The 72,089-nt window shown below is 36.7% G+C and overlaps 2 pseudogenes; one reads left to right on the top strand and one right to left on the bottom strand.

Annotated features, from left to right (window-relative positions):
• Positions 1–14,903: 14,903 nt before the first annotated feature.
• LOC149217220 (uncharacterized) lies at positions 14,904–44,029 on the bottom strand (annotated as a pseudogene).
• A 10,804-nt stretch (positions 44,030–54,833) lies between these two features.
• LOC149217219 (uncharacterized) lies at positions 54,834–68,312 on the top strand (annotated as a pseudogene).
• Positions 68,313–72,089: the final 3,777 nt, after the last annotated feature.

Genomic DNA, 72,089 nt, shown 5'->3' with positions numbered 1-72,089 from the left:
GAGACAATCTTTGTCAAAATGTGACATTCAACCTTGGTACTAATATTATAAACCCAACATTGGTAAACCCAAATATAAATGCTACAAACCCTAAGACAAATATTATAAACATTGAAATAAACATGATGTACCATCATTGATTATCATATTGACACAATCCTTATCACAATTCTGTGTCAGACGATGATCGACATCATAATAAACCGTGTTTGACTCAGGAATAATAAACCGAAGCGATTGATATTATAACCCCAAGGTATTATGAACCAAAGGGAATATTATTAAACAAAAGGGACTCATAATATACAACCAAGGGAATAGAAAAGCCAAGAGATTGATATAATAAACCGAAAGGAATAATAAAACCAAGGGACTACTTTTTATTTTCATGGTAAGACAATCCTTGTCACAATTTCACATTCAAGCATGGTTGACCATGGTTGGCTATGATTGACAATGGTTTACCATGATGGATATTATAAACCTAAGGGAATAATAAACGCAAGGGATTAATATGAGAAACCCAAAAGAATAATAAAACGAAGGGATTAATAATTAGACCCCAAGGGATTATGAACAAAACAGAATAATATTAAATCCAAGGGACTAATACTATAAATCCAACGTATAAAAACCCCAAGACAAATATTATAAACATTAAAATAAACATGATCAACCATCATTGATTTTCATATTATAAACCTAAGGGAATAGTGAACCCAAGTTATTTACATTAATACTAAAATCCCAAGGGATTAATACTAAAACCCCTAGCGACTATGAACCCAAGGGAATAACACTAAAACCCCAAGGGATTATGAACCCAAGGGAATAATATTAAGCCCAAGGGACTATTATTATAAACCCAATATTGGTAAACCCAAATATAAATACTACAAACACAAAAATAAACATGGTTTATTTTGACCGTGAGATAATCCTTCTCACAATGTAACATTCAAACATGGTTGACCATGGTTGGCTATGATTGACAATGGTTAACCATGATTGATATTATAAACCTAAGGGAATAGTAAACCCAAGAAATTAATACTATAAGCCCAAGGGATTATGAACCCAAGGCAATAATATTAAACCCAAATGAGTAGTATTATAAACCCAACGTATATAAACCCTAAGACAAATATTATAAACATTGAAATAAACATGATCGACCATCATTGATGTTCATATTGAGACAATCCTTATCACAATTCCATGTTGGGCCATGGTCAACATCATATTAAACCATGTTTGACTTAGGAATAATAAACCCAAGCGACTGATATTATAATCCCAAAAAGGGACTAATAATATAAATCCAACAGAATAATAAACCCAGGGGATTGATATAATAAACCCAAAGGAATACTAAGCCAAGGGATTATTATTTATTTTCATGGTGAGATAATCCTTGTCACAATGTGACATTCAAGCATGGTTGGCTATGATTGACAATGGTTTACCATGATCGATATTATAAACCTAAGGGAATAATAAACCCAAGGGATTAATACTAAAACGCCAAGGGAATAATATTAAACCCAAGGGACTAATATTATAAACCCAACGTATATAAACCCTAAGACAAATATTATAAACATTGAAATAAACATGATTGACCATCATTGATGTTCATATTGAGACAATCCTTATCACAATTCCATGTTGGACCATGGGCGACATCATAATAAACCATGTTTGACTCAGGGATAATAAACCCAAGTGATTGATATTATAAGCCCAAGGGATTGATATAATAAACCCAAGGGATTATTATTTATTTTCATGGTGAGGCAATCCTTGTCACAATGTGACATTCAAGCATGGTTGGCTATGATTGGCAATGGTTTACCATGATAGATATTATAGACCTAAGGGAATAATAAACCCAAGGGAATAATATGAGAAACCCAAAGGAATAATAAAACGAAGGGATTAATACTAACACCCCAAGGGATTATGAACCCAAGGGAACAATATTAAATCCAAGACACTGATATTATAACCCCAACGTATATAAACCCTAAGAAAAATATTATAAACATTAAAATAAACATGATCGACTATCATTGATTTACATTTTGAGACAATCTTTGTTAATGCGATGTTGCACCATGATTGAACATGATTGATTTTCATATTGAGAAAATATTTGTCGCAATGTGATGTTGGACCATGGATGACCATGGTTGATTTTCATATTGAGACAATCTTTGTCCCAATGTGAAATTGTACTATGTTTGACCATGGATGACCGTGGTTGATTTTCATATTGAGACAATCTTTGTTCCAATGTGACATTGTACCATGTTTGACCAAAAGGGACTAATAATATAAACCCAAGGGAATGATAAACGCTAGGGATTGATATAATAAACCCAAAGGAATAATAAACCCAAGGGATTATTATTTATTTTCATGGTGAGACAACCCTTGTCACAATTTGACATTCAAGCATGGTTGGTTATGATTGACAATGGTTTACCATGATCGATATTATAAACCTAAGGGAATAATAAACCCAAGGGATTAATAAACAGAAGGGATTAATACTAAAACCGCAAGGGATTATGAACCCAACGGAATAATATTAAACCCAAGCGACTAATACTATAAACCCAATGTATATAAACCCTAACAAAAATATTATAAACATTGAAATAGACATGATCGACCATCATTGATGTTCATATTGAGAAAATCCTTATCACAATTCCATCTTGGACCATGGTCGACATCATAATAAACCATGTTTGACTTAGGAATAATAAACCCAAGCAATTGATATTATAAACCCAAGGGATTAATACTAAAACCCGAAGGGATTATGAACCAAAGGGAATACTATTAAATAAAAAGAATTAATAATATAAACTCAAGGGAATAATAAACCCAAGGGATTGATAAAATAAACCCAAAGGAATAATAAACCCAAGGGATTAATATGAGAAACCCAAAGGAATAATCAAAATAAGGGATTAATACTAAGACTCCAAGGGATAATCAACCCAAGGGAACAATATTAAATCCAAGAGGTTGATATTATAAATCCAACGTATATAAACTCTAAGAAAAATATTATAAACATTAAAATAAACATGATCGACCATCATTGATTTACATATTGAGACAATCTTTGTCAATGCGATGTTGGACCATGATTGAACATGATTGATTTTCATATTGAGAAAATATTTGTCGCAATGTGATGTTGGACCATGGATGACCATGGTTGATTTTCATATTGAGACAATATTTGTCCCAATGTGACGTTGTACCATGTTTGACCATGGATGACCATGGTTTTCATAATGTGACATTGGATGAAGAGACCATCTTCGTCACAATGTGACCATGATTAATTACCATGGTTGACCATGATTAAGAATGGTTGATTTTCAGATTGAGACATCTTTGTGACAATGGGACATTGGACCATGGTTCATTTTCATATTTACCATGGTTGACCACGACTGACCATGATTTATTTTCATTTGAGACAATATTTGTCACAATGTGGCATTTGACCATGGTGGACCATGATTCAAGATGGTTGACACGACTGATTTTCATATTGAGACAATAATTCTTATAATGTGATGTTGGAGCATGTTTGACCATGAATGGCCATGTTTGATGATGATTAACCATGGTTGATTACCATATTGAGACAATCTTTATCACAATGTGACATCAGACAAAGAGACAATGTTCGTCACAGTGTGAACATGATTATTGACCATAGTTGACAATGATTGACGATGATTGACCATGGTTGAGCGTAATTGACCATGATTGATTTTTATATACAATCTATGTGACAATTCAACGTTGGATTAAATATTATAAACCCTAAAATAAACATGGTTGTCCATCGTTGACCATGGTTGATTTTCATATTCCCATAATCTTTGTCACAATGCGACGTTGGACCATGGTTGGTCATGATTTATTTTCATATTAAGACAATATTTGTTACAATGCGACGTAGGACCATGGTTGATTTTCATATAGAGACAATCTTTGTCACAATGCAACATTGGACCATGGTTGACTATGAATGACCATGGTTTTCATAATGTGACATTGGAGCAAAAGACAATGTTCATGACAATGTCACCATGGTTATTGTCCATGGTTGACCATGATAATATTATTTAATGCTATTAATATTAATAATTAACGTTAAAATTAATATTTATAAATATTAATAATATTAAAAGTAATATTGATATTCGTATTCATATCAATTGATATTAATATTAATAATTAATATTAAAATTAGTCTTTATAAATAAATGAGAGTACCTTTTGGATTAATCACATTATTAGGATTTGGTCGGCATTTCGAACCAACTAATGTGGTTCATCCATATTAGATGTGGTTCATCCACATTAGTTGGTTCAAAATGTCGACCAAATCCTAATAATGTGATTAATCCAAAAGACACTCATTTACATAATGGATCACAAAAGCCTAATATCTAACATTTATAAATAATATTAAAATTTTATTAATATTTAATGTTATTAATGTTGATGGTATATTATACTAATTAACTAATTAATATAATATCAATAACATTAATAAATTAAAATAATAATAATAGATAAGATTGTAAATTAAAAAAAATCAATATTATTTTTAATACTAAATGTTGACAATATTATTTATAATAATAATGTTAATGTCATTAATAATTTTAATATTGTTAATTAAATGTTATGAATATTAATATTGGAGATCTATAATTGAATGCATAATTTATTCTTCTAATTATATTCATCATCTATTTCAATTTAATCTTTTAATCTATTTCATATTTTGATTTCTTTTTTTTAGAATTGCATTTCAAAAATTATTATTTAACAAATATATTTGAAAGCTTACTCATTCACTAGTATTGATATCTATAATTTTTCAAATTAAATTTAATATATTTTACATTTTAAGAATTTAATGTTCAACAAAGATAAATTTTAGAGTTATATTTCAATATTTAATATCTTTCAAAAATAGATACTTATCATTTATTAATTGATGTTTTGTTGTTATTTTCCACCTCACATTTTAAACTTTCTATGTTTAATAAAAATAAATTTTACAATTACATTTCAAAATTTGTTGTTTCAAATATTATTATTTAACAAATATATTTCAAGGTTCACTCGTTCACGAGTATTAATGTCTAATTTTTCAAATTAAATTTAATCTACTTTACATTTTAAGAATTTAATGTTCAACAAAAATAAATTTTAGAATTATATTTCAATCTTTATTATTTTTCAAAAATAAATACTTATCATTTAGTAATTGATGCCTTGTTGTTATTGTCCACATTACATTTTAAAATGTCTACATTTAATGAAAATAAACTTTACAATTACATTTCAAAATTTGTTACCTCACAATGAATATGGATAATTTGATGCACATCCATTTCTTTTATAATTAATTTTAAGATGCACTTTATATTTTAAAATTAAATTGATGTTTTATTTTTATTTTCCACTTGGCATTTTAAAATTTCTATGTTTAATAAAAATAAGTTTTACAATTACATTTCAAAATTTTGTTTCACACATGGAAATTTGATACATATCCATTTTTTTCTGATTAGTTTTAATGAAGACAAAATTAATATAATATTTCAAAATTTTATGTGTTATAATTACAACTTGGAATCTATATATTTATGATGTGTTGTTATTTTCCAATTTACATCAATTTTTTTAATGTTTTTCTACTCTTTCAAAACCATGTATAGTTATAATGTTGTATTGTTCTTCCCCACTTTACATTCTAATATTTATGTTTAGTGAAACTATAAATTCTTAAAAATAAGCTTCAAAATTACTATTTCAAAAATATGGAGATGTATAATTTAATAGATACACAAGATATTTAATTAATTTTATATTCTATGGCCTCATATGATAATTTTATTATAAAGATACATTTTCAACATTTATAATTTCATAAATATGGGGATAAACAATTTTGTATTTATATATTAATATCCTTTTTTTTTCCTATTGAATTTTAATATGTGTGTGTGTTTAATAAATATGATTTTTTTTTTTTTTTAATTACATTTCAAGGTTTATTTGACATCTATAACTGAATGCATAATGTATTCTTCTAATTATATTTCTCATCTATTTCAATTTTTTTTTAATCTATTTCATATTTTGATTTTTTTAGAATTGCATTTCAAATATTATTATTTAACAAATATATTTCAAAGTTCACTGGTTCACCAGTATTGATGTCTATAATTTTTCAAATTAAATTTAATCTACTTTACATTTTAAGAATTTAATGTTCAACAAAGATAAATTTTATAATTATATTTCAATCTTTATTATTTTCCAAAAATAAATACTTATCATTTATTAATTGATGCCTTGTTGTTATTTTCCACTTGACATTTTAAAATATCTATATTTAATGAAAATAAACTTTACAATTTCATTTCAAAATTTGTTACCTCACAATGAATATGGATAATATGGATAATTTGATGCACATCCATTTTTTTTATAATTAATTTTAAGATGCACTTCATATTTTAGTAGATACACAAGCTTTTTTAATTGATTTTATATTCTATGGAGTGAAATAATAATTTTATTATAAAGATACATTTTCAACATTTATAATTTCTTAAATATGTAGATAAACAATTTTGAATTTATATATTAATATTCTTTAAATTTTCTATCTAGATGACCTCAGGGCTTCAGTTTGAACTACGTTAATGTAGAAATATATAAGAAAGAGAACCTTGCAAAAATCTATGTATAAAAGAAGAGAAACCATAGATATTTAAACACAGAAAAATTCAAGTATTGTGAAATTACAAAATACACAATATTGTGAAATTATAGAATATACAGTGTTGTGAAATTAATAGAAGGAGAAATCTTTCACTGTATATTCATAGCTACAGTTTTACAAAAGAAATATAAACAGATTTGCCAGATAGCTAGTACTATAAAAATACCATTTCCGAGAATAAACATCTTGATAAAAGGAAAACTTTATATCTAAATTATAGATAGATATCACAATAAAGATGAATTATCTAGAAAATGAACACATTGACAAAGAGGAACAATATAATGAATTCCGTCAATGATTAACACTGCTCCCATGTTTTGCAGAAGGGTTTTCAAGTTCGGGCGGGGTACCCTATGCCTCTTCTATGCCATCAATTGTAGCCAGAGCCAGCGTTCTTGTCGGCCCTGGCTACGCTCGGCTCTGGATTGGACTGCGCCAGCCGGGTGAAGATTTGATAAATTATAAAGAAGTTGTTTCCTACGTGGCTCAGACAGACGCAGAACTTGTGTGAGACAGCCAAGCAGGTAGCGCTCCCATCTCTAATCTATAATCTCATGTTTAGAAAAATGATATTCACAACTGAGTAATTCTATTACAAATTTAAGAAAAATATGGAGTTGTTGTCTGCAGACACTGTTAGACGAAGACCCTACCCTGGCTAGTAGGTACAAAAGGAGCTCTTAAGACCTCGGGGAAAATTTGTTTGGGTCAGAGCTTGTCAAGCTCTGTAGTGCTCAGGATCTCATAATTTGCAACGGTCTAAAAAAGTGGCCCAATTCCAGCAAGATGACCTGCATCCATGGACTTGGTAGCAGCGTGGTAGACTACGTTATTTCTGATCTTCCTTTATACAACGAAATGATAAACTTTGACATCTTAAACGACCACGAGCCTGACTCCGATCATAGGCCTTTACTTATAACCCTCAATTTTGTCATGCATAGAGTTCCCATAGAAAATAATACTTACAACCAAAAGAACTTAATATTTGATAAAAATAAAAAGGACCCCTTTCTAAATGAATTAAAAACTAATTTGCCTCCTTTATCTAGTATAGATAACATAGAAGACCTATATCATAATTTTACTACAACCCTCTCATATTTTATTAAAAAGTTCTCAATTGAAGTCTCTAATAATCAAAGAAATAGCAAAACCAATCCTTGATATGACAAAGATTGTAAAAATGCGAGAAGAGCAATTAAGGAAGCTGTTGATGATTCTCTTAAAATGGACAAGATAAGATTATACAAAGCCCTAATTAAAAGGAAAAAGAGGCAGTACATTCGCCAAAGACAGGAGAATCTCTTACACCTCTCTAAGGTAGCTCCTAAGAAATTTTGGAGGCAGATTCTGACTAGGAAGACTAAGGATAATAATAAAATTGCTCTTCAGGATTGGAATTCTTATCTTAAAAAGCTTTATGAATCTCCTAATGTCACGGATAATTCGGAAACCCTGCTCACAACGAAAGAAGTCTTCTCTTTAGAAGACATTAAGTTTGGGGTTAATCGCCTCGCGAATGGGAAAGCTAAGGACATTGAAGGTTACCAGGCAGAAATCTTAAAAATTGGAGGCCCTGTCCTCATCCCCCACATCCACAAGCTTTTCAATCAAGCTGTTAAGCAAGGGTTCCCTAAACCTTGGACTGAGAGCCTCATTATCCCTATTTTTAAAAGTGGAGATACAAATAACCCCTCTAATTATCGAACAATTATGATCAGCCCTCTCTTAGCCAAATTATATGGTAGTATTCTGGAAAAAAAAGTTAAGCATATGGCTTGAAAGTGAAGGTAAGCGGGCTAAAGGCCAAGCAGGTTTCAGAAGGCATCACTCAACAACAGACCACCTTGTTACGCTAAGGATCATTGCGGAGGAATGTCATAATGATAAATCCAATTTATTCTGTTGCTTTGTAGACTTTAGAAAGGCTTTCGATACGGTTCCTAGATACAACCTTTGGAATAGGTTAGAAGAGCTAAAGGTTCCTCTTGAGTTAAGAGCTGCTGCTATAAGGCTATACGAGAATGTAATTGCCAAGCTAAAGAACAATGAGGGGTGGTCAAAAGATATTAAGTGTAACATCGGAGTTAAACAAGGTTGCCCCCTCTCCCCTACTCTATTTGGCATTTACATCGATAAGCTCGAAGGTTATTTAGAAGAAGCAGGATGTGGTGGCACAATCTTAGCTGGGATAGTCATTATCCTTCTTCTCTATGCTGACGATATTGTTCTTCTGGCAAGGTGCCCTTCTGATCTTGATAAGCAACTCAAGCTTCTTAAGGATTTCTGCTCTACCATGGGTATGACTGTTAATACAGACAAAACAAAAGTTATGATTATCAAATCTAAGAAGGACACTTGCGCTAATTTTACGTATGACAATAATAACTTGGAGGAAGTGTATTCTTACAAGTACCTAGGAATTGATATCCATCACAAGCTCAACTGGAACCATAGCATTGAGAAAAGGATCAATGGGGGATGGAAAGCTTATTTTGGTCTTGAAAATAATTGTAAAACAGCAAACCTCGTAATGTGGGATAAAAAGAAGTTCCTCTTTGAAACTTTAGTCACTCCTGTTATCTTATATGGCTGTGAAGTTTGGGGCTGCAGCATCTCCAGGGAATCATGGAGGAAGATTGAACAAATCCAGAAGCGTTTTATAACTTATAACCTGAAAATTAAAAGTAATACACCCTATCCTATTCTCCTTATAGAAGCAGATCTTTCTTCTATTGAGAGCCTAGCTATGCTCAGGTTTCTGATGTACAAGCACAAGCTCAATAACATAGACAATCATAGACTTCCTAAGCTAGCTTTAAATTCCAGCCAAAATCACCTAAGGCTTAACCAAGGATGGCATAAGGACACAAGGGCCTGGTTAAACTATTGGGATATCAATGAGAATGATGCTTTGCAAAACATAAATAACATTAAAGATATTGTTACTTCTAAGTTCAAAGAAAAATTGTGGTGTGAGAAAGATTTAGCGTCTAAAAGAAAATTAAGTTATTATAAGAAGGTCATCAACCCCACCCTTGAAGATCAAAAGTCTCTCTCTATTCTAACTAGCTCAAAAAAGAAAATTAATATAGCAAAGATTAGAACAAATTCTCATGAGCTCCATAGCGAAACTGGCCACTGGTTAGTTCCTAAAATGCCATGGATGGAAAGGATCTGCCATATTTGTGAGAATGGGAGCATCGAGGATGAAAACCACTTCCTCTTAGAGTGCCCTGCATACAACCACATTAGATCTCAATTTCACAACCTTTGTTACAATACTGACCTTCCTAGCCTTTTACAATGCCAAAATTATAGTGAACTCGGGAGGCTTCTCTCCAAGCTTTTTGAGCATAGGAATAAAATCTTAAATCAAAATAAATAATTTGTCTTTTTAGGTCCGATAGATCATTATTTGGTCTCAAGGGACGTTCATCATCATCATCATCATCATCATCATCATCATCATCATCATCATCATCATCATCATCATCATCATCATCATCAATCATTCATTCATTCATTCATTCATTCATTCATTCATTCATTCATTCATTCATTCATTCATTCATTCATTCATTCATTCATTCATTCATTCATTCATTCATTCATTCATTCATAAAGAGTAGTTGTTCATTAGCGGACTTCTTTCGCAAAGTAAACAAATTGATTTTGTTTGAGAAAACTAGAATAAGATGCGCACAGAACGTGAGGAAAGCCTATGGGTTCAATTGTATGTGGGGACAGATCCGACGGTAGTCATTCGGAAGTCCCTGGTATAGATCTAGATCCTACTTGACTTAAATAAGATGCGCACAAAATGTGAGGAAAACCCAGATTTGATATGTGGGGTTGAAAATTTTTGATATACCATACCTTGTTGATGGGCGTCGATGTAGACAGTGGTGTAAAAAACTGCGGATCTACTCCAGAGAACCTATGTGAGCCCAGATCTGATGTATCACAGCAAGTCATTGAATGGATTATTAGTACTTTCCACAAGTTCGGGGCGGATCGATCCCCATCATCACAGTGTTGAGAGATTCAAGCTTGTATGGGTGCAGATGCGGTAAAAAACTCACGAAAAAACTGAAAGAGGAGTCGTGACACAACAATTCTCGTTCAGATAAAGCCCTAGACAGTGCAGAAATGAAGGGTAAATTGTCGCCATCGCTATCGGATTCAAAATGACGTTCATATCTGATATTCAGATGTGTTAGAAAATGGATCTCTTTATGACCTAATGCCACAGAGCAGTAGCTTCCAAACAATCCTTCTATGTCGTGTTCCAGATATGCCTCCCCTTTGTCAATTCTTTGCTCGCTTGCAATGAGCCTCGTAGCCCAAGACACATGTAGTCAGACTCTCCATGACGCAAGTTTCCCCTTGGATTGCCTGTGTTGTGAGGGACCGTGAAAATAATAAATTCTTTGCAGGTTTAAAATATTTTTTTACAAAATCAAAATTAAAAATTTACCGTGTGTATTATTTATAAACACATAAAAATTAGCGAAAAGACAATTCAAGAAAAAAATTATGAAACATGCATTGATCATTTATTTTCATTGCATTAATCTAAGAGACGTGTATCAAAGAGGAATAAACGACAAAAAGGGTTGTGAAAAGTGACACCTACACTTATGACCGCATTCAAAATTTCTAAAATGTGATCACTTAGTTCTGAAAAGCCTTAGTGTTGGAATTCTTCTCCACTCTTGTAACAGGAGCGTTCATAGCGATGGCGATGAAAATGAAAACATTAATCAGCGCTATATTACTTACAGTGTGTGTGCTTATACGCATGCCCCTCTCTAGAGCAGGGGAGATTTAAATTCTTCTCATTGCCCACAGTGCGCATCCACGGCAAAATCTAGGCTTGTTGATGGATGCGAGAACACTTCTGGATTCATTCAATTTGATGGCTCCTTTTTACGTTACGACAATCATTAATTTTACGGAAATTATAGTGACATTGGGCCAGTAAAAGTTATTTGCAATGGCCACACCAGCAGTCAGCCACAACAATTCACAAATCCTATTAATCACATGCTCCTAAGTATTACAAATCAAGCACTGCAAAGACCTGATTTTTTTCTGCAAATTCAACCGCTATCCCTTATAATTCAACAAAGCATATCTACAACATAGCGCAATGTTGGAGAGATTTAGGCATATTAAACTGCCGATCGTGCCTGAATTCTGCCCTGTTACAAATATCCGCATGCCCAAATGGACATATTGGCTCTCAGTTCTTATCCATGAATTGCTATTTGCATTCTGAGTAGTGTGAAGGGTCTTGTAATTATTAAATTAATGGCGAAAACACTTGGCAAATAGTTGAATAGCCTTATGTTTCAGAAGACAAAGAGGTATAAGATGCACGTTTCACAAACCTCAGGAAAATCGACACTCGGTGGTTCATCTTTGATCCACGCATCATTAGTTTAATGTAACGAAATTAAATGATCATGTGAATAGGCTTACGTTTCAGAATAGGAAGAGGTATAAGATGCAGATTTCACAAACCTAAGGAAAACCATCGCTCAATTGTTCATCTATGATCCACACGCCGTTAGGTTAATGTAACGAAATCAAATGATCATGCATGTTTCATTATTTATTTTCTTAAATTTTGCATTATTTATTTTCTTAAATTTTATTTTCCCTCGTTATACTTGTCCATAAATAATAAGCACAATAAATTTTTAATCATCCTTTGTAAAAAATTAATTTAAGTATGGTATAAGTATATGTTCTAGACATGCAAGAAAATTATTGTAGTGAATTTCATTTATTGATTTAGTGATGACTACAAGAATATAGTGGCATCTTTCAATTTAGGCCATCCGATCAAAAATATCAATTAAGAAAATGATTAACTTGCGATTTTGATACGGAGAACGACTATCGGCGTAATTAGCAGAAGGACCAATCCCAACTCCTTGCCAATATCAAGAAGCTTCTATGAGTTCAAATGTGAAATCTAGCTTACGCTGGCTATAAAAACACGATATTTTGATTTCATTGTATGAACAAGGTTTGAATTTTAGTTGAAACAAAAGTACCTCAAATTTTATTTTTCTATTTTCAGTGACCTTGATATTTTGATTTCCCTTTATTTTTCTATTTTCATCAACCTCAATATTTTGATTTCGCTTTATGATCAGGGTTGGAATTTATGCCCCAAAACCATATAAGTCACAGATTTTTAAATTTATACAACAATGGCCCATAGGAGGTGACAAGTCGTAGATGTTAACACGTATCGGAGAAATGGATATCAGAACTTTTAACAATCTAAATAATATAAAACTTGCGATGTAAAGAAGTTATGATGAGGAGCTAATGCAATATCAACATTAAAACATTGTTTATATGCTCATCGAATCCGAAGGGACATTAGAAATCAAAGATTTAAGATATAGGGGTTTTACAATTGTTACCATTTACAAGTTTCGATATATAGGCGAACAAGATATTCCAATCAGACCATCATTAATACACATATTGGGTCTGACATATTCTATTTAATCTTTTGTTGATCACACACTTGACTTCTTAACTTCTTGCAGAAAAGAAAATAACAAACCTCGTCACTTCTTAGTGTGACTTTTCAACTCCTTACAGAAAAGAAAATAACAGACCTCATCACTTCTTACACAAAACAAAGAGAATAAAATTTTAGTGGTAGTCAAATTAGTGGATACGTAACACTCGAATCCAGAACTCAATTAGGAAACGTTTTGTCAAAGATACAGAAAAGGGAGGTCGAAAGAGTGACATATGAAAACTTTAATGTGCCAACCAAAGGAAATTTTCCTTCAGGTTTGCTCGTTGAAAGTCGAAAGCTAAAGCTAAATAGTGACATCTAATGGGACCCAAATTAGAGAAGAAAATCCAACATCGCACATCATGTTAAAGACTGGTGCAATCAACATGTTATATTTTTACAGAATCTTGATTACTTTTTGTGCATCTCCTAGAGAAGCTAACAAATCTCATATAAAAATGTCTTGCTAAAGTAGAAAGTATAATAATCAGAATGATGTTTAAGATTTTGTTTTGACAAAAATCTTCAATTTTATAAAACTTGCAGTGTATTTTATGGACAATAATACATAGGATTGTTTTGCAAATATTAATTTTATAAATTGCAGTTTGAGATCATCATCTTTAAAGTTATTTTCCTCTTTGGCTTGCAATGCCTAACCATAAGAGAAACCACTCCATTCCAATTTGAAGAGTGAATTTGACACTTTCTCTATGGAGGCCCCGTATAAAAGAGAATATTAGACATCATCATTACTAGAACATAGGCATCAGATCCTATGTTATAGGACAACTGGAGACAAATAACCACTTTTATACAACTATTTTTTTTTAAATATGCCTAGTCCAAATCAAAATCAAGGAATTCAGAAAACAAGTCTGATATTTTTTACACAGTATTTTTAGACATTTCCAATAAAAACTGCGATCCAAATTGAAACAACCATGCTTGGACACTGCTTTGTTGAATCTCCCATGCCAATCAAGACACTTCCATATGGCCGTATGTCAAAACCCACCCACATTCATTCTTCCTGGTCATTGGGATTTATTCTCAAGGAGAGGAACTAACTACACTGCACAAACTGCTCCATAACCTGAAGGAAACATCAAACTCACAAAACTTTTGAGAAATGGCAACCCTGCTTAGCAAACATATACACCCTCAAGAAATTTGAAAAATGTGGGCAACACAGTTATTTGTTGATGTGGACATTTATGTCAACGTTACCAATTTTCTTCCATATAGGATTAGCTGTGAGTAAACAAAGAGTTATATGTCTCAGATATTGTACACTGCTTGAAAGAGTTCAACATCCCACCCAACATAATCATCCAAAGTTTCTGCATTCAACGTATAAACATTTACCAGCCCTGAGACACAACCTATGAAGGTTTATTATCTGCATGTTAACTCATGAGGCTCCTGGAGGCAGCTTGAAAGGCCTTGAAAGTCATATTTGGAAAAAAACAGTGTTAATGTCTCAATAGAACACTAGAATTACAAACTGATTTTTGTTAAACTGAGTATAGAAGAATGTCCGACTTCTACTCTCCAAATGATGTTATCACCCTTTCCTTGAGGTTTCTCCAATGCAGTCACCTTATTGTGGTTGCTCCCAGCCATGGATTTGCCTCTTTCTTGAGGCAACTCAAAGGCTTCACTGACAGAACCACACATTATGTCTGCTGGAGGGATAAAGCAATCCAAGGATAATCTAGGCACATTGAATAAAACTTCCTCTATAATCCAAGCCTCTTCCATCCGAGTTTCGTTGTGGCTCATTGTTATTTCTCTGAATCTGAAGAGAGTGACAACAGAGTGGCCAGAATGAGTTATCATCATTCCCTCTATAGGTCTATAATCATCAAGAAATGAGTTTATTATTGTCTCCCAATAAACATCATCAACTCCAGTAGATTGAATTTGTGTGAGATAAGAATCTTCCATATGGACAAGAAGCCTAGTTCTCTAGCTAAAATTGCCAAAGAGAACATGTTTGATAATCTCAGCAAGGCCATCAATTCTAGCCTTTAAGGTTGATGGATCTGCACAAAGCTTAAGAACAAAGAAGTCTTCCCCATTTATTTGCTTCTCTCCAATGCATCTAGCATCAGAAAACATGGTTGCAGTGGTTGCGGATCCAAGCCCTAAACCAAACACAAGATTTCAGGACTTGAACACCGCAGAATTTATTAATTCAAATCAGAACTGAAGAATAAATATTACTTCTAAATTCAGAAAAATGTGGATTCTGTACTTTATCAAGAAATAAGTATGAATGTAGGCTTTGGTAATTGGGTGATGAAACACTGATAAAATTGAACACTAAGAAAACTAAAATTTGGCAATAGGTAGTGGGCAATTTCGCTACAAATATCAAACACATATTCAAGATATCCTACACATCTAGGACATATTAAGCACATGATCCATCAGGTTCTATTTTGTTCAAGTTGCAAAAATAATCATTCCTACCAAAAGACCAACAAGAAACATAGGTTTTAGAGATAAAATGTGAACATAATTGAAAAAGAAGGAGATGTAGCTCACAGGTGAGGCCTGCACCTGGAGACTACACTCAGAACAGAGAGATCACTCTCGTACACTCTTTATTCATCAATGAAAGATTACATCATTAAATACAATACTAGGAATTAGGAAGTTGCAACCAAACCCCTAAACTCTAGGAACTAATCCTAAACTAGGGAGATACGTTACAACTATGTAACCATTTTCTCCATTGATACAAAATAATATTAATTATTTTCAACTCCCCCTGTTATGCTCTTAACCTGCAAAATGATACCCAAATACAGAATATGCGAAGAAAAGATACCCAGAACACAGAATAGCAATGATTTTATTATTCAGAGAGTAATGTTCACTTTCCTCTTCGAGGGGGGCAACCTCCAATAGAGCAGAGCTCGACTACAAAATAAGACATGATGCTCCTCGCACGGAGTCTCTATCCTTTATATATGACTCATACATGCAATAACACGGGCCAATACCGTGGGTTTTATTAATACCATCTATCTAATACTACGGCCCATTTGCAACTAACTGTGGTTCTGTCATTAATTGCAGATTAACCACTTACAATTATTAATATGGGCTTTATTGACTCTTGACTATGACGTGATCCCATTACATAAATAAGGGGGTTAGGGTGGGACCCTAACATGCCCTCCCCCTTAAGACGAGCCTTGTCCTCAAGGCTGAAGCTGTGGAAAGTGCTGAAGAATAGTGGCTGGTTCCCAAGTTGCATCTTCCAGAGAGGTGTCTTTCCATTTGACGAGGACTTCCTTAATCATGCAGCCACACAGTTGCTTGTCTCGTGTGTCTAGGACCTGTTCGGGTTGAAGCCAGATGGACCCTTCTTCGTCCAATTCAGGTAGACTGGTCTGAATTTTACAATTGTTCCCAATCACTTTCTTGAGGCATGAGACATGGAAAACTGGATGGATTTTTGCAGTAGGTGGAAAGGTCAACTTGTAGGCCACTTCTCCAATGCGCTGAAGTACTTGATATGGTCCGTAGAATTTGGGAGAGAGTTTCTGACACCCCTTGTCCTTGAGTGATGTTTGCTTATATGGTTGTAGTCGTAAAAAGACCTTATCCCCTTCTTGAAATTGGCGCTCTGAGCAATGTTGGTCTACCTGTTGCTTCATGCAGTTCTGAGCTTGATGAAGATTTGCTCGAAGATGGGCGAGCATGGTTACGCGGTGTTGTAGGAGTTGATCCACTGCTTGTACTTTTGAGCATCCCTTGAGATACGAAGTAGGTGAAGGTGGGAGTTGACCATATACTGCTTCATAGGGAGTCATTTTGGTGGTGGCATGATAGTTGGTGTTATACCACCATTCAGCCAGAGGTAACCACTGTACCCAAATGTGTTGCTTTTCTGAAGTGAAACACCTAAGGTAGGTTTCTAGACATTTGTTGACGGCTTCGGTTTGACCATCTATTTGCGGATGATAGGAAGTACTGAGTTTGAGTTGAGTGCCTTGTATTCTGAAGAGTTCCTGCCAAAAATTACTGGTGAAGATCGGGTCGCGGTCGGACACAATAGAAGTGGGCATGCCATGCAATTTGAAGATCTGATCCATGAAAGATTGAGCAACCAAATTTGGTGTAAACTGGTGGGGTAGCGCGCAGAAATGAGCATACTTCGACAGTCGGTCCACAACCACCATGATGACTGACTTGTTCCCTGACTTTGGAAGACCTGTAATGAAATCCATAGAAACCTCCGTCCAAATTGATGCCGGAATGGGCACTGGTTGTAATGTGCTTGGTGTGTTGACAGTTTCACCTTTGTGGCGTTGATAGACATCACATTCTGCTACGAAAATAAGGATGTCCTTTTTCATGCCTGTCCAAAAAAATGATCTTCTGGTGCGAGCATACGTCTTCTGAAAGCCCGAATGTCCTGCAATGGGAGATGAGTGCAATTCTGCCAAAATGCGACTTTTGAGGGTGGATGTTGGTGATATTACGACTCTGTCCTTGTAGCGACGAATGTCATCCTGCCACGAGTAGCCCTTGGTCGAATTTGGATCTACCTACAATTGAGAAATGAGTTGGGAGAGCCCGGGGTGTGAAAACCATTCCCTGCGAGCCTCTTCAATCCATTCTGGAATGGGGAGGGAAATTTCTAGCAGAGTACTTTCCTCCTCAAATTGGCGAGATAATGCATCTGCTACACTATTGTCTTTCCCTTTCCTGTAAATGATCTCATAATCATATCCTAGCATTTTGGCTATCCATTTATTTTGTTGTGGGGAGGATAGGCGTTGCTCCAAAAAATATTTAAGACTGTGATGATCTGTGCAGATTTGGAAACATCGCCCCAATAAGTAAGGTCGCCATGTCTCGACTGCATGTAAGATGGCCATCATTTCCTTCTCGTAGGTAGATTGGCCCAGATTCCTCCCACTGAGTTGTTGGCTTGTGAAGGCCAACAGTCGCCCTTCCTGCATTAAGACTACCCCAATACCTGTACCCGAAGCATCACATTCGATGACAAAAGATTTGGTGAAGTCAGGTAGTGCTAAGACTGGAGTGGAACACATGGCATTTTTTAGAGCTGTAAAGGCCTGTTGTGCTTCCTCATTCCAGAAGAATGAATTTTTCTTTAGGAGTTGGGTGAGGGGCTTCGCTATGCAACCATAGTTGCGAACAAATTTATGATAATAGCCTGTGAGACCCAAAAATCCTCTCAAGCTCTTCAAGGTCTTAGGTTGAGGCCATTCTTGCATTGCCTGGATCTTTTTGGGGTCCACCTTGACACCTTCACGCCCCACAATGTGGCCCAAATACTCTACTTCTGCCATGCCAAACGAACACTTGGACATCTTGACAAATAATTTATGCTTGCGGAGTAGTTGCAAGAGTAGATCTACATGCTGAAGATATGCGGCCCAAGTGCAACTATAGATGAGGATGCCATCGAAGAAAACAAGGACAAATTTCCTGAGATATGGTTTGAGAATGTGGTTCATAAGGCTCTGAAAAGTAGAGGGGGCATTACAAAGACCAAATGGCATGACCAGGAATTCATAATGGCCTTCATGAGTTCTGAAAGCAGTCTTGGGGATGTCGACTTCCTTCATGTGAATTTGGTGGTAGCCTAAGCGAAGATCCAGCTTAGTGAAGAATTGAGCCCCATTGAGTTCATCCATCAAATCATCAACCACCAGGATGCGAAATTTATCTTTGACTGTCAACATATTGAGGGCCCTGAAGTCGGGACACATCCGCCACTCCCCATCTTTCTTGAGCACCATGACCACTGCGGATGAATAAGGACTAATGCTGGGACAAATGACACCTTCTTCCAAAAGTTCCTTGATGATTTTTTCTATTTCATTCTTTTGGGTGAACGGATATCTGTATGGGCACACATTTGGTGGTTGGGCCCCTGGAACCAAGGTGATGCTATGATCATGTTCCCCTCGCGAGGGTGGAAGCTCATGAGGCTTGTCAAAGGCCGGCAGATGGTTTTTTAAAATCTGTTGCATCTCAGGATGAATTGGTAGAGGCTTTGTTTCGACTGCCTAGATGGCATTAAATTGAGCTACAACTCCATGATTTCCCTTTTTTAACAATTTTTCCATCCTATGCGAGCTGATGATAGAGGGGGCTCCCGCCTGGAGTCCACGGAGGGTATGTGTGTATTTGTTCTGCTTAAAACTCATATATAACTCCTGGAAATCCATTGTGATTGGCCCAAGAGTGCAGAGCCATTCAGTGCCGAGGAAAATGTCGCAAACCCCCATGTGTATGGCAAACATGTGGGTTTTCAATTGATAATCCCCCATTTGAAGTTTGACATTTTCATAGCGGCCTTCACAGTTCATTGTGCCTTCATCCGCAATTTGAACTCGGAAGTTAGAAACTGCTCGTACAAAACAATGCACTACTTCTGCGACTTTTTGATGGATGAAATTATGTGTACTTCCACTATCAATCAAGACTACTACTGGGCGATGTTTAATAAAACCTCTAATTTTGAGAGTTTGAGGGGAAGAAATCCCTGCCAAAGCATGCAACGAAATAATTGGTTCGTCAGAGACCTTGTCCTTTTGGTTGTCTTCTTCTAGCGGCTCCTGTTCCTCCAGTGGTGGATCTTCCTCTGTTGAGCTGTAGTCAGTGGCATCAATTTGAAAAAATTTGGGCTCCTTGCATTTATGGCCTGGGGAGTATTTTTCATCACAGTAGTAACATAGGCCTTGCTTTCTTCTTTCGGCCATTTCTGCAGGTGACAGCTTTTGGACCTTAAGTGGTTGAGTCGTGTTGTGAGCCTGTGTGGGGCGACCTTTAGCGAAGAAATTTGGGTGACTGTATTGGGCTGCTAATGCACATTCCACATTATGAGCTACCTTGCAAGCCTCCGTCCATGTGGGAGGGTGGTGTAGTAGGACTTGGGCTTTGATAGCTTCTTTAAGATCACTGATAAAACATTCCTTGTAGAACACATCTGAGAGACCCCAAGTGCGGAAGGCTAAGGCTTCAAAAGCTGTAATATATTCATCCGATGTACCAGTCTGTCGGAGCTTAGTAAGACGACCCAAAAAAGATGATTCCTGGTCAAAGCGATCTTGAAGAGCTTTGGTGAATTTGGTCCAAGTCTTAAAAGGTCCAGTGCAACGCTGATGCCATTCCCACCATTGCCACCTTTCATTGTCCAAGTACATGCTCCCCAACATAAGCTGAGTCGCATCATCGAAGATGTGATTCAATTTGAAATACTACTCCATTTGTGCTATCCATGCCGACGGGTGAGACCCGTCAAATTTATGCATATCCAACTTGGGAGGTCACTGACTGGGTGGTGGGTGGGTGTGCTAGACGTGAGGAGAGTGGCTAGACTCACCCTCATTGTGTTCAGTGCCATTATACTCCTCCTCGTGGGCTTGCTCCTTACCCTTTGGGACTATTTTCTCGACCATGCTACATAGTCCGATAAGTTGAAGGTGGAGGTTGTGCATTGATTCTTCAAGTTTGTCCATCCTTTCATTGGCCATCGCTTGAGCTCTAGTTTCTACCATACACCAACCGGATTTTTTTTTAAATTGGGACTGCCTAAAAATTTTCACTAAGAAGTGAATGGTACCACCGTGCTCAGCTCGTCATCCTGATTCTGATGGGCTAGATCACCAATAAGCACCCCGAAAGATCTCAGACTCTTTGCGGCCAAAAGTCCTGCGAAAATTATACCCCGGTATAGGAACCCTTCACAACAACTCCGATCTAGTGGATCTGAGAGATCTGAATGGCGGATCTGATGGCAGAACAGACTACTTCTGTGGATCTAATGGATCTAATAGATCAGAATGGCTGATCTGTGAACTCGAGACTGCGGGATTGATGTCTGCTGCTGCTGCACCCCTTTGCACAGGCGGATCTGGAAGAGATGCTATGTGATCCCCCGATAGAAAAGGGAACTATGGTCTTGAGGAGTGTCAGGTGCTACATATCACAATATACATAAGGGTCTAGAAGTAGTACTCGGCCCAATGTTTCAGGGCTCTAACTAAGGAGGATCGACTGTACCCTTAGTCGTACAACCCGACTACCCTATCGTACGAGCGAGTAATCTCCCCGAGTGCTGTTCTTGGTGTACTGTAGCCGCAAGACGGCCCACATTTTATCTATGGCGAGGTTTCAAGGGAGCCTACGAGGCTTCTGATATACCCAAAGGGTACGTGGAAGACAATCCGTGCGCGGTTCTGTCTAATGCGCTACTACTCGAAGGGGTACCCACAGGGGTTACAAGGGAGTCCAACAGACGTGACCACCTCTTGTATTTCCTACGTGCATGCCTCCCCAAATCTGCAGGTTTATGCGCTCAACGACAGATCCCGTGGTTTAAAGACGCCGGAACACGTCTCTAGCCAAAAAAAAATTTGCTAAGAAATGGAGATCCCACTGGCCCTGGAAAGTGCTCTGATATAACTTGTTATGCTCTTAACCTGCAAAATGATACCCAAATATAGAATATGCGAAGAAAATATACCCAGAACATAGAATAGCAATGATTTTATTATTCAGAGAGTAATGTTCACTTGCCCCTTCGAGGGGGCAACCTCCAATAGAGCAGAGCTCGACTACAAAATAAGACATGATGCTCCTCGCAGGGAGTCTCTATCCTTTATATATGACTCATACATGCAATACCACGGGCCAATACCGTGGGTTTTATTAATACCACCTATCTAATACTATGGCCCATTTGCAACTAACTGTGATTATGTCATTAATTGCGGATTAACCACTTACAATTATTAATATGGGCTTTATTGACTCTTAATTATGATGTGATCCCATTACATAAATCAGGGGGTTAGGGTGGGACCCTAACACCCCCCATTAATGGAGAAAGGGTTCTCCTGGACTCCTAGCATCCTTCTAAACAATTCAAATTTCACATGTGCTAGTGGCTTTGTAAAAATATCAGCCAAATTGTCACAAGTTTTACAATATTCAACAGTAATTTCTTTTGACTGTATTTTCTCTCTAACAAAATGGAACTGAGTGTCTATATGCTTGGTGTTTTTGTGAAATACTGGATTATATGCCAATTTAATGGTACTCTGGTTGTTGCTTTCGATGGAAATGGAATTCTTCTGTTCTTTTCCTGCATCTTTGAGAAGCCTTTTCAACCATATCGCTTCACATGTCACTGCACACAATGCTTGATACTCAGCTTCAGATGAAGACAAGGCTACAGTACTCTGTTTCTTTCTGCTCCATGCTATGACCCCGAATCCTATGCTGAATGCATAACCTGTGATGGACCTTTGATCATCCAAGTTACCTGCCCAGTCTGAATCTGAAAAACCTGCTAGAATAACATCAGATGCGTCAGTGTATAAAATGCCATAATTAACAATACCACAAAGGTACCTCAACACACTTTTCACTGCTACCCAGTGACTTTCAAGCGGTTTTGACATGAATTGGCTCAACACACTAACAGAGTATGCTAAGTCAGGTCTGGTTGTTGTAAGATATATCCAGCTGCCAACCAGCTGTCATTACATTGTAGCATCAACCTCTTTAGTGCCATCATCACTGCTCAACTTCAGATTCTGCTGCAATGGTGTCGCTGCTGATCTACACTGATCCATACCAAACGTTTCTAATAGATTTCTGGCATACTTCCCTTGGGTAAGAAAAGTTTGCCCAGTATCTCTGCATACTTCTAATCCGAGACAGGAATGAAGTCTTCCAAGGTCTTTCATCTCAAAAACTTGTGCCATAAGCCTTTTGATTCCTCTGATTAAATCATCTGCATCTCCTGCTATAATCATGTCATCTACATACAAAGAAATGAGAATAATCTGCCCCTGCTTATTGTACTTGGTATACAAATTTGGGTCATTCAAACTTCTATGAAAGCCATACTCTAAAAAGAAAGAATCAACCTTTTCATACCAAGACCTGGGTGCTTGTTTTAAACCATATAAAGCCTTTTTCAATCTGCAAACAAGATGTTCCTGCCACTGCTTTACAAACCCTTCTGGTTGTACTAAGTAAATTTCCTCTTTTAATTCACCATTTAAAAATGTAGATTTGACATCAAGCTGGCGTAATTCCCAATTATATTTAGTAGCTAAAGCAATAACCATTCTGATTGTATTTAACTTTGCTACAGGTGCAAAAGTATCATCAAAATCTATACCTTCCTGATGTGAATATCCTTTTGCAACCAACCTAGCTTTTAATTTCTCTATACTTCCATCTGCATTCATTTTTGGTTTAAATAGCCATTTACATCCTGTGGGTGTTTTATTCTTAGGCAGTTCAACTAAATCCCAAGTGTCATTTCTAAGAATTGATTCCATCTCTTCATTCATTGCAGCTCTCCACTCCTTAAATTGACTAGCTTAATTAGAGGGTTCTACAATGTTCAAAACATTTGACATCAAAGCATAGTCTCTCAATTTTAATGGTACTTGAGTCCTCCTACTAGATGTCCTTGGTAGGGGACTTACCTCAAATTTGTCAGCTCTAAATGGGCTTTCTTTATCACCTTTTTCCTATTCTTCTTTCTGCTCTTGCTCTCTTTCATCATCGCTACTTTCATCCATCAATAATGGAATGTGCCAATCATCACTAATGTCATATTTCCCTTCTTGTACTTGTTCATGAAACACTACATCCACGCTTGCAAATATCTTATGAGTCTCAGGATTGAACAATTTATATGCTTTAAATCCTGTGCCATAACCAACAAAGATGCATTTAACGGCTTTGGGATCTAGTTTCTTCCTCTCAGCTTTGGGTATATGGGCAAATGCTTTTGACCCAAATACTCTTAGATGATTTACTGCTGGTTTAAATCCATATAGAGCTTCAAAAGGGGTTTTGAAGCTAAGATACCTGATAGGACTTCTGTTCTTCAAATATACAAAAGTGTTAATAGCCTCTTCCCAAAAGCTTTTAGATAGATCCTTACCTTGTAACATGCTCCTTGCGTACTCCACTAAGGTTCTGTTTTTTCATTCTGCGACTCCATTCTGCTGTGGTGTGTGTGGCACTGTAAACTGTTGAACAATCCCGTGAGATTTGCAGAATTTCATGAATTCCACTAGCTTGTATTCTCCCCCTTGATCAGAACAGAGAATCTTTATAGTCTTACCAAACTGTTTTTCCACCAAGATTTTAAGTTCTCTAAAACATTGGAAAGTCTGACTTTTCTTACTCACAAAATAAACCCATGAGTATCTAGTGCAGTCATCAGTAAATAGCAAAAAATAATATGCTCCACCTAGCGACCTTGTCTGCATAGGTCCGCATATATCAGTGTGCACTAGTTCTAAAATATATGTTTCCTTCCTCCTATCATGCATAGGAAACTGTTCTCTACGCATTTTACCTAAGGCACATCCATCACAATTTAACTGAATATTACGAAAGATAGGGAGCCCCTCAACCATACCTTTCTTCTGCAATAACATGAAGTCCTGCAAATTCAAGTGACTGAATCTCTGATGCCAGGGTTGTTCGGCTGTCGATCCTCCTACAACCATGGCTCGCTTTGATATACTCTTTACATCTAGTCTGTATAGGCTTCCAACTCGCACGTTTGTTGCAACTATTTCTTCCCTGCAATCCTTTATCACACAATGAGTCTTGAAGAACTCGACTTGCATATATCTTTATCAGTTATCATGGATACTGATATCAGATTTTTCTTAATTCCAGGTACATATAAAACATTCTGAAGATGACTAATTTTTCCATTTGGTAACTTGACTAGAATAACCCCATAACCTTTAATCTTGTATCCACTATCATCTCCTAAATAGATTTTTGATCCATATGTACTTTCCTCAAGACTATCAAAAAATTCCTTTTTACCTGTCATGTGAGAGGATGCTCCGGAATCAACATACCATATATCGTCCTCATCAGATGCTGAAAGGGCATGGTCGACTATGAAAAGTCAAAATTCATGACTGAAATCTTTATCTTCTTCAACATCATCTTTAGCAAAGTATCCTCTGTGCTTTGCCTGCTTCCTCTTTGCATCATCAGCCTACTTCTTAAAGAATACACTCTATATATGGCCATTTTTTCCACAATAATAACATTTCTTTACGAAATTATTTGCAATAATACCTTTATGTGGACGCTTCTACGATGTTCCTCCTTTCTGCTATGCTTGCTGTTGTGGCTACTTCCCTCTGAATGGTCGTCATTTCGCCATCAGTGCAAGATCATCACTCTAGGGGTTCAAGTTCTGCCGCCGCTCCTCCTCTTGCAGCAAGATCCCTGTCAGATCATCAAATGTGGGCGCTTTCTCCCTTACCGCCAAACCAGTGATGAACATCTGAAATTCATCTCGCATCTTGTTCAGTGTGATTGAGACAAGATCAGGGTCAGACACCGCCTCTCCGATGTTCCCCAATGCATCTTTTACATCTTTGATTCGCGCAACAAATGCAGCAACAGTATCATTTTCATTCATCCTCATTGAAAATAGCTTGCTTTTAAGTGCCATAACTCGACTTATGTTCTGGGTCTGATACAGAGTTTTGATCTTCGTCCAGATCTCCGCGGACGTTTTACAGTCTCTGATGTGTGGGATAACGTTGTCCTTCATGGACATTTTCAGCAAAACTTTCGCATTGTTTTATATCTTATCCCAGTCTTGCTCCTTCCCCCCCGCATTCACCCTCTGCTCATCACCTGTAACTATGGACCAAGCATTAGCACCTTCAAGCAAGGTCTGGATCTTAAACTTCCAGTTCGTGAAGTTAGATCCATCGAGTTTGCCAGACTCATGGAGGTAAGATTCCATCGTATTACTCATTCTGATCAGATTTAAGAAATGAATCTACCCAACAATAACAAAAAAAATGATACCTTTCAAATCGATCTGTCACCGATTCAGATCCGCCAATATCTGACAACTCAGCAAAATCAGTTGTGCTCCGATGAGCAAATCCGTTGTTTTTCAATACAACTAGAAAATTGATCTAATCAAAAATTGATCTGATCTGCCTCTCCTGGATAGATCTGCAACTTATCCGATCTACTCCCTTTGCAAATCACCAAACGAAGATGATGCTTCCCACAGATCTCCTTGAAGGTAGATTGGCGAGTCATATTGGTGCATCCCCGTGCGTATTGGCGCGTTCCCGAGCGAAAAAAATAGCGCCAAGGATTTTTCCGCAATTTTTCCATGATTTTCCACACCAATCGGGTGTTCTGGTGCTCTGGCGCGATTAATAAACGAACAGTCACGCCAATTTCCCTTCCTGGCGCTACTGTCAGCGCGAAAAGTGCGCCAATCTCGTTTCTACTTAGAAAAAAAAAACATCCAGTCCGAGCCAGGTGTTCTAGAATCGACCTGATCAATTGAGCACAAAGCTCCTTGTGTACACGCGGCCACAGAGGCACCTCAAACCACACAGGTAATTCTGCCACAAGGCAAACTGGCCACAAAGGCACTTCAGTCACTAGAGGTGATACAAGATCAGGCTCACCCAATTTGAGCTTTGATACCAAGATAAAATGTGAACAGAATTGAAAAAGAAGGAGATGTAGCTCACAGGTGAGGCCTACACCTGGAGACTACACTCGGAAAATAGAGATCACTCTCGTATACTCTATTATTCATTAATGAAAGTTTACATCATTAAATACAATACTAGGAATTAGGAAGTTGCAACCAAACCCCTAAACTCTACGAACTAATCCTAAACTAGGGAGATACGTTACAACTATGTAACCATTTTCTCCATTAATACAAAATAATATTAATTATTTTCAACTTTTAGCACCTACCTAAGAGTCGTCAAAAATTAAAGAAATAGATCATAACCTAAAATCAAATATGGCCTGAGTGAAAAAACTGAATCTATTAAAAGGAGGAAAATTGAAAGAAATTCCATAACCCCCCTGAAATGTACTTGAAGTAAAGTAAGATTTAGACGTGTGCCTCTGGCCAGTGCAAACACCAATAAATTGAAGAAAAACACACACAAAACACCAATAAATTGAAGAAACACACACACAGATATATATGTGTGTATTATAATTCAAAGTAAAGAAAAGATAGGCCTAGTATTTGGACATGAAGAGCCCTACACAAAGGCCTAACAGGTCCTTTTGTGGCATGAGCACCAAGCCACGATGTGTGTCTCCAAACTAGCTTCCCATTGCTCCCTACATGCACTTTGCTGCCTCCAACTGCAAGCTCCACATACCACATATCAGGCATCATCTACCATAATACAAAGCCACCAGTCTCTACTTCTCTAGAGCAATTACGATTCTTTGTTTCTTTTGTAGTTGTTTCATATTCAGATGCCAACATCTTCACCTTTCCCATAGCATATGCATTCTGGATTGAGCTTTGATACCAAGCACCTCCAGAGGCTGCTATATATTGTTGCAAGATATATTGGGCAGATGAGGTTTCCTGCATAAATAATAATGGTTTTCAACAAAATCGTTCAATCGAACTTCAGAGAGAAAGGAGAAACGAAACATCAAACTCATGTCCCTGGACATTAAATCACATGTTTCCAGATTATATCTCTCCACATTTATCACAATCCAAAGAAATAATATGTGAAATCTCAAACTCATAGACATTTAACAAAATCACTTCTTTCCCCAACTAGATATCAAACCCTCCTACATATTTTTTGAAACAATACCAAGGGTAAAGGGTGAGTAATGTTTAGGTCCCAGCCCTGGGCAGCATGTTAGATTTGGCATATCGATCCATTTGCAGGAGCACAACCAGCTAACCCCTTTGGATTTCAACCTTACTTGTAGCTGCAAACCTCTCACCATGAGTAGACGGGTGCCTATTATGCATGGAATTAGGGCGAGCCCTGTGATTCACCTCAAAATAAAATCAAATCCGGGTGCCTCAACATTAACTCCTTGTTTATGAAAACCTATTTTATTGTCTTATACTTCTACTTTAATCTGTCTTCATAAATTATTACCATCATTCTCCACTACAAACCTCAACCCATAGCATGTTTGATCAAGATAATAAGTGCCAAACAAATTTTCAAGCTACCAAATGGGCTAATTTGGTTGCAAATACAGTAAACGTGAAAACGACTTGGGCAAAGGGAATGAAAAAAAGCATAGGATTTCTTACAATGGGAGTGTCTTTAATACTCAGATGAGGAAGAGGATCACCACTGATAGGCACAGGGGCTAAAGGAGCACCCAAAACATTGAGAAGCAGGCGAAGATCTGAACGCTTGTAGCCAGACAGAGAAGGCGGGACATTATCACTAGATTACGTGGCGGCCGATGAATCTATCTAAAGTGTTGTGAGGCAAAGCCTCACCATAAAAATCCATCGACTTAATTAAAAGGAAGGAATAAAATTAATTATTTATATAAGAGAAATAGGTTAAGTTCTTAATTGATTATAAAAATTAGGTTAAGCACTTAATTGATTATAAAAATTATTTATTCATGTAATTGCGTTTATTTTCTTAAGAGCTCATCTTTTTCAGATATAAGGAAAAATATTGATGATCTAAGACCTAGAGGTACCTCACAAGAGTGAAAGCTTCCCCCTTTACTTACCACTATACAGGTAGTATCATTTCCAAGTAATAACATTGAGGAGTCATTTTGTATTAGCAAATAGCAATTAGTGATGCTTGTCCCCACTACTAGTTTGAAAACTAAGTTATGATAGATGTAGCTCACAGGAGTGAAAGATTCCCCCTTTACTCACTACCATACAAGTGGTATCGTTTTCAAGTAATAATATTGAGGATTCATTTTGTATTAGCGAATAGCAATTAGTTATGGTTGTCCCACTACTAATTTGACATAATGATTTTTTTAATAAACTTTTTTATAAAAAAACAAATGAATCATCAAATTTAATTCAGAACATCGAAAAAAAGAATTTTATTTTTTCATACAAAGAAAAGGAACCCAAAGTGAACCAAAATATATTCCTCCACTTAAAAGGAAAAAAAAGAAGAATACTAAAAAAATTAGAAATCTTTAAGAGATATAATGGCATTTAGTGAGGAACAAGATACATTGATTTTCTTTTAATATTAATATAGGCAATGAAATTGTAAAACACTCAAGATTGTAATCAAAATGGGATATTACTTTTAATGAGGAACAATATTCATTAATTTTCTTCTAATTTAGTAAAGCCAATGAAATTGTAAAATCTTTAAGATCTCGTCAAGGGTGTGCTAAAATGAATCTAATATCATGAAATTTTCTTAGGAAGCCTTAGTTTAGTAACTTTTTTTATGATTTATCAAGATTCTAAATTGTGGTTGGGTATCTCATAAAGAAAAAACTTACTCTTGTGGGTGAAATTTAATGATTACATTGTAGATCTAAAGTGCAAATTGTACTCCTACAAGCTCAATAAACCAACAACACATTATATTTGAATGAAAGAAACTTGTTGATTAAGCTTTGTTGTCAAACTATAGCATTTTTTAAGATTGATCTCTCACATTAGTTGTACACTTATGTGCAAGAGTGGTGTGAAATGGATTACCTTCATCTTAATATCCTTATCTATTTTACTGATTTGGTTAGAAGCACATCCTCTTCCTTATTTTCTCCAAATTCTCCTCCATCAAGTGCATATACATTTATTAGGATTTAGAAGAGGTGTCAGTGTTTTCTTTTTGTATATACTTTTATTTATAATTTATCAGTAATTACATATCCACAATCCTCTGTTCCAAATGGACCTTGTGCATTCAAATTTGACATGCCCTGCCCAAGAGGGAAACAAAGGTTCAACAATAGAGAAGTGAGCTCCATGACAAAGAGACTTTAACCATGAGACTGCCCAAATGGGGAAACCATGCTATATAATCCACCAAATTGTAATCCCAAAAGAATTCGATAAAGGCCTATAGAAATTAACAACATATGAAATGGATAAACAAAAAGGTAGATAATACCACTATTGATCCATTATGGGGCAACTTCGTTGGGGGCATCCTCCAAGAGAGAGATGTGAGTTTCCTTGGAAAAGCCAAGAGATTATTTGGAAGAACCAAGAGAAGAAACCTGTAGAATACCCCCATGTTATTTTACCAACAAAGTGATCAACATGGTGTTGAAACAATTCTTCTCTCTAGAAAATCCATGCATTTCATCAAGCGTTATTGTGCCTCTGCATTGTTGATGGATTGGGTCACCATAGTCTTGGTGTGCAAGTAAATTTTTTTTTGGAGCTTGGTATCACAAGAACCAAAAGAAATTATTAAACCTAGGTTTTCTATATAGACTTCCACCTCACTATCGAGTTATTCACAATGCATGAGCTAAAAAAGATCTTTGGTATGACACTCTAGTTTTCTAGTTCCCTAATTATGTGGGTTTGTATAAGTTATATAAAACTTCATGATAAATTTGGTTGCATCTGATTCAACCCTGATAGATTGAGTGGGCATTTCCTTACTTCTACAACCCTTGTTACCCATCCTCCACAACCTTCAAGATAGGTTGCGAAAAGGGTGATACAGGGGATGGCATATTGAATAGGGTGGCAAATCAAGGGGTTGAGAGTGATGGTCATAAATGCAAATGGGGTTGACTAGGATGGTGCAGGTGGTTATAACCCATGGGAAGAGTAGTGGAGGGAGGAGAGGATAATGCTAGTGTAGGAGTGGTAGTGTACATGCCCATGTGAGGTCCCTTAAGAATTGAGGATCGAGACCAAATGAATGAGGCCAAGGGGGTTTATTACCCTGAGCCACAACTACAATGGTGAAGGACTGAAATGACATCTTCATGACATGTCTACTTCGAGAAGAAATCACAATATAGCAAGGAGAATGTGAAGGTCCAAAGTGGGAGTGGTTTCCATAACATGCAACATTATAAATCCTGTTGAGGGGAATCGCGACATGATGTTCACCACCCACCACCATGAAAACATGTCGCCTTTTAATCATGTGAAAGATGAGTGGAAATCCCACATGGGGGGAAGAGGTGCAAATTTTATAGGTGTTGTATATTGACAATAAAAACATACTCCCAGTTTATAAATCACCTTCAATGATTTGCATATTCAAGTACCTTTAGGCCTCCAACAACAAAGCTTTACCAATGGATCCACTCGAGTTGGATGAGGTATCATGTGGTGTATATATTACCTAAATGATTCTTTATTGTTTATTTTTTCTATATTGTTGAATATCAATAAGCTTTTCAAGAGGGTGCTTGGTTTTTGGGGAAGAGCATGTATTTTTCTTGCCTCATGGTTACTAGGTTTTGATCTTCACACTATATACATTACCAAGATGTCTATTTGGTTTTCCTTCGAAATTTGGCTCTACATTTTGACATTTATATAAGATTTGGAAGATATCAACAATACTTTGCATGTATACATAAACATTGATTTTTGGTGGATAAGGTTGGATATATGTACATAAGTCTAGATATCTATTGAAATTGATATCAACAAAGGTTTGCTAGCTAAAATAATAGTAGACAGTCAATTTTATATGGACTTGGGATCTTCATTATGAGAATATAAATTTTTAATATTCAATTTGGCAATAAATAGGACATCCATAGGATTCTTATCCCCAATAATAAGCTCACTCCAAAGGAACACAAGATAAAAACATGAATCAAATTATTGGTTATCATGTAAACAACTATATTCAAATAAAGTAGACTATTAACCCGAAAAAAATAGCCAGCATTAAGTTAAAAAAAGTATAATGATGCCTATCCAAAAATGTCTATTCATAAATCAAATATTTCCTTGAAATATAAATATGAAATAAAACTACTAGGCCTTCTCCCCGGAAGAAGTAGTAAATAAAGCACCACTAAGAAAAATGAAGAAAATTTATGAATTTTGAAACTCTAATTTTGATAATAAACTTGTACTTATTTGTATTCTAGAAATCAAAATATAGTTAATCATGGAGATATTTTTTATTTTTTAAGATGTTATAGGTTTAAACCTAAAGGAAAAAATATATCATTGAATAGTATTTTTTGGGAAGATAAAATAAATTCTTATTGAATATGTTTCATTAAATTAACAAGGGAGGCTGCGAGGCAGAAAGTCCCTGCATTGAGAACTGAACTAGATGTTGATTCTGTCAAACTGAATTGGGAACCGAACTAGATGCTGATTCTGTGAAACTGAATTGGGAACCGAACTAGATGCTGAGAAAGTGCCACTCCTGCATGCTAGATTTCTTCTGACTGAGTGTATATTAGATATCTTAGATACTGCAACACCTAGCTGGCCTTGCCACAGTTGCTTCTTGAGCAGATTTAAGTGCCTGCATTGAGTAGGTTCAGCCTGAGAATGCACTTGAGAATACACCTGCATTGAGTACGTTCAGCCTGAGAATGCAAATAATACAAGTCACGAAAAAATATATTCTGTCAAACTAAATTTGGAACACTTTTGCAGAGAAAGTGAAGGTTGAATGAACTAGATGCTGAGAAGGTGCCACTCCTGCATACTAGCTTCTGACTCAGTGTATATTAGATTTCTTAGATCTTGGACCTATTGACTAAGGAGGCAGAGCATGTTTTTTGGGACCTATTGGAGAGAGGAGGGTGATATGAAACTGTTATGAAACCAGCTCACAAAAAGATAGAAAAGAGAGATCCACGCCTTAGAATTCAGCCTCTTCAAGGGGGCAACCTCCTTTACATTACATAAATGAACAATTCTTGGATGATACAAATGACAAAACCTCCTTTCTATATATAGGAGTCTATGGAGTCACAATATAATCCAGCCGACCTAACAATAATAATATAAAGCCACAAAAATAACAATAGAGGGATTCTATGGGCACATTAATAATAATATGGGGGTAATGGGGGCACAACAATATAAATAAGGGGTATAACTACAATAGTAATGGGGTAATCACTAGTATTATAGGGACCCAACATGCCCCTCTCCTTCAAAAAAGTGTTGTCCTCAACGCTTGAGTAGTTCTGGATACTTCTGCATAAAATTCTCATCCTCCCATGTGGAATCTTCAGCGGATAAGTTCTTCCACTTGATAAGATACTCTGAAATTGATCGATTTCGTAGCTGTCGAGTTCTTGTTTCTGTGACTGCTTTCGGTTCCAATATAATTTTTCCTTCCTCGTCAAGTTCTGGCAATATTGTTTGAACTGGGAGCTTGTCACCTATAACCTTCTTTAAACATGAAACATGGAAAACTGGGTGCAATCGAGAAGCTGCAGGAAGCTCCAATTTGTATGCCATAGTACCAATCTTTTGCAACACCTTGTACGGACCATAATACTTTGGTGATAATTTATTATCCTTCTTAGCTTGCTTGAGGGACATTTGCTTATATGGTTGTAGCCGTAGGAATACCCAATCACCTACATCAAAACTTCTTTCACTGCGATGTTGATCTGCCTGTTGTTTCATTCTATTCTGTGCCAACACGAGGTTATCCTTTAAGAGTTGGAGGACTTGTTGTTGATGTTCGATGTGATGTTCCACTGCCTGAACCTTAGAATTTTCTCTTAAATATGATGTGATGGATGGTGGTTGATACCCATAAAGTGCCATAAATGGGGTCATTTTTGTTGCTGTATGGAAGGAAGTGTTATACCACCATTCAGCCAGAGGCAACCATTTGACCCATTGTGTCTGTTTATCAGATACAAAGCAACGAAGATATCCTTCCAAACATTTGTTTACTATCTCAGTTTGCCCATCAGATTGAGGATGATAAGATGAGCTATGAGCTAACTGAGTACCAAGACAAGAAAATAATTCTGTCCAAAAATTTCCAGTGAAAATGGGATCTCTGTCACTTACAATAATCTTTGGGTTTCCATGTAGCTTTTGAATTGTTTCCATAAATGCAGTAGAAACTGTACTGGCTTTAAATGGATGTGATAATGCACAAAAGTGTGCATACTTGGTAAGTCTGTCAACTACCACCATGATGACACTCTTTCCCTCAGACTTGGGTAAACCTGTGATAAAATCCATTGAAACCTCCTCCCAACGTTGGCTTGGAATGGATAAAGGTTGTAATAGACCCGGTGTCTTAATTGTTTCAACTTTATTTTGTTGGCAAACCAAACATTCTGCCACAAACTTTTGAATATCTGATTTAAGGCCATCCCAAAAAAATTCCTTCTTAACCCTGTGGTAAGTTTTTAAAAATCCTGAGTGCCCTCCTAAGGGAGAAGTGTGCAATTCCATAAGAATCTTTTGTTTTAGCTGGGAATTCTTACAGAGGTATAAGCGATCTTTGTACCATAACGAATCATTTTTCCAGCTAAATGTATCAGACGTACTGGAATCTTGTTGTAGCTTTCGAATAAGTGCCCACACTTCTTCGTCATTCTTCCATTCCTCCCTTGCTTCGTTTATCCAATCTGGTTGGATAATAGAAATGGCGCACAAAAATGCTTCCACATCCTCATCCTTTCTTGAGAGTGCATCTGCCACCACATTTTGCTTCCCTTTTTTGTAGATGATTTCAAAGTCATAACCCAACATCTTTGTGACCCACTTTTGTTGCTCTTCAGAGGATAATCTTTGTTCTAAAAAGTATTTAAGGCTATCATGATCCGTTTTTACCTTGAAGTGTCTTCCCATTAGGTAGGGTCGCCATTTCTTAAGTGCATGGAGTATTGCCAACATTTCCTTCTCATAAATAGCTTTGCTTAAAAACTTTCCCTTGATTGGACGACTTTCAAAAGCAATGGGTCTTTCATCTTGCATTAGAACAGCACCAATTCCATTTCCTGAAGCATCACATTCCACAATAAAGGTTTTTGTGAAGTCCGGTGTAGCTAAGACCGGTGCTTGGCACATTGCCTCTTTAAGATGTTCAAAGGCCTTTGTTGCTTCCGGAGTCCATGAAAATGCATCTTTCTTCAATAATGTTGTTAGAGGTGCTGCTATTCTCCCATAATTCTTAACAAACTTGCGATAATACCCTGTCAACCCAAGAAATCCTCGCAGATGCTTTATGGATGTGGGGATTTTCCATTCCTTAATGGCTTTAATTTTGCTAGGGTCTACCTTAACTCCTTCATGAGATACAATATGACCCAAATATTCCACCTCCTGGACTCCAAAGAAACATTTGGATCTTTTTGCATATAATTGTTTCTCCTCCAATAGTTGTAGCACCTTGTCAACATGTTCAACATGATCCTTCCAAGACTTGTTGTAGATTAGTATATCATCAAAAAATACTAACACAAATTTTCTAAGGAATGGTTTGAAAATTGAATTCATCAAACCTTGAAATGTTGAAGGTGCATTGGTAAGGCCAAAAGGCATGACCAAAAATTCATAATGACCCTCATGAGTTCTAAATGCCGTTTTCGGAATGTCTTCAATCTTCATTCTGATTTGATGATATCCTGAACGAAGATCCAACTTGGTGAAGTAAATTGATCCATGCAATTCATCCAGTAATTCATCAATGACAGGAATGGGGAACTTATCTTTAATAGTGAGCTTGTTGAGCTCCCTATAATCCGGACACATGCGCCATGATCCATCCTTCTTGTGCACCAATACTACTGGAGCAGAGAAAGAACTTTGACTCGGTTGAATTATACCAGCCTCTAGCATTTCTGCAACCATACGTTCAATTTCACTTTTTTGGACATAGGGATATCTGTACGGCCTGATGTTTGGAGGAACACTTCCTGGAATCAGATGAATAGCATGATCATGATCACGCATAGGTGGGAGACCTTTGGGAGTCTCAAATACCTTGGAATGATTGTCCAGGACTTTTTGGAGATCTGGAGAAATAGATGATTCCAATGTGGAAACATCTAGCGAACATAATTGTGCAATTACACCTCTTTGCTCCTTTTTTAGAAGCTTTGTCATACCATTAGAGCTGATTATCTTTCTGGTTTCCCTGCAATACCCCTTAATTCAACTTCCTTTCCTTCCACAGAAAATTTCATGAAAAGTTCTTGAAAATTAAAAGCTATTGTACCCAAGGATTGTAGCCATTGGACTCCTAGTACAACATCAGCACCTCCCATTGGAATGGAAAGCATTGGGCTAGTCAATACATATTCTCCCATGGATAGCTTGATATTATGGCACTTTCCAGAGCAATTTATTGTTCCTCCATTTGCAATCATCACTTGACACTCTGGTGCTGGATATAGGAAGCAATTCAATTCTTTTGCTACCCTACAATGAATAAAATTGTGGGTGCTTCCTGAATCAATCAACACTATTACCTTTTTCTTCTTGATTTGTCCTTCTATCTTGATGGTTTGAGGAGTGGTAATTCCCGCCAATGCATTACAAGATATGGTCGGATTTATTTGTTCTTCATCTAGGCTTTGTTCCTGGAGTATATCCTCTTCTTTTGACCTTTCTTGCTCCTTTTCTTCTTCCTCTTCACAATCTATGTAGAATAATTTCTTCTCAGCACACTTATGACCTTTTGTGTATTTGCTATCACAACTGTAACAAAGCCCTTTTGCTCTTTTTTCTTCCAATTGTTGTGGTGTCAACCTTATAGGTTGTGGAAGACTAGGGGCAACAACACTTCCGTCTTTATAGTTGTGAGTGGTATGCTTCCTGGTTGCCATAATTTTGCTTTCCATTTTTCTTGCTAACCTGAATGCCTTCTCTAATGAATCAGGTTCCCAAAGGCGAACATCATGTTGGATATTATCCTTTAAAGACCCTATGAACACATCAATCCTATGCTCCTCTGGAATATCTTTTACCCTTATGTTCAATTTTTGGAACTCCTCAATGTGCTCCATTATTGAACCCTTTTGTTTGAGACTTATCAATTGGCTAAAAAAAGTGTTGCTTTTTGTATCCTCATAATGTGCTATCAATTCTTCCGTAAAAATTGCCCAAGTGATAAATTGTTTACGAGAGCAAAGCCATTGATACCATACAAACTGATTTGGTTCCAAATATAAAGTTGCCATACGTACCTTTTGTGTGTTTTGCACATTATTGAGATCGAAGAATTGCTCCATCTGTAATATCCATGTGGCGGGATCCTTGCCATCAAACTTCCTCATATCGATTTTTGGAATATGGTGATTCTTCGATCCAACATTAGATCTATGGAATCATGATTAACATTTCTTTTGTTCTCATCATGAGTTTCCTTTACTACCCTTTCACCATTAGTGACCATTTCTTGTAGCAACTTATTCATATTTATCTTCAATTCGTCCATGTCTGTCTTCAAATCTATCTTCAAATCATCCATCTTAGCTTCTACGCCTTTCTTTAAACAGTCCATCTTAGCTTCTACACCTTTCTTTAAACCATCCATCTTAGATTTTGTTCCCTTTTGTGCAAGGGACAGTTGTTGCACTTGGTCTTGTAATTTTGATATATCATGTTGCATTTCTTCCTCTTCTTCATGAGTCATGCTAGAGCTTTCAGGTTCCTTACTAGGTGTTTGCATTTTCTTTCCTCGGGGCATCAGTTACCGATAATAATGCTTTACTATGCCCTTTGAATTCCTTCAAACCAAGCTTATGCAAAAATAAAAAATAAAAACTACACACCTTTTTTTACTTTGTAGAAGCCTGATATTGAATCTGATGTATCTCTGTAATTTCGAATCATCCAGTTCTGAAATTGTGACCTGTAGTAGCCTTCTATGTCCTCTTTCCAATGCCACTAGTCTGAACCAAATTGGATTCTCCAAGAAAGAGTTATGCCCAATCTCCCACAGTGACCTGATTATAGACTAGTTCAGTAGAGCGAACTTGTATGAAGTGCCACGTGTCACTGTTTCAACCTTTGACTCTAAAAAATATATAAAAGAAAACTACAGTCTGTCCTCTTTCTGTACCTTCTTACGAAATTTCAATCCGATGCTCAAAAAGAAAGTTATGACGATTTTCCCCAGGTCACCTGTTTTGAATGTAATTCAGGAGTCTGCAAAAAGACCAACTTCCTCAGATCATATCTCCGTAAATATTGCTCGAAAAGCTCTGAAATTCGGACCCAAGGTTCAGCGCAATTTCTTCTCAAATGGGTTTTTTTTCGACTTCTGAAACGTCACAGAAAAAAAGTTATAGCGAAAATGCCACGATGACCTGTTTGGAGCAGCGAAACCCTAGAATCCAAAGCTCTGATACCAAATGTTATGAAACCAGCTCACAAAAAGATAGAAAAGAGAGATCCACGCCTTAGAATTCAGCCTCTTCGAGGGGGAAACCTCCTTTACATTACATAAATGAACAATTCTTGGATGATACAAATGACAAAACCTCCTTTCTATATATAGGAGTCTAAGGAGTCACAATATAATCCAGCCGACCTAACAATAATAATATAAAGCCACGAAAATAACAATAGAGGGATTCTATGGGCACATTAATAATAATATGGGGGTAATGGGGGCACAACAATATAAATAAGGGGTATAACTACAATAATAATGGGGTAATCACTAGTATTATAGGGACCCAACAGAAACGAAGCTTGTAGAGCCACAATCAACAAGAAAGTCATCAAAAGGCAAAAGCCAATGCACAGTTTTGATACCAGACTTCAAAATACCACTGCCAAGCAGAGAACGCCTTTATGGTTATCCCCAATCGATTGAAGGTTGATTGAACGGGATAATGTTTAAACAATTTTCTCAGGCATATAAATTTTCTTTGTATTTCCTCAACGAGGAAGTATTGTCTCCAAGTGTTCTTATCGTTTGAGGATCCAAGGAGATTCCTATAAATCGTAATATGAAGTCATAATTAGAATATGATCATACATAAATCAGATATTGAAACAGAGCATGTCATTTGAAACAGAGAGTTATTACTGCAAATGTCTACTGAGCTGAGCCCTCAGTTAACATCCAATGCACAGTTTTGATACCAGAGTTCAAAATATGACCGCCAAGATAAAAAAGAATTTCTCAGACATAGGAAACATGATGACGACTAAGTGTTCAATGCAATATTATGTTTAGTGATGCAATGCAATTAAAAGTCACAGAATCATAATAGCAAGTAGAACAATGAAAATGGATATAGAACAGGAAGTGATTGTGTGTACCTTTGTGACTGCAAATGTCTACTGAGCTGCTCAGACTGCTTATGTCAGTTAACATCCAATGCACAGTTTTGATACCAGAGTTCAAAATACCACTACTAAGATAAAAAAGAATCATACTGCTTATGTCAGTTAACATCCAATGCACAGTTTTGATACCAAAGTTCAAAATACCACTGCTAAGATAAAAAAGAACCTGCTGTACATTAGGATCAGTCATTGTAAATGTATATCAATCCACTGACCAGTCAAAGACAGCTTAAAATTAATAAGTGAAATCAAGAAATTAGATACTTGTATGAGTTTCGTTGTTATTATGTGTGATAACTTTAGTGCACCTAGGTTTGTTATTATGATATTAATTATGGCCAGGTTCTGCAATCGAAATGCCCAATACTGCATAATCAAACTAATGATCAAGAAAATCAGTGCAATGTACCACTGTAGCTAACTAAGTGCTAGGTCTTGGAGTTTTTTTGCTGCCATTGCTTTCTTGGACTCTAAAGACTTAATAAAATAGAGTTGTACTTTTCTTAGTCAAGTGGGACTATATATTTCACTGAGCGAAGGGCGGGCAAGATAGTGATGTGAGAGCCATAGGACTGGTTTTGAAATTGGCATACAACCATCAGCAAGTTGATTGCACCCTGATAGAAATTGTTGCATCTTAATTTTAGAACTAGACAAAAAATTATCTCAACTTACACCAAGAGTAGATTTAAATTTAATTTTGCCACGACTAGAGTTTTGAATTAATTTCTGGTCTTTCACTGCATCCTCTTTAATACAATACAGCCACACTTGCACTTTCTATAAAATTCATTTCATAACAAGGAATATAATTACCCAATCAAATAATGATGACCAGTAAAAGGGAAAACACCAGTATAACAAATCTAGTGGTAAAGGATCTTTCGTGATTTGTAAATAAAAGAAAAGCACTACAGGAATGCCAGAAATCATGTACAAACCTCACAAATTTCTAACGTAGGCATGTGCGGAAGGAAATCATTCCCCACAAAAAAGCACATAAAGACAAAATCATCCACAAGTTGTTCAAAGTCCACCTTAAATGGAGGATTTCGTATCTTCATGTCACAGTCCAAGTACTCTCGCAAGGTCCAGATGTTGAGAAACTGCTCAATTATTAGCATAATGGCATATGGAAGTAGACTTACTGTAATGAAATCCCTATCCTATGGGTGAAAGAATGTCTACTATTCAAAATATATAGTAAATATGGCAATTTGTAAGTTTCAATCTTTCTAGGAAACCTGATAGGGTTTTTTAGGAACAGGACTCTGTTCATTGCCCTCCTCATCCAATTCTCCTGGATTTCCTTCACAGTTAGCTGCCAAATGACCAACCTGACCACAAAGGTAGCATTTTTCTTGCTGACCAGGGAAAGTGATGACCTGTATCATCACCATAGGTATATACTCAGAGGCAGAGCTATCTCTTACATAGTAATCCCATAATATCCGGAAACAAAATATCAGTGTTTATGTTGCAAAGAAGTCAAAAATGTCTCTTAAAATTGAGAAGTGGATTTCATGAGTTGCCAATGCCAGCATAATTAAATATACATCCTGGAGTTGTAAAAGCAGCCTTTAAAATCATACAAATTATACACAAAAGTAAATGTATGTTATCAAATAAAATCATCATTATCTAAATGAAGAGATACCATAAGTCTTAGTAAAATATCAAGCAATTAACCTAAAATACCACATGTCAGCTTCAAGCAACGCCATTCTTTTTAGAAATCAGAGCACTTACTAATCCATACAAGCAGTGACGCGTATTTGGATTGAAACCAGGGAGGTTTCTTTGGAGACGTATATAGGACATGACTTTGTGTTCCCCCTCACCAAGAACATTTGCATCAGACAATATAACGTTTAAGATTGAATTAAAAATAGAAGTTCAGCACACATCAGAGGTGAAATGTAGAAACAAATTGAAATTATATGTATTAGTCGTGAAAGGCAAACAAGATAACAAGACATCAGCAATTCTAGCTTCCTAAAAAAGATGAAAGTTACTTTTAAGATTCTACGGTAACATATCAATACTGCCTTGGGAAATGAAGGATAATGCAAACCTTTATTTTCTGCCATCCCAGGTCATTGTTTAATCTTAAATGTACATAGTACTACATAGCTATAGACAGTGTGGCCATAAATTGTTTCGTAGGGGTAACGACATTTGAGTCATGGACTTCTAATTTCTCTTTTAAGGCCATAACTTTACCTTCTGCCTCAAACTCTTTTCTCAATATTTCTTCTTCTGTACTCTGATAAATGCACAATGTAAATCAGAAACACTAAATTTCTACTTGAATCTTATTTAAAACAACTTCCTTTGAAGGGGTATGAAGTAGTTCTTCAATAGCAGACAAACTTATTGCTTCAGCTACATCTTTTGCAGCACAAAAATGTTGTGCAACACCATCTACAGTTACAGAAAGTCAGTGCTCAGTAAAAGTTTACCAAAAGATGTGAACATTAAATATTTAATTTCAAATATTAAAGGTGGGGTACTTAAGGTAACTAACTCAATTACCAATTGCCATGTACAAAAGCTTCCTTGGCCTCACTATTAAAAATAAGCAGTCTATGTAGTCAAACATGTTCTTAAAAACTTCATCATATGTTGATGGAGCAGGCTACCAGTAACACGGACAAGATATAAGTGTTTTTCAGATATAAGAGAGCTTTGATCTTGCATTGAAACACTTTCAAAAAGGTAACGTGGCTATCTAAGCTATGAAAAGGGCTACTGGTTCATATACCCTTGCTTCTCCTGCCTTTTTCTCGAATCAATTAATTAACTACTAAGTCATTCAACCAAATGATGATTATATGTCTGTGATTTCTTGTTTACCTATCCCTTATGGTTTCAGCTACAGAAATCAAAACGAAAACTAGGGAACTTGGAGAGAGTTAAAACCATACCTCTTGGCTTCTTTTGGATCAATAAGTGATAGATCTTGGAGTTCTTTTTGCTACTATTGACTTCTTGGAGTCATTGTTTTATTTGTACAAAATTTTGGGTATCAGGCATAAAAGTGTCCAAATGAGAAGTCAGCCCACAACCATGCATCTGGTGGATCAATTGGTCTAGTAGTGAAAAAATAGGTCTGAGAGTCTGGTCTTTGAAGGTATCGTCTTCCCACAGAAAAACAGAGTGTAGTCAAAGATGGGGAAATACAGAAGATGTTCAATATGCCCATCAGCTTCATATTTACAAATCACAAAAGTCCCCAGAGACAGAAGTAATCACCAAAATTCCCAAGGATAAAACTATCGCTCGAGTAAAGCACCAAAAGCAGTAATCATATATATATTGTCATGGCGTATGGATGACCCTAAAGTTACTTGTTGGTATATATATATATATATATATATATATATATATATATATATATATATATATATATATATATATATATATATATAGCTTTTGGAGTATTTGTGGACTTAAACTTGCGTGTGTAGTGGTATAAATTTGGTGAAACAAGGTACAGTCAAAATGTACAATGAAGCAACAAAGGCTATACGGTGAGGTTTTTCCACATCAGACTAGCTTCCTTTTTTTATGCCATATAGTTGAAGCTCTGTACATGTAGGTATGGTTCATAGGGACTCAACAATCCAACTGCAGCCAACTACCTAAGCAGAGACTGCACGCTAAAAGAAATCTGTGGTCTATAGAATTTGCCCACCACGTGCACTACCTCCATGTTCATCATTTTTCGAGTCGAGAATTGGAGACGTGACTTCCTGCAAAACCCTAACCAAAAGGGATGCCAGTGGCCAGGAGTAAAGGAAAATCATTCTCTACTAGTTATATGCAATGAACAAGTTCAATTTACTCAAAAGGATTCCCATGGCAAGGATTAGGGATAGCTAATAGGATGAAGGGGGTTTGGTATCGAGGCTTTCTAATAAAGGAATCTGAAATTTATCCCGTAAGACCTAATCCAAAAGAAAAAGCCTTTGATCTCTGAAGTATTACTAAGCAGAGAGCAGTTATTGAGACTTTAGATTGAGCTATAAGCACCACCAACAGTTGACCCGCCATTAGTTGTTCCCAAACCATTATAAGTACCATGGACTGTTTCAAAACCCAAGTTGACCTGGAACAAATTGATTTAGGAGATTTCCCCTTTCCTTGGTCGTTTATCGTGGAAGATAGAAAGTGGATCTGGACTAGATAGGGAGGCCAGGATATATACCCTTTTTTGTGAATATTGGCGCAAGGAATGGCATTAGCTATGATGGGTGGATTGGAGCATATGGATGGCTAAGCATTGAGATTCGAGTGTTTTGTTGCATCAGTAGTTTGCAGCATCGAGATCGAGTGGGATTGAGTGAATATGCCAAATATATAAGAAAATCAAAACAGAAAACGAATTTATTTCATCCCCTGCAGCAACTTTGTCCTCCAAATGAGCTTTTTGGCTCTCTTGAGAGCCTTAAGAAAAATTTAGATTTACCTGTTCTAATTCATTTACATTATCAAAAGTCAGGAATTGCAAGCTCAACATCAGTGCTCTCCGGAGCGTGTTTTTGCCCAGATAACACATCGTCCCCACACTTCTTAGACACAGCCAAAGCCTCTGCACCGTCTGCTCCCTGATGTTTCTTCTGCCTTTCCTCGCATTGCTGCACAAAGACATAAGATTAGATGAGAAAGGATCAAAAGCAATCCTAGAGACTGGCTTTCCTAGAGAGATAGAGAGGTTGGCCCGTTCAACAGAACTGAGTCACCAGAATACCAAGTTCTTCGGACACGGGATTGTAACTACTGCTGGGTAAGGAACTGCTATTAGTAGTTCATAAAGAACTAAGTTTTGATAACTGACCTTCTTTCTCAAGAAAATTGCCCTTCAGAAGAAAACTAGACTCTTCCAGACTTGCACTTCTACTTTTTATCATATGGTCAAGCTCATCCACAAAGGACTCGTCCATGCTCATATTCCTATTCTTGTCACCTTTGAAATGATGCAGGACATAAACATGAGAATGAGATGTTCAAAGGAATACTAAGCAATGTTTAAGTTCCTGTAATCGGGAAGCAAAAGATTGATTTTGCCTGATTGAAGCTTGAAGGGTCACAAGGCCAAAGCCTCTGCACCGTCTCCTCCCTCATCTTTCTTCTACCTTTCCTCGCATTGCTGCGCAAAGACATAAGATTAGATGACAAAGGATCAAAAGAAATCCTAGAGACTGGCTTTCCTAGAGAGATAGAGAGGCTGGCCCGCAGCTGAAATGACACTATCTATTATGCATAACATAGAACCACTGAAATTTATTAATGCAGCCCATTTAAGATATATTCCAGTACTATGTACAACTCAGAAATAATGCCCAACATATATATATTTTCTCTCTAACTTCTGCAATTATAAAATGATAGATTTATAACACAGACAATAGAAATGCAACCTGGAACATTTCAAGCTCTGTTCAGAAATGATCAGCTCTTAGTGACAGCCTCTTTGCAATCATACAGTGCAGAGAAATCATGGGTATTCCTGGAAAATATAAATGCACAACCACATATTATATTAATCATTTTTCGTGAAAGTAACTAAGTTTTGATAATTGACCTTCCTTCTCAAGAAAATCGCCCTTCAGAAGAAAACTAGACTCTTCCAGACTTGCACTTCTACTTTCTGTTAGATGGTCAAGCACATCCACAAAGGACTCGTCCATGCTCATATTCCTGTTCTTGTCCCCTTTGAAATGATGTAGGACATCAACATGAGAACGCTGTGAACTGCAATTTTTAAAAAATGCAAGAGCAGGCTATTTGCAAAAGCCTGCAGCAACACAAATAGTGAAGTTATATCTGCAACTTCTAAAAAGCTGGAAGGCTAAAGGACAAAATTTTAGTTATACAGACTGTTAGATTACAGAAATGTTGTTGCAGCCTTTTAGCTTAACTTCTCCTGAGGCCAGAACTCAACATTTTTTACTTTGCAAACACTTTCCAAAACTCCAATGGGTGATATGTTACCCATCACTGTGACCTCCTTTTTCTCCAGATCTATAGCAAATGTTGTCACACCTGACACAGTTGGACACCAGGGTTTGTGTATTCCGTCACAAAAATTGCTTACATATATGATGTTGGGGTATCTATTGACAGATAACATACAATATTAAGCAAGCAGGCTGAAAAAGTGTCACCTTCCATTTTTGATATGTGTTTACTGACATTTTTGGCACAGCCAGCGCAGTGCAATGAGACTCTCAACACCACCACCTGCACAACATAAAAGAAGATAATATATGCAAAAATCATAAAGAGCATATATACAATGATTGCATACTCTGACTTAACAAAAGTGTGTGTATGATATATTCTATGATTTCATAGAATAGATAAGAAGACCTATGAAAACATATGATTAATACCAAAGTGGACATAAATGAACATTGAAACCACATGATTCTCACCTCTGGGTTTTTCCTTAATGTTATGACCTGTTCTTCAGTTTTAGTGGGTTGGACATTCCTAGCTCTCAGCAGGTCAGAAGTTCGAACCTCTACAACTGCACTTGTAGACTGCCCCTGTAGAAGCTGTGTGTGCTCCGAGATCTGAGAGTCTGGTCTTTGAAGGTATCGTCTTCCCACAGAAAAACAGAGTGTAGTCGAAGATGGGGAAATACAGAAGATGTTCAATATGCCCATCAGCTTCATATTTACAAATCACAAAAGTCCCCAGAGACAGAAGTAATCACCAAAATTCCCAAGGATAAAACTATCGCTCGAGTAAAGCACCAAAAGCAGTAATCATATATATATTGTCATGGCGTATTTAGTTTACCATTCCACTTGTCGCGGGCCCCATTTTACTTGTCGCCATGATCATTAGTTTACCATTCCACTTGTCGCGGGCCCCATTTTACTTGTCGCCATGATCACCATGCACAGTGCCATATGTGTGACCCACCTGCATGTATGACATGTCTCTTTACGACCTATTATCCTATCCTTCAACGAACCAACCTAATATGTTGTGATAATATTCTCTGTAACCTTTAAAACCCTTCCTCGTTCAATACCCAATCTCATCTGAAGCAAAGCAATGGCCTGGAAGGAACATGTAAAGGCTTATAAAGGTCGTGTTTCCGATTTGCACGTTTGTTGGTACTGCAAAGGGTAATTGCGAATGAAGGTTTCAATTTGGCGTTGCACATCGGACTAGGAAAAATGACGCTATGAGTTTTGTAAGGTTTTTCAAGTGCCAAAATGACCACAATAAGTAGAGGACTGGATGGGGCTTAAAACCATTTATAGCCAGATGAAAGAGCCCAGATAGCAGGAGATCCTCTCGGTTTCACAGTTCTAATTTCCAGTAATAGGGCATTATCCTTGGGTTCCTGACCTCGTCTGGAACGACAACGCGATGGCTATAGAGTTCTAACTAGGGGTTTTTCATGAATTCTAGATCACCAGGCTCGATCCACCTCCGGGAGTAAACTTTTTCGAAGAGGTGAGGCTAGCTTCCACCGCCTTGCTTTTGTATCCATAGCTAGTAACCATTCTAGTTTTATCTCACGTTGTTCATTGTAGGTTCATTGTATCTCACTGTAGAAACATAGCCGACTCTATCCACTGTATCTCATCTTCGAGAGGGTTTCTTTACCACTCTTATTTCTTTACCACTCTTACTGCTGAGCAACGACAGCCCATATCAGAAGCACATCAGCCCATATCAGAAGCACGTCAGAAGCACATAATAAGAATGAAGACGAGGAATATCAGAAGCACATCAGCCCATATCAGAAGCACATAATAAGAATGAAGAAGAGGAAAGGGCAGCAGTAAGGACAGCCCATATCAGAAGCACATCAGAAGCACATAATAAGAATGAAGAAGAGGTGACTGTAGTATGCTACAGAAGCCACAAAGGAAGGTAATTATCTTTATCCTTACATTTGAATTCGGTATCCATCGCTGTTGCACAACAATTCAATATCCATAGCTGTTACAGAGCTGAATCTCCATCTCGATAAGTATTTGCATCTGGATGTGCTGCTGCTTAAACAAGGTAAACTGTTGATTCAACCTAGGCTGCTAGCTTTCAAACGGGTGAGGATGCTGGATCAAGTTTAAGCCAGTTGCCAGATCCAGATGCAGATCGAATTGGACCCGTTCCAGATCCTGTTGGCTCCAGGTTCTATTTCCGGCACATCTTCGATTTACTGGTATGAAAGTCTGGTGTGAGTTCAAGATATTCGGCATAAGCCGTCTTTGCTTTTGCTCTTATCGATGTGATCCTTGTCTTCCGTTCAGGTTAGCTAGTGTCATTTCCCTTAGGGCGGCTATCCCTGGAGCATTGATGGCCTTCATCCTGAACAGATTAATAGGATGTTAGGCATGATGATCGCAGCCTCAAATGCCTATCTTCACGGGAAGAATGAAGCTGAAACTGCATATCGACTTATCACTGAAGGATTTGTCGGTACGCTGAAAAACTGGTGGGATCATCTACCAAAGGAAGCCAAGGCAGAGATTGAAGATTAAGGATTGATCTATACCCTGGACAGCTAATCCCGAATCTAGTCGCGGTAGTGAGATTGTGGCCACGCACATCTTCATGCATGCCTCCTCTCCTCTCGCCATCTCGCCACACTCATCTTCATGCAGGCCTCCTCTCCTCTCGCCATCTCGCCACACTCATCTTCATGCAATCTTCATGCAAGCCACACAGACCACCTGTCTGTGTAAAATAAGACAATTTTACATCCGAAGCATTAGGCAATAGGCAAGCATGAACATCCCAAATCCCGAGCATTAAATGCCTAGCATTAATGCTAGCATTAAGCTGATCTATAGCTGATGTACCAATGATAAGAAAAACATAAATATATATTACCTAAGTTTTTGCCTCCCTGCCTTAGGAAGAGGCCAAATAAGATAGTGAATGATTATGTATCTGAAAACTTTCATTATAATCCACGAATTGATGGTAACAAGCAGCTCACAAACAGCTCAATTAATACTAACATCGTGCGTTTCGATTACTATAGTCCCTGGCCATTGCCAGATGGCAGGGACTAATAAGTAGAGTGGGAAAATTAAAAGGGAAATTTCCATTCAATCTCTAATCACAAATGATGATTTTTCCATTGGAACAAAAGATGAAGGTTGACCCACTTAAGTTTGGGTAATAAAAGTGTGTTATTTATTTTGTTTTTTTGCCTACCTGTTTTCATTGAGGACATGGTGACGCAACACAATAACCAACTAGATACAAAGTTGTATAAATTGAATAAACACCATTAGAAATAATCAAACGAATTGTATAAATTGAATAAACACCATTAAAAATAATAAAACGAATTGGTGACAACAGCTGGGATTTTAGGTGAGTGACTAGTTGAGTGGTATAGACCAAAGAATCCTAGCTAAAAATGAAACAAATATCACACAGGTCACGAATAGGGGAATTGGAGGTACACCAATATCTTGATATCTTTCTACCTTTCAGTGTAAATGCTTCATATTGTTTGATGGTTGAATAACGTTTGGTTAGGTAATAGATGAATGGCAGTTAAATAATAAAGAAATATTTATTATATTAAATGTCAATATTATTATTTCTCAATAGGATTTTAATATTGTTTGATGGTTGAATAACATTTGGTTAGCTAATAGATGAATGGTAGCGGAATAATAAAGATCTTTATTATATTAAATATTAATATTATCGTTTTTGAATTTGGAATGGTTATGTATGGTACTTTAATAATAAAGAAATCTTTATTATATTAAATGTCAATATTATTATTTCTGATTTCTAATTTGGAAAATAGGATTTTAATATGGTTGGATGGTTGAGTAAAGTTTGGTTAGCTAATAATAAATGAATGGTAGTTGAATAATAATTTTTTCCCATTATATTAAATGTTAATATTATTATTTTTAATTTGGAAAATAAGATTTTAATAGCTATAATATTGGTTTCCAAAAATGTAGACTGAATTTTGAATAATTTTAAAATTTTAAAATATAAATTTCCATTTCAAAAATATTAATATCTAAATATATTTTTGAGTTTTAATATTATATATTTAATTTTTTATTATATATATATATATATATATAATTTGTAGTTTTCAAAACATTATTTTCATATGTACATACATCTATCATCCTGATATTAAAATTAATTTATTAAATTTATTTTTTAATTAGTGATAGCTATATTCATAACAATTTGTACTACAAATCAAGTATAAGAATAATAATATTTTATAGGGTTAACATTTTATAGAGTTGATTAGACTATAATAAATTAATAATTATTTATCTACATTTCATATGAATAATTGTTTCTTGTTGTCAACATAAAGATAAAATGAGGGCCATATATTGAAAAGTTTTTAATAATTATTTATTTATTATTGTTATTAATATTAATATTTGTTTTTCTTTTATAGGGTTTTCTACTTAGATATTCTTCACTTCACTAAGTAAAATAATCATTGCGGTTTCTCTTAACTATTCAACTATCTTGAAGTGTTTTTCATTGTTTACATACAAATTTAAAATTTTGTAAAACTTTTAAATAATTTTTGAGTTATATTTATATTTCTATTGAAAATTTTAAGATAAAAGCTTTTCAGTAAAAAAATATCTAATACTTCATATATTACACCCTCTAACATATCTTTTCCCAACAGCCTCCAAAATATATTTTTCCAATTGCATACAAATTTATGTAAAGGATAGTGAGAAATTTTCAACCATTCCTCACACTTGAGCTTTACTTTTCTCAATGTTTACAAAGTGTGAGGAATGTTTGAGAGCTTCACACTTTGTAAACATTGAAAAACCTAAAGCTCATTTACAAATTTAAGTTTTTACCAAGGTTTTAAAGAGCGTGGAACTTGAATTTATATTTCGATTCAAAATTCTTAGATAAAACCTTTTCAATAAATTGGTTAATCTTATGAATTGCAATTTTAATTCTAAAAAAATTAATAAATCACTTAATTTTATGAATTATAATTTTTACTGATAAATAATTTTTGTTTTAAATATAAAAATATTATCTGATTTATTTCTCAAATTCCATCACATTTAAAGAAAAAAAACCACTTCTTACATGCCAGAGAGAAAATTGGTGTATAAAACTCTCTTGTTTTTGGGACAAAGGACTTAATAAATCACTTAACCTTATGAATTTCAATCTTCACTTCAAATATGAAAATATTATCTCACTTATTCGTGAAACTCGTTCACATTTAAAGAAAACACTTCTCAAACTCATTCACATTTTAAAAAAGAACACTTCTCACATGCCAGAGAGCAAATTGGTGTATAAGACCCCCTTGTTTGTGGGACAAAAGACCCACCTCCTAACAATGATTTGCCTCCTAAATCTACGAAAGCATACATACTGTACATACTCCCCATTGCCTCGTAAATCTATCGAAGTCATACATACTATACATACTCTACCCCTCTGATTTTGAACCTATAACTTCTTAAGAAGAAATACATACTCTTAACCATTAAATCCACTCAAATTATATTAACCTTATTCTCATAAAAAAAATTAACATTACCTTAATTACCATAAAAATTTCCACAACAAAATCACAAATATCCATAACAATTAAATTACTATCTATTTTTTCACATTTTCATACCAACCTCCACATGAAATGAATTAATATTGTATATTTTATCTTATAGATTCCATATTCATCCCGATAACATTATATAACTGTTTGCCTATGTTTTTTTATTCTTTTATGTTCATAAGAAATTTATATCGTATATACCAAACACTTCACCAGTTCATTAATTTATTAGGAGATGGTAATATATATTTTCCACTGGATATCTATCCATAATATAAACATCACTCGATTTGATATCTACATATAATAATTGTCCGTGTGCTAAGATGCGTTTGTTAGCGGGTAACGTGCGAATCTCGTTCCACATTAAACATTTGAATAAGGAATTCCCAACATTTTAAAATGGATCGATATACGTTATTAGAGACTATAAAGGAGGAGGTGGTGAAGAAGAGGTATTTGCACTGCTGTGTTAAGTAGATTTAATTTTTATAAATAATATATTGATTTTTTTATAATTGAATTGAATTTTTTTTTGTGATTTACAGTAAGAATTGTTTTTGGTAAAAATTACATCATTAAAATTTTGTCAACGAATCATCTAGTGTTATTTATCATTGACTAAATAATATTAAAAGTATATTTTTTTGAATAATTAAATAATTTAAGTATTAGGGGGTTTATGCAGTGTATTATATTAGATATTATTTTTGGGAAGTGATGATTTACGCTATGTGATTCATTTGACTAGTTTCAATTCCACTTCTTCACCCCTGTGAGCATCACCCGATGCAATGTGTAAGGCCTTCGCGATCATGGGGCGATTGGGTGCCGGGTGCGACAGGCACACGGGGGCGACGGGCGCATGTTGGGTGCGACGGGCGTGCGGAGTGCGATGAGAGGGCGCCACACTTGCGACGAAATTCGACGAAGGGCGGTAACATATGACAGCACTTGGAATGTTAAACCGAAGTTATATGCGTTGCAACAAAGGATTGCAAACCGACGTGCAATATGGATTGTGGACGCATTATTATGATAGTTTTGGGGTCGGCCTTAAGGTTGCACACCCCATACGTTACCAACAACCTTGTGTATATATTTGAGGACGCAAGGCTCATTTAAGCAACGAAGTCTTTCGCTCATACCTTCGTAAGGCAAAGAGGAGTGCGCAGTTTGGTTAACGAAATGTGCATACCTCATGTGCATTAGACTTAGGAAGTTGTGCAGGTTTTGTCTTATGTGATGGTTGGAAAAGAGTGCCATGCGTGAGTGGATTCTTGGGTACGGTTTCGTGCAGGATTTGGTAGGAAGGTTGTGTGGCTCGGGTGAGCACCTCTTCTTGTGCAAAGGTGCACGACACGGTTGTAAAAAGGCAGGTGGCCTGTCTATTGTAAAATTCGGTTAAGTGTGAGACTTGGTTCGGCCAAGACACACTGTTGTATTGTAATATGGTATTCTTAATAAAATTGTCGGGCAGACTCACATTACGGGGAGTTGCCCCTCCCCTTTATACTTGTTTGCAATTGTTGACGTTCTTGGTTAATTTCTCATGGTTAATAATTGAGAATGGTCCTCACTAAAGTATAAAGGATAATGCTTTATTCAGTTGCAAAAACATAAGCTAAGTATGTTCACGTTGAAGTAGGCATAGTCCACGGGTGTTAGTATTGTTAAAAAGAAAGCGCTCGGTGGTGTCGCACCTCGCTACAAGCGGTTGGAAGATCACCGCAGGTGTAGGGGCGTGACAGTTGGTATCAAAGCTCGGTCAGGAGCTGGTGAAGCAAGTGTGAGGACACTTGGAAATTGATGACAGGTGAAGCCGATGCAGATAAGGTTATGGAGAAATCATGGATGAATAGTCTGGGTTTCGTAGACTTGATGGTTCATGGCAAGACCATTCAAGCTCTGGTAGACAGAGGTGCTACACATAACTTTATGACAACACGATTAGCAAAAGAGGATGGGCTGACATCTAATATGGAGGTCAAGGCAGTAAACTCTAGAGCTAAGGTGGCAGGTTTGGTACACAATGTACCTGTACAGATGAAAGAATGGAAGGGTCAGTTGGACTTCATAGTGATGGAGATGAATGACTTCGATGTGATACTTGGACAAGAATTCTTGAAGGGCAACAAGGCTATTGTTGTCCCCTTCTGTGATGAAGATGTTGCAAACACGACTACGATGGAGGATGAACTTGAGGTTGATCAAGTTGAACCAGGGTCGTGCAGTTTGTCAACATGGATGGATGAGGTCACTCACATGGAGGAGCCTCATGATGATGAAGTAAGTATTGATACTTGTGTTTCATTTGGGCATTTGGAAGATGGACCATGTGCAGGGAAGGGCAAAGCCAGTTTGCCAAGGCAAGAGGACATCTTACCATGGATGACTATGATGGAACCTTGTATGGAAGAGCAAGGATTGTCAGTTGTTGGAAAGCTTGTTGGGGTTACTTGTGACCTTATGATGAAAGGTGCAAGGACCCGTGACAAGGGTGGAACTTGATGATCGTTGTGGAAGATTGAGTCATGCTTTAGCCACATGAATTGGCTAAGTGCCCGGCATGACTCATGGACAGGTTGAGGAGGGCACACACTTGTGATGTTTTGGGTGGACTTGTCATGGCCGAGACCAAGAGCAAGTCTTGATGGACACTTTGGTGGAGGAGTTATGATGAAGGGACTCATGACATGATGATGAGATGGTTGGGTGACCGAGTTCACTAAACCGAAGATCGAAGACTTGGATGAGATGGCCAAATGTTGTGATGTGTCTACTTGGTTGGACTACATGGGCAGCTTAGTCATGGACATCAGGTTGGAGACTTGAAGACATGGAGCATGACAGACCTATGCAAGGACATTGTGTGGAAGCACTTGTAGAGATGTCAAGGGACGTCCAAAGAGGAGTGCTAGGGCAGGAATGTTATGCAAGAGGACTTGCTAGTGTGACATGGGAACTTGAGGATGGCACATTGCAGATGATGAAGAGGACTTCATGGACCTGAATGGGGCACATCAAGAGTTGATAAGATTGGAGACTTGAGGATGGCACATTGCAGATGATGAAGAGGACTTCATGGACCTGAATGGGGCACATCGAGAGTTGATTGAAGACTTGGATGGACTTGTGAGCAGCTATGGAGCATTCCTACTACATGGGGATGAGTTATGGAGCTCATGAGGACATGAGATTGTTGTGACTTTTAGGGACTTCATGTATGGTGGACTTAAAGATCTAATACATTGAGGAGCTGAGGTCAGGCGACTTTGATGCAGTATGGGATGCATACTTTCAAAGTGCATGTATGGGCATGGCTTGGAAGAGTGACTTGATGTAGAGGATCGATAAGGGGCACTTTGAAGTGATGAAGTTACAATGATGATGATGATGCTTTGGTGATACACTTGAGCATGGGTTGAGCCGAGACTCAACGACTTTCTATACATGGGCGCTGATTTGATCAAGGATCATGGGCAGCACATGGATAGGTGAGACAAGTGCATACTTGTTTCTATGGAGACTTGAGGATGGCACATTGCAGATGATGGAGAGGACTTCATGGACCTGAATGGGGCACATCGAGAGTCGGTTTGATGAGATGATCTCTTCACTTTGGAGGAGACACACACATGGACAACATATTGCAGATGACAGTGGTTCTACATATGTTGCGGTGATGTTTGCCTTATGTGGAGGAGACAACATCATGGATGATGGTATGTTGTCGAGGACGACAACGATTTCAGGTGGAGGAGGATGTAAGGCCTTCGCGATCATGGGGCGATTGGGTGCCGGGTGCGACGGGCGCACGGGTGCGACGGGCGCATGTTGGGTGCGACGGGCGTGCGGAGTGCGACGAGCGGGCGCCACACTTGCGACGAAATGCGACAAAGGGCGGTAACATATGACAACACTTGGAATGTTAAACCGAAGTTATATGCGTTGCAACAAAGGATTGCAAGCCGACGTGCAATATGGATTGTGGACGCATTATTATGATAGTTTTGGGGTCGGCCTTAAGGTTGCACACCCCATACGTTACCAACAACCTTGTGTATATATTTGAGGACGCAAGGTTCATTTAACCAACGAAGTCTTTCGCTCATACCTTCGCAAGGCAAAGAGGAGTGCGCAGTTTGGTTAAGGAAATGCGCATACCTCATGCGCATTAGACTTGGGAAGTTGTGCAGGTTTTGTCTTATGTGATGGTTGGCAAAGAGTGCCATGCATGAGTGGATTCTTGGGTACGGTTTCGTGCAGGATTTGGTAGGAAGGTTGGGTGGCTCAGGTGAGCACCTCTTCTTGTGCAAAGGTGCACGACACGGTTGTAAAAAGGCAGGTGGCCTGTCTATTGTAAAATTTGGTTAAGTGTGAGACTTGGTTCGGCCAAGACACACTGTTGTATTGTAATCTGATATTCTTAATAAAATTGTCGGGCAGACTCACATTATGGGGAGTTGCCCCTCCCCTTTATACTTGTTTGCAATTGTTGACGTTCTTGGTTAATTGCTCATGGTTAATAATTGAGAATTGTCCTCACTAAAGTATAAAGGATAATGCTTTATTAAGTTGCAAAAACATAAGCTAAGTATGTTCACGCTGAAGTAGGTGTAGTCCACGGGAGTTAGTATTGTTAAAAAGAAAGCGCTCGGTGGTGCCGCACCTCGCTACAAGCGGTTGGAAGATTACCGCATGTGTAGGGGCGTGACACAATGAGTGCTAAGTGAACTATTCAAAAATCATGAGAAATTAGTGAGTTACGACTACCTCTCATCGAAATAGTCATAGGTGAATGACTTAACGCAGTTCAATCCCAAAAATAATATCTAATTAAATAATTTTTTTATAAATATATTTTTATAATTACTCACATTTAATTAATTTAAAATACATGCTTATATTTCTCAATTTTTACTAAGTCATAAATAAATGCTTTACTAAGTCATAAATAAAAAGGACAGGTGAAGGAAAGACGAGTCTGACTTTCCATATCACTAGCCTTAGGTAGTAGGAGACTTTAAATAAAAATTAAAGGGTTTGCAATTAACATTATTAATTAAATATTTTGGATTTTTTTTTATTTTGAATTAATATTATTTTTTCAAAATTTAATTATATAATTTTTTATATTATCATATTATTTTAATAAAAAAAAATTATAATAATATTGGAGAATAACATTATTGACACCATTTTTTAGATTTTAAATTAATATTAATTTTTAAAATTTTCATTATATATCTATTTTATATTATTTTATTAGGTGAGTAATAATATTGGATAATCACGTTATGAATACAAGATTATATAATATAGTTAACACTAGTTAGCCTAGATCTATTTTTAATTATGGATTTATCGTGTTTTGAGAGTGATCAAATCTCTAGCTTAAAAAGGAAAGGTTTCCACATCCAAAGATTTGATTCCTTTGGGGTTTGATAGATCTGAAGTTAAGACAAAACTAAGATGACTTAATTAGTAATAATTAATAATTATAATTATAATTACTTTTATTTTTATTTTTATGCAATTTGACCATGTCAAAATGTTTAGATAACACAATATAATAGGGCATTAAAAAATCTCTTCGGTATTGGGATGAAGAGTGTTTCTAAAAATGTAATATAAATTGTTTTTGTCAAGTTGTTTGAGTTTGACTGCAACTTGATCTATGCGTTGAGAAACCCAAACCCAAGGGCATCTAAGCCATCAAAATCATCTGATAGCACCTAGCCTCGACTACACCAACTCTTAACATGACCATATTTTTTCCCTTGACCTTCACATAACATAGTGACTTAACAATACACTCATTACCCTCTATTCTAGGCCAGTGGAATAAATATAATTAAATTAAATTAAAAAAATATATATTTATAAAATATTTTGAATGTAAAATGAGAGATGGTATTCTAACAAAGCCTATTTACAAATTAATAATATCCATGGTAAAGTGGAGGTGATTATCCATGGTTAAAATTTTTGTTATCTTATAACTATTAGGTTTTTATGTGCTTATTAATGAAAGTTAAATATAGTTACAAAATTATTACTTTAATCTATATCGTAAAATAGATCTTAATTTATAGCTACTATTTATATCTTATATATTATAATGTGACAGAGGTTTTAGATATATCTCAAAAGTAATTATAATCATTTTACTTTTATATTTAATTAAAAAATGTTATAAAATTAATATATATATATATATATATATATATATATAGATATAGATATATATATATATATATATATATATATATATATATATATATATATATATATATATATAATATTTTTATTGTTAAATGAGTGATGGCTTTTTCACAAGTGATATTGATCAACCCTTGGAATGGCCCATGGTATTGTAACAAAATTTATGTACAAGTTAATAATATCTATCGTAAGGTGGGCATGAATATCCATGGTTAAAAATATTGTTATATTGTAAGTTCATTGTAGGTATTAAGGTTTTTATGTACTTATTAATTAAATTTAAAAATAGTTACATAATCATTATTTTAATTTATAAGGTAAAATGGATCTTAACTTATAGTTACTACTTATATGTTATATTTCTTAATGTGATATGTGTATTATGATTTTCTTTTATCTAATAAATTATTGGAAATTTTTTTAATAACAAAAAATTACAATATAACAAATTGAACTTTATTATTTTTATTATCTTTTAACTTTTAATGACACTATATCTTCTTCCCCATATTGGATTATATATTACTTTTAATCTTTTATTATTATTTAATTGAGTCAACATATAAATATTTACAAATCCTTTATGTTTTCTAAATTGAACATATTAATATAAATTCAACATAGCCAAATGTAATACCTACACATCTCCCCTATCCTATGTTGTTGAATAAGATAATTTTATTAAAATAAATAAATGCATTATAAATAATAATTACTAAATTATTTTAAATACCATTTTTTTATATTATTTGAATGATTCAAAATTTGATTATTTAAAATTAAAATTTATTTTTATACTTCTTTGAACTATCAAAATAGAATTTAATTGTAATTACTACTACAAAGATCCATCTTATCTTGTGATTAGCCATGCTACAAGAGGGGTCAAAACTCAAGATAAGTGCTACATAGCATTGGAATTAGAATTTAATTGCAATTATGACTACAAAGATCCATCTGATCTCTTAATTAGCCATCCTACACGAGGAATCAAAATTCAAATATAAATGCTAGGTAGATTTGGAATTATCTTATCTCGTGATTAGCCATGCTACAAGAGGGGTCAAAACTCAAGATAAGTGCTAGGTAGCTTTGGAATTAGAATTTAATTGTAATTACGATTACAAAGATCAATATGATCTCTTAATTAGCTATGCTAAAGGGGAATCAAAACTCAAATATAAGTGCTAAATAGCTTTGGAATTAAAAGAAATCAAATTGACTTTTAATAATAAATTCATATTTATATAAATTTCACATATTTTTACTTATAATTGTATTAAAATATTATTGATATATATATATATATATATATATATATATATATATATATATATATAAAATAATTGTTCTAATTAAATTTTTAATATAATAAACAATATATATATAGATATATATATTAAATATTGAAGTTTATATGTTTATATATATATCAAAGAGATATAGAACATTCGGTGAAGGAGCGTAGTGTTAAGGCGTTTCGTAAGCAAAGGTCACTGGTTCTAATCTTGCCGATACCAAAAATCCAACCATGGTTTCCGCTGGTGCGGCTCAGGCTGGGTGCGATCCCTGGGTGACTTTGACGGCTTAGATGCCCCTAAGTCGTGGCCTCTCAGCCACAGGGTAAGCGTGATTTTCAGGATTCACCCACTTATCAACCAAAAAAAATATTTTATATGTATATATATATATATATATATATATATATATATATATATATATATATATATATATATATATATATATATATAGTAACTATTGAAGTTTATATGTTTATTTTCAGGAAGACTGACCACCAGAGCTCGGTTTGATATTCAGGACAGTCCGGGAAGGGATTGTCATTGGTAAAGGTCATTGGCTCCATAGACCCACGTCATCTGATCCTGTGTGGCATGGTATCACTTGGCAACCAGTGCCTTCTACCCTAACCTTCAGGATTGGGTTTATAGCGGGCCCCATGGACCCACATGCTGCCTGTGGAATCATCTTGTGTGGCAAGCCTGTTCAGCCCTAACCAGGATGGACACCCTCAGCAATGGGAGGTTCATTTGCTCTATCATACGGCTAGCTGACCTTGAAGTGGGAATTGCAGCAGGTACTAAGCGCTTGACTTAGGTAGGATGGTCTTGCAGGAACCTTACCCACTACCTTAGACACCACTCCCCTACACACCCCAGATAGACGCCACGACCTTAGACACTATTCGCCTAGACACGCCTATCACTAAGCAGCCTATAGACGTTATGGGTGTCTCTTACCCACAGCCTACCAAAGCTCCATGTTTTCAGGGTATTGGAGAAGCCCCGAACCTACAGCCCAACGTTTTCAGGGTGGCTAAGTGTCAAGTCTGTCCCCTCAGGCCCACTCGCCTGACAATCGGATGGTAGACCTCCCATTGAGGCAAGGCAGTGCCCCGGCTCTCTAACATCGGTACTAAAAACATCTACTTCATCTGTCTCTTAAGCCCCCCAGGAGGTATAGATGGGGTTACATAGACTGAAACCTCTGCTTCATCTGTCTCTTAAGCCCCAGGAGGTATAGATGGGGTTACATAGACTGAAACCTCTGCTTCATTTGTCTCTTAAGGCCCCAGGAGGTATAGATGGATAAGGCCCGCCTATACCCGGGGGGGAAAGGGAGTGGCGGCGGGCCCTTCCCACTTTGATGTTCTGGGCTGTCGAATAGATAGGAAAATGCTTGTTAGGAATAGATAGGAAATGCTTGTTTTTTTAAGTTTTGGGATTGAATTTCCAAACATTTGGATACATAAGGGCTTGTTAATATGGTTTTTGCCAATTGTACTACCATTCATGGACAATTTATGTTTATCAATTAAGTTTAAATATATTTTGGAATGACTACATATTCATCATCTCCAATTTCTCAGCCTGATATGGGGGATAACGCAAGATTTGAACCTAAGGTTTAGGGTTCGGTGAGACTTCGTTTCCACAACCATTGCCAATTAATCTACTCCAAGTAGACATTTTTTATTACATTTTTAATTGAGCATAATTATTTATTACTATTATCATTATTACTATTTGATGAACACTATAACATCTCTCTCATATCAAGCTAACCATTGCCATTGATCTACTCAAGTAGACATTTTTTTATTACATTTTTAATTGAGCAGAATTATTTATTATTATTATCATTATTACTATTTGATGAACACTATAACATCTCTCTCATATCAAGCTAACATTTACGCATTTGCAACCATTTACAACCACTACAACATCTCCTTATTGAGTGAACATTTAAATATCTACACTTATTTAGAGACACTACAACATGCCCTGGGATGAACACCTTAGTAAAAGCTTTTGCTTTTATATCATTAAATTTTTATCTAAACATATTTTTAAGAAGATAATTATTCTATTTCTACATGGATATGCATGTTTAATTTGAAATAGGGCTTCCATAATTTTAATTTAATTATGAATAATTATTTGGTGGATGGTAGGGATTGAACTTCCATGGAATATTATATAATATTCATAATAGTATACGCAACTTAGAAATCGAGATTATCTCTAAAATAGTTATCCCAATTTTGCTCTCTTAAATTAATTAATTAAAAACTATCTTATTTTTTGGGAATATAGTATTGATAAGCTATGATATTTTCCCATGGTATTGTTACAAAGACTATTTATAAATTGTGAATTCCTATAATAAAATAAGAATAAATCTCCATAGTGAAAATTTTTATTTTTATATATAAATAATTTATATATATAAAATAACAATAATAATAATTAAGACAAAACCCTAATCTAATTATTTTATATTTTTATTTTTAACTTTAACTATAACTAGTTACGATATCTTCTAAAATCATTAGTGTTTATCTACATCTACGCACAATTTAATTTACTTATATAATTAAATTAGCAATATGTATAATTAAATATTATTATTTAAATTTTGATTTTTCTCCATTAATAACCTAACAAACCGCCACAATGCGAGTCGAAAATATGTTCTTTTAAGAAATGCGAATAAATTATTCCAAGAAGTTTAATATTTTTTTAATAAAAGTGATGAGCAAACTTAACAACTCATGATAGCCACCCTTAGATTATAATAATTTTTTTTTTCTATTTTGGTAACCTGTTTACGTGTGAATTGTCATGGATTTTACTGCTATTTAAATAATAATAATAAATTTTCAGCCATGACAAAACATTAATGCCATCATCCCAAATTATAGTCTGACTTTATAACCGGGGTTGAACCTGATGGTGATAATTAAGTTTCGTAGGGAGCCTCATTGAGCAACCACATTTATTTCAAAACCTTTTTGTCTGCTTCTCCCGAAGATTAGGGAAGATCCATTTTTTAATCTACAGGCTCCTCTTCTGAAAAAGTCGACGCCACGGTGGGAAACACCTAAAACCAGTCTTTGCGCCGGAAGGCAACAACGCAATACGCGTTTTTGAAAATCCACACTTTGAATTTCCACAAAGTTCGTTTTCGAATCTCTTTGATCTCGATCCGTTACCACACGCAACTCATCTGGCGTGGCTCGCGTTCTACGAATTCAAATCCTCAATTTATTATTTAAGCAAGTGCGGAACGAATTATTCCCGTGATTGGGTTTAGTTGTCTGGTGCTAAACATTCGACTCCGAACGCATTTTTGCTTGGGATCGAAAATCCCTGTAAGGCATTCGTTCAAAAAGAAATTTAGGTTCTTCGTCTGTGTTGCTCTGGTGAATATGATGGAGGGGAGGGAGGTGTTTGATTTGGCCAAAAGAGTGGTCATGGGAAGATGGTTTGTAGTATTTGTGTCGTTCCTTATTATGTCATGTGCTGGTGGAACTTACATATTTGGGGATTACTCACAAGCAATAAAAACTTCCCTAGAATTTCCCTCGGAGCCGAGGAGTTGTGTTGGGGATTCTGAAAGGTTTTGTTGGTTTGAGTGGAACAATTTTCACTCAGATTTACTATGCAATTTATGGGAGTAGTGCCAGTGGAGCAGCTGGTGTGATTCTTCTTCTTGGCTACTTGCCTAGTGCTGTTTCTCTGATTGTAATGTTTATAGTTCGTCCTACAAAAGTGACGACGGAAAAAAATGAGCTGAAGCGATTCTACCACTTTCTCTACATAGCTCTAGCATTAGCTGGGTTTCTTATGGTTCTCATCGTAGTGGAGAATACGCGGAAGAATTTCCCTAATGCAGGCTACAGAATTGTTGTTGCAGTTATTGTGGTTTTCCTTTCGCTTCCTCTTGTAGTGATTGCTAAGGCAGAGATGGACAAAAAGAAGCAGCAACAGATTTCCACCGAGACCTCAGTCTCAACCAAAGTAGATCATGCCAAAATCACTGTGCTTACAAAAGAAAATGAAGAAATGAAGGATCCCCAACATTGCGCAGAGATCAATGAAGGAAAATCGATGAGCGGCACAGAGTATATTACTAACAATAGCGATGAAATTAGAGCGAGAGCTTCTGTTGTATCCCGTATTGTGAAATTCTTCAAAAGCCCCAAAAGAGGAGACGACTTCACAATTCCTCAAGCTTTAGTAAGCATAGATATGCTGATTCTTTTTTTAGCCAGTATTTGTGGGGTTGGATCAACTCTGACCGCCATTGATAATATGGGACAGATTGGAAAATCTCTTGGTTACACTCACCAGAATATAACCACCTTTGTTGCTCTTATTAGCATATGGAATTTTCTAGGCCGCGTTGTTTCTGGGTTTTTATCGGAAATTCTTCTCCAGAGGTATAAATTTCCCAGGCCGCTGATGTTGACCATAATTATGCTTATTGCTTGCATTGGACATATTTTCATAGCCTTCGCTCTTCCGGGATCACTGTACATAGCGTCCATTATAATTGGACTGTGTTTTGGAGCTCAATGGCCTGTAATGTATGCAGTCATCTTAGAGATATTTGGTCTCAAGTATTATGCCACTCTTTTTAATTTTGGAGCGGTTGCGAGACCGCTGGTGTAAGGTCCTCGAGTTCTACCCGAGCGCGGGCACGGTTGGGTGCGGTGAATGACGGGTGCACGGGCAGTGGACGGGTGCGCGGGCGCACGGGCGGGCGCGGGCGCACGGGCAGGCGCGGGCGCACGAGGTGGGCGCGGGCTGCACGACTGGCGGGCGAGGGCTGCACGACGGGCGAGTGTGGCGACATGGGAATGCGACGAAGGTGAGACGATAAAGTGCGATGTGTAAAATAAACTAAGGCAATGTGCGATGGAGGATATATACACCCATGTGCATGGAGAGAGTATGAGCGCAGGCCGACCATACTTGGGCGCATGAAGGGGTGTGATAACACAATTTTGGGGGTAGGCTGGAGTGCCACCGCCCACAACAAAACTATTGTAAAACACATATATATGTAAAGCGTTCAAACCTCATTTGGGATAAGCAAGTGGCGCAGAAATAGTACGCACTAGCTCAAGCGGTAAATAGTGCACAGATTTGAGAGAGGTGCATATAGCTCATGCGCATAATTCAAAGGCGCAGTTCTATTGTTACTTGGAGCCGGTTAAGGGTTGGGCAAGGTGTGCCCAAGGTTGTTTTCTACGCAGATTTGTGTTGGACTTGACAAGGATGTCTTGGTGCCCTAGGTGGGCACTCATCCTTTGTGCAAGGTGTGCACATGTGACTGTAAAAGGCTGATTTTGCCTATGTTGTAAAATATTCCAAGTATTGGCTTGGAGCTTGCCAAGCATTACTTGTATGATTGTATTATGAAGAAAGATTGCTTATAATATATATTGTCGGGCAGACTTGTTCGGGAGTTGCCCCTCCCCTTTATACTGTGCAATTGTTATTGTCTTTTATAATTGCTATGGATAATGAATGAGTATGGGCTTCATTGGTATAAAGGATAAATGCATGTTTACTTGGTTGCGAAACACAAACTAAGTAAGGACAAGTGAATTAGGCGTAGTCCATGAATGTTAGTATTGGTGAAAAGAAAGCGTTCGGTGGTGCCGAACCTCGCTATAAGTGGTTGGAAGACTACCGCAGGTGTAGGGGCGTGACAGTTGGTATCAGAGCAAGGTTTGCTCATGAAAGGTTTGAAGCTGGTGAGAAGGTTTGCTCGTAATAGTGGAAAGGGTACTTGCAGGTGAAGGAAACCGTTTCACACAAGTGGAACAAGGGTTGGTTCAGGTTGCAGGGACTTGGTGAACATGGAGAAGGCTGAAAAGGCAGAGATGGTGGATGAACCTACGATAGGTGAGTCTAGCCATGGTGCAGTTGAAGCTTTCCGGTACAAAGTGTTGGAACAGATGAGTCGATGGGGTTCTAACTGGGTTTCGATGAAGGCCGAGAACATGAAGATTCGGGAAAGCTGTTCGGAACTAAGAAGGGAACTTGAAGAACTTAGGAGCCAATGCAGAAGTACGACAGATGTTGAACTCAAGGAACTTAATGAGATCCAACGAGGTGGTCTTGATCTTCAAGAGCTCTTTGATGAAAGAGCCCGGTTGAGGAAGGAAAGTGCCAGGGTGGAAGCCGAAATCAAGCAAATTGAGGAAGAAATAAAGAAGGAGCTTCTTGGTAAGAAGGTTGTTGTGATTGAGCAAGAAGAGCTCGACTACATTGACAGGTTGGGAACTCAATACCGAGAGCATCCAAAGGACATTCGAAAGTTTAGTTCTATGAACTTGGTCAGTGGACACTTGGTTGGTGCACTTGAGCAAGATGCGATGAAGGGAAAGCTTGAGGAAAGTCAAGCTGGACCAAGATCGGGTTGCTTAGAAGAGCCAAGCAGGGAGGTGAAGTACCTTAGGAGGAATGTCAAGGTGGAACATGAGCCAATTGACACTTCTGAGGCCGAATTCTTGAAGAAGGTTGCTGATGTAAGGCGCAAGACAAGGCCAACACAAGGAGGTGATTCCTTGAAGCTAAGTTTTGTGCAGGTAACCGTGAAGGGCAAGAGATTTGCAGCTTTGGTGGATACGGGGGTTACTCATAGCTTCTTAAGCAGGAAGGCAGCAAAGTCTTTTGGGAAGAAAGAAAAGATGGAAAGGGAATGGAGTGCTTTCAAGGCAGTCAACTCTACCATTAGAGTTGTTGATGGTGTATTAAAGGACACTCAGGTGAAAGTAGGATCGTGGTTTGGGAAGTTGGACTTGAGGGTTGTGGACATGGATGATCATTCTATGGTGTTGGGGCTGGGCTTTATGGAGCTTGCACAAGCCATACCAATGGTGGACCGGGACATTCTCTTGATCACATCTGAGGGGAAGACCATGATGGTACCGATGAATAGAAGGAGTTACTTGGGGTATAGACCAAGGATGACTTCTATGACTTTGTATCCCAAAGATCCAAATGTGAAGCATGAGGATGTGGAGCAAAGAGGACTTGGGAGTGTGACTCAAACAACGAAGGAAAGGAAGTTGACTAACTTCGTTGCAAGAGCTAGAAAGAAGGATGATGGAAGTGAGAAAACAACATCACGAACATGGAGACACTTATTGGAGAATCTTCTACTGTTGATCTTCACAATGGAGTTGTAAATGAGGGGATTCCAAGCACTACTTCAGAGGTAGTGGTTGGTGAGGATTATGGAGGTAGAGATCCTGCTGGGATAGTGGACTTTTGTAGATATGCTATGGGCATATATGACTTTCAATTGACAAAGGACAAGCTAGGTGAGCTTGGATGTACATGTGAGGAGATTGAAGCTGTGCATAGATACTTGAGGACACAACATCAATCTGACACATGGGTGGATGAGAGTCAGGGAGGAAACTTCCTGGCCCTCCTTTCTCTATAGATAACCTTGGAGAAGGGTTGGTGTAGGGACCTTGCCTGGGAGGGGCTACACCAACTTAACAAGGGGCTTTAGAGGAGGCTTCTTTATGACATATTACAGACTTGGGTGCAGATGACCGGATGTTGGGATGAAGTCTACATGGGTTGGACATCATGGACAACTAGAGTCATGGACATCGGGTTGGAGACATGGAGCATGATAGTTATGCAGGGTCATTATGCGGGAGCATGTGTAGAAATGTCATTCATGGACATTCTATGGGGAGTGTCGAAGCAAAAGATGTTGTGCAGATGCTGTTGTGACATGGAGATGTATGAGCTAATGGAGAAGTTGTACACTCTTGTGCAACAAAACCATGGCTTGAGCATGTTGCAGATGGGATGGAGTTTCCATGCACCTGAGCATGGGATGATTGATAGATTCTTGGTGAGTCCGAGATGTAGCAGAAGTTAGGGAAAGACTTGTGGTGGCATAAGGATGTGCATTCTTATGATTTGGGCATATGGTTGGACTGATCACCCAACTAGTTCGAGTCATGAGGGGTACCAATGTGCAGAGATATGTTGGCATTAGTTGAGACATGGTAACACATGATACGAATGTGTTGGCATCTGATGAGAGACTACATGGAGGGGACACATGATGGGGTCGACACGAGATGTTACAGTGGAGATTGTGGCAGAAGAGTCGATGATCATGGATCGAGATGATATCTGATGGTGGACATACCGTAGAGGTGTATACCTTGGTATGGTTATCTTGGTGGCAGTGGGTCACTAAAGTGAGACATGATGGAGATGGAGTTCTACATATGTTGCAGGAATGTTTGCCTTATGTGGAGGAGTTGACATCTTGGTGGATGGCTACTGGGATGGTATGTTGTCGAGGACGACAACGATTTCAGGTGGAGGAGGATGTAAGCTCCTCGAGTTCTACCCGAGCGCGGGACCGGTTGGGCGCGGTGAACGACAGGTGCACGGGCAGTTGACGGGCGCGCGGGCGCACGGGCGGGCGCGGGCGCACGAGGTGGGTGCAGGCTGCACGACGGGCAGGCGAGGGCCGCACGACGGGCGGGCGCGGCGACACGGGAATGCGACGAAGGTGCGACGATAAAGTGCGATGTGTAAAATAAACTAAGGCAATGTGCGATGGAGGATATATACACCCATGTGCGTGGAGAGAGTATGAGTGTAGGCCAACCATACTTGGGCGCATGAAGGGGTGCGATAACATAGTTTTGGGGGTCGGCTGGAATGCCACCGCCCACAACAAGACTATTGTAAAACGCATATATATGTAAAGCGTTCAAACCTCATTTGGGATAAGCAAGTGGCGCAGAAATAGTACGCACTAGCTCAAGGGGTAAATAGTGCACAGATTTGAGAGAGGTGTGCATAGCTCATGCACATAATTCAAAGGCGCAGTTCTATTGTTACTTGGAGCCGGTTAAGGGTTGGGCAAGGTGTGCCCAAGGCTGTTTGCTACGCAGATTTATGTTGCACTTGAAAAGGATGTCTTGGTGACCCGGGTGGGCACTCATCCTTTGTGCAAGGTCTGCACATGTGATTATAAAAGGCTGATTTTGCCTATGTTGTAAAATATTCTAAGTATTGGCTTGGAGCTTGCCAAGCATTACTTGTATGTTTGTATTATGAAGAAATATTGCTTATAATATATATTGTCGGGCAAACTTGTTCGGGAGTTGCCCCTCCCCTTTATACTGTGCAATTGTTACTGTGTTTTATAATTGCTATAGATAATGAATGAGTATGGGCTTCATTGGTATAAAGGATAAATGCATGTTTACTTGGTTGCCAAATACAAACTAAGTAAGGACAAGTGAATTAGGCGTAGTCCATGAATGTTAGTATTGGTGAAAAGAAAGCGTTCAATGGTGCCGCACCTCTCTATAAGCGGTTGGAAGACTACCGCAGGTGTAGGGGCGTGACAACTGGGATCTTGTCTTCTGTCTATCAGAGTTGTGGGGCACATGTATGACCCAGAGGCAAGAAAGCAGTGTACTACTCATGGGACTTGTTCGTCTGTGAGCGCGCTTACATGCATTGGGCATAAATATTTTCAGCCTTCGTTTATCATTATGACAGTCGCAACCCTTTTTGGAGCCATGATTTCTTTTATTCTTGTGTTGAGAACGAGGCAATTCTACAAAGGTGATATATATGCCAAGTTTAAAGAGCCAGAGAACACAGCATCCAAGGAACATGATAATCAAAGGAATGTGATGGCTGCCAAGGTTGAAATTTAGACAGCAGGGAAGCAATAAAGCTAGTTAGGAATATAAAACTCGTGGATGAATTTTTTTAGAGTATCTCAAAGTAAAGGCAATAGGTCATGGGTCATAGCAGGTTTTAGAATGTTTATTTGTTCAGCGTCTAGAATTGTTGGTACCACAGGCTTGTTGCAAACATTAACACAAACAAATCAGGAAGTTGGAACCAATGAAAAGTTTAAATTGCTCATTGGTTACATCCCAGTAAACAATATTAGGTAATATGTTAGTAGATTTTTATTCTCATTGTTCTTCTTATTCACATATTGAAAATTAATGTTTCTATACTCCATTTTCATGGTTAGCTTTCTGTGCTGATACACTCCGTATTGTTCAGCGTAATAATTAATAAAATAAATATTTAAAAAATATTTATTAATGTTTATCCGTAATATACTTTGGATTTTTATTTATTGTTATAACCCATTATTCATTAATATAAATTGTAAATTAATATTTTAATATATCACTTTTTATCATAACTTTCTATTTTGCCAATTTATATTATATAACATATTGTGATTTTTAACTATCTTTATTTTTTAATTTTTATTATTCCTTTCTATAATAGACTTTTCTATATTCTTATTATGCTTTACTATAATAGACTTTCATATTGTGATTTTTAATTATCTTTATTTTTTAATTCTTATTATTTTTTCTATAATAAACTAATCTATATTAATGTATTTTTTTTTTAGTATTTTATGACTCTAGCTTAGTTATAACCCCATTTAAAATTATTGTCGATTATAATTAATTAACAAATATTTATTAATAGTATTAAGAATTTATGTTTAAATTAAATAAAATATATATAGGATATATTATTTTATGTATAAATAAGAAATTTATAAAAATTTAGATATTTCAAAATTTTAATTATTAATGAAAATTTAAGTATATTAAATAATTTATTAAGTTTAATAACAAAACTAATATATAGATATATTAAAAATGTGTTCTAACATATAGGTAAAATAAGTTTATTGAAAATTAAAACATCAGTGAATCTTTTTTTTAGAATACTATTGGGAAATTTTGCAATTCTTATTAATTTTCTAAATTCTAAGGTTAATACGAAATATCATATTATATTCTAGAAAGTACAATGCTTATTAATCAATAATTTTTAACTTCAAAGATTAACATGATAAATTGTTATTCTCATATTCACTAAGGTGAGATTTCAATTAAATTATTTTCATAATTCATCTATATTCAATATAGAAAAGATTAATAAAATTAATTAACAAAACCATTTCGGTATAACATTCACTTTTATTTTAATGTGTCTCTAGTTTCTTGACCTTTCAATTATTGGTATAACTTAATTTCTATATTTTTATCTTGTTCAGCTAGTTCTCAACTAAATCTTGTGCTAATTCTATGTAAACCTATGCCATATTTATTCAAGCAATAGCAATAGTTCTAAAATCATCTGACTTTTCTATATGCTATTATCAATGGCTAAATCTTTGTTTATACAATCTTTATCATTAAATATTTATTACAAGGAAATGGTATCTAGTAATTATACCGTAGAACAAGTAGAGAAACAATGACCAAGTATAAGAATCACACAAAGTCTTAATAAAATCTCTTAGTAATGGTCACAACCAATTTGAGGTAGGCACATCTTAAGACTGTGTTAAACACACACATGGCAAAGACAAATAGGAAAGATAAAACATGAGAGTACAATTTTATTAACAAATCATATACATTTATAGTACATGGTTTGACCATTGGGTTTCACATCCCAAGGTCTCTTGGACTTCCTTTTGTCTATTCGGCTTCCACACTATCCCATTGAGGATTATGTGTCCAACATTCCCCCCTTTAATCCGGAGGGTTATGTATGAGTCCAAGAAGAGAGCTGTAATACAAAATGTGCAAAAATGCATGGCAGCACTAGGCTGAATCTGCTCTCTGAAATGTTGGTATAAAGGGTGGTGGTTTAATGATGACCACCAACACTGGAACGATTAGTGCAGTTCCCAAAACTCTTCCAAGTTTGGCATGAAGCTAAAGTATTCTGCTAGGGGAAGTGCTTCTGATGTTTTGAAGAGGGAAATCTTCAACCATGAAAGGGAGGTCTCACCCTGCATAAAAGGGAGAACTTCAACCTGAAAAGGGAAGTCTCAACCTGTGATGGTTTAAGGATGACTAACAACTCTGGAATGCTTAATGCAATTCCTAGAACTCTTCCAAAACTGGCGAGAAGATGAAGTCTTCTACTAGAGGAAGTGTTCTCAATTTTGTTCCTGGAATTCTTCCGAAACTAGCAAGAAGCTGAAGTCTTCTGTTAGAGGAAGTATCCATAACAGAAGTGTCCTAGATTACCAACTGAAGGCATGTTTAGGGGCATCTTTGTTTATGGCTACAACTCTAAAACTGGTGTGGTAGGTTGTGCCTCAGGCTCGCTTGATTTGACTTTGAAGCTTGTAGATGACCATCATTCCCCCCACTTTTAGATACAAGGTGAGATGATGGAGAAAACTCAACTGTAAGACTGTTCAATACTCTAGAACAAGTTCTGACATGTAATTGAAATATATTCTTGGCTGTTGATGCCCATTGCTAGGAAGCGATCCATCCAAGATGAATCTTTGTTCTTGCAGGACGTTTGTTTCTGAAGCATCTATGTGAAGAATGGGTGGTTTTATGACAACGATTACATGGATGAAGATCAAAACAATGATATTTCAAATCGCCAACTTGGTCACAGTGTTGGCATTTCACAATCTGTTGTTGTTGCTATTGCTGTGGAAGAGGGGCAGAATCCAGAACAGCTAGAGCTGAACTGTCATGAAGGAATCCAACACTCTAAAATTGAATGGGCTTTGAGTAGTCTGGAATATGAAAGGAGAAGTCCTTTTCATATCCAAGACCAGTTCTGTGTTTGTTGTGGACAAGCTCTTCCCAAGTTCTGATGATGGGCTTGGGAAGTGCAAGATGAACTTCTGTATCTGCATGTAGCCTTGCTTCTTTATGGGATTCTGTTTCAATCTTCTGAATATAAACAGGTTCAGAATGACTTCTCTGTTTTAATTCTTCTTGCTGTAGTTGAGATTCGAGCTGCAAAAAATCAATTTTCTCTTGTGCATTTTGTAGATAGACCTGAATGTCTGTGAGAGAAACTTTGCTGACTTTTAATGTATCATGAGTAGTAGACAATATCAGAGTTTTGAGGAACTCTAATACTTCATTGATTCTGGCCATTTTTTCTTTAATGTCAAAATTACACCTTAAAAACTGATCACAACTACTACTCAATGCAGAAGAGTAATACCCACTAGCAATATCCTTTATAAATGTGTAGCAAATGATCAGTGTGCAACCAACAAGCACCAATTACAATCCATATAAAAATAAGAGTTTACTCATGACCAGCACTATGTTCTGACAATACAGCCGACTAAACTTTTCTCTACAAAAGATTACTTTTATTTGTCAAAAAAATCATTGCCCTTATACAGCGCACCAAACTCTTATGCAACAGTTGAAGTAACAAAAGAATCAATGCATATATATGTAGACAAAAACTATAATGAGTTTTAAATACAATGCCACATTGGGGTAGCAGCAACTGCAAACTTGCTTGGATCCTTCACATACTCCTTCACTTTCTCGGCCAGTGGAAAAGAATAGTCAAGTTCAATAGCAACTGCTAATACATTCTTGTAACCATTGATGATAGCATGTGGAACAGCTGCAATTGTGGGATTAAGATCGCTACAGAAAGAGTTG

This window comes from Pinus tabuliformis, chromosome 1_1 (genome assembly GCF_031772625.1).
Source record: "Pinus tabuliformis cultivar Carrire ecotype Pingquan chromosome 1_1, CPIR1, whole genome shotgun sequence".
NCBI lineage: Eukaryota > Viridiplantae > Streptophyta > Pinopsida > Pinales > Pinaceae > Pinus > Pinus tabuliformis.
This window is presented reverse-complemented; position numbering and strand designations above follow the sequence as displayed.